We start from the raw sequence: 71,644 nt of genomic DNA on the forward strand, positions 1-71,644 counted from the left end.
TTGACATACATAAGTGTTAGCAATTTTGTTGGGTTTTGTTTTGTTACTTTGTTTTGGTGTAAGAGAAGGCTGTCATCCCTTTGCTTGTGTGTGAAGGTCAGGAGGCAACCTGTAGTTGTGTCTCTCCTTCCACCATGTGGGTTCTGGGGATTGAACTCAGGTTGTCGGCCTTGGTTTGTGTGCGTGTGTATGGAAACCAGAAGTTGACATCACTGTCTTACTCTGCACATCCTCCTCTTCCTCCTCATCATATCATCATCATCACCATCATCAAGACAGGGTCTCCCACGGAACTGAAGCTCACTGATTTGGTACACTGCCTGGCCAGTGAGCCCCTGGAGTCTGTTCCTCTCCACATCCCAGCTTTGGGGTTACAGGCATCCACTCACTGGCCATGCCCAGCTTTCACACTGGTGCCAGGGATCCAAACATCTCTCCTCATGCTTGTGCAGTGAGCATGTTACTCACTGAGCCATCTCCTCAGCCCCTGTTTTGCTTTTCTGAAGCAGGGACACATGAGCCCAGTTTGTCCTCACACTGGCTATGTAGCCAGGGAGAGCCTGAAGTTCTGATCCTCCTGCCTCCACCTCTCCAACGTAAGTATCCTACAGAAGTAGGCTAACATATGGTTAATGTGTGGTTGTTGTTTTTAATGTTGAAATTCTTATGTTGTAATTCAAGTAGAAACTTAGTAACACAGCTATTTCAAAAATAGTTCCTTCTATGGTTCAGGGTGAAAAAATCCTCTTGTGTGAAAAAGTCAGAGAAAGAATACACATCCCTTTAAAGTTACTACTTTTAATTAAAAATTTCTCATGTTGTATACAAACCAAACTTCATGATTATATGCAAACACAGTTTCTGATTAAGATCAAAACGGCACAGTGGGATCAAACAAACAGTCTATAAGAGATTATTTTTAGCAGAGAGAGGTCAGCCACAACCTAGAATACCCAGCACCAAACTACCTCAGCTGAGCATCTCACGCTTGTCGGTTTTGAGCAAGATTAAGACAGTAACCTCAACACTATGGAATGTTCATTCGCACAAGTGATAACCAAACAGGAGGGATCTGTTTAGCCACACTTGAAATTGATCTTGTTTGATGAGCTGATGATTTTGCTACACTTTGTGTGGAGGAAGTGGTACCGGGGCAGGAGGAGACAAAGCTTGCCCCACCAAACTCAGCAACTATCAACTAAAAGATAGGCAAAGCCAAAAGGGGAGGGGGCCTTGTCGGGCATGGTGGCATACATCTTTAATCCCAGCACTCAGGGAGGCAGCGGCAGGAGGATCTCTGAGTTTGAGGCCAGCATGGTCTACAAAGTGAGTCTAGGACAGCAAAGGCTACATAGAGAAAAGCCCTGGGGAAGAAAACCGCTTCTGTCCTGTTAAATTCTTACTGAAAAGAAAATCCAAAAGGATTTAGTGATTTGATCTCTGCAAAACACAGATGGGGAAATAATCTGCTAAAGACATGGGGGCACATTAAAATTTCTAATTCTCAATCTCCATTTAGGTCTTAAAAGCTTTGAAAGTACAAGCTGACGGCATCAAAATGACTAATTAGAGATGATAATAACACAGTCTGGATCCTAGGAGGCAACTGGAGGCGTTTTAATTGGAAATAAGCATTTGAGATCATGTTAATAGCAGGGCAGAAAAATGAAGTTAAAAAAAATCAGTGTTAAGAAGCCTTCTGTCCTGTGTCTTGTTTTAATCATCTCCTCCACAGAGAATGAGCAGAATAGCAGGGCAGAAAAATGCAGTTAAAAAAAAATCAGTGTTAAGAAGCCTTCTGTCCTGTGTCTTGTTTTAATCATCTCCTCCACAGAGAATGAGCAGAACCTTCCTGTAGTCTCCGGAAGTGTCGCCCTGGGAGAGAGGAGAACACAGTTACCAACACGTTAGGATGCCCTTAGATGGACCACACAGTTCACAATCACCTACCTTTATTTTGCCAGCCTGGCTGCATTTTCTCAGGTCCTTGACATTTTTTTTTTTTTCAATTGCAAAAGTAATGCTTCAGGCTGGAGAGATAGTGTAGCCACTGAGTGTTCCTTGCTGTCACAGGAAATCTGAGTTTTGTTTTGGGGGTCTCTATAACTACAGCTCCAGGGGATCTGATGCCCTCTTTTAGTCTCCTTGGCACTGCACACATGAAGCATGTCTGTCTGTCTATCTAGTAATCTTGTTTAAAAAGCGATACTTGTTCTATGTAAAAACAAAAAACAAAACAAAAAAAAAAAAAAAAACCAAACTTAAGAGCATAGGACTCACCCACAGTCCCGTGACTTCTGAGTCACTGTTGTTAACATTTTGACATATTCCTCTCCATCCAGTCTTATCACATAGGTATCATTAGATGTGATAAAAATTGTAGTGCAGTATTTGTCTATGTTCTCATTTTGCTCTTTTTATTCTTGGTGGTGCCAGGACCAAACTCTTGCTCACCCCATACTAGGCAAGTGGTCTACAGATGAGCCGTATACCTAACCTTTGTATCCTGTTTTTTTATAGTGATTATAGAACATTTTTCTCCTATAGTCAGATGTCTATGTGGTCTCCAATGTTTCATTATAGCAAACTTTGCTAATGAAGCACCTAGAAGCTGAGTTCTTAGGAGCTTTCCTCATAATTTGCTTGAATACATTCTCATAAGATGAAAATTACTAGATTAAAATTGTGGATTTTTCTAATGCTTTTGATATTAAGTGCAAAATAGCCTTCTAGAGAGGTCCTATAACTCCTACTTTGAAATTCTTATGGTCTAATAAATACATTGTGGTTTCCCTTATTATTTATGTATTTCTAGTTTTTGGCAGTGAGGATTGAGCCCAGGGCCTGGTGTATATTCCAAGCAAGCGATACCCTCGGCCCAATAAGTCAGTTTGGGTTACTTCTTAATGGCTACTGAAACAGATGGTGTCTCTTTTAGAGTTCAAATTTTAATGTCTGTCAAAATGAATATCACTGTATTATTAATTTGTCTCAGTGAAACAATAAGTATTTATTAAAGTCGCTTACTGGTTTAGTATTTTTGTCATAATCTTTTGGGGCTGTCCCAGTTAGGTTTCTGCTGCTGTGATAAAGACCATGACCAAAACAACTTGGGGAAGAAAAGGTCTGTTTGACCACAGTTCATTGAGTGAAGCCAAGGCAGAAACTCAGGACTTTTACTTCACAGGTCAAATCTTAATGAGATGTTTGTTGTGTGGGCAACCCAAGTGTCTCATTAATTAGTCTCAGCTTCATATTTACAAGATTCTCCAGGCTTCTTAAAGAGGAAAAGGGCCAGTTAATGAGGGCCTGTGAGGGGTGAGTCAGGTTTCACCATACCCACGCCATCTTAGAACTCCTGGCATTCTGGTACCAAGTAAAGAACAATAAGCAGATGGGGGAGGGGAGGGGTTGCTTTCTTCTATTTCTAGCAGACCAGAACTCAGGCCTGAAGCCCTGAGTTCAATCCTCAGCACACACACACACACACACACACACACCCCACAAACAAAGAAAAAAATCCTTAAAATTTAGCAAGTATGATTACTGTTTGCTGTTTGCAAGGGTCTAAGGAAGAAGCTTACTCCCTGGGGAATAGCAACTGTCTGCCTCACAGGTCACAGATTCAGTGTTATGGAGAAGAGGGTGTTCATATGAGAACGGGTGACCAACTGTGAGGATCTGCCCATTTCTTACAAGGAACCTCTTTTTTTTTTCTTTCTTTCTTTTTTTCATGACAGGGTTTCTCTGTAGAGCCTTGGCTGTTCTGGACTTGCTTTGTAGACCAAACTGGCCTCGAACTCACAGAGATCTGCCTGCCTCTGCCTCGTGAGTGCTGGGATCAAAGGTATGCGCCACCCACATCTAGCTACAAGAAGCCTCTTAGGAAATGCATCTTGTGTGAGAAACGTGTAGGTTATAGGAATTTATGGTGGGTTATTTAAGTAGGAATGTCTCCTACACACTCGTGTGTTTGAAAACTTGGTTTGGAGAGGTTATGGAACCTTTAGAGGAAGTACGTCACTAAGAGTGGAGCTGGGAGGTGTATAGCCTTGGCCCACTTGCAGTTTGAGCTGTTTCCCGTGTTCAGATAACGTGTGACTAGCCAGCTTCCTGCTCCTCCGGCCTCCTGCTGAGCCTTCCCTCCTCGGGAATTAGAAGCCAAAATAAACCATTTCTTTTCTGAAATTGCTTTTGCAGTGACGTTCACACAGCAGCAGAAAGTAAATGAACACATACAGCTTAATGGCTGCATTTACGGAAGCCATGTGACAGATCTTGGCGGGAAGAAAGATAATAAAGGCAATTGAGAGCTCAAATAATGGGGTGTATGCCAGTTACAGACAGGGTCTCATACATCTCAAAGACCCTAAAGTTTGTAATATCAAATACTGGAGTAAATTATGTACAGTTATTGTTAACCTACTTACTTTTGTTTTTCCTTTGTCTTTTATTTTCTGTGTTTGGGTACTTTGCCTATGTTTATGTCTGGCACTAATGCAGGCAGTACCTACGGAGGCCAGAAGAGGGAGTCAGATTCCTAGAACTGGGGTTGCAGTGGTAATGAGCTGTCATGCGGGTGCCGGAAAAAGGTCTGTTCTCTTAACTGCTTATCCCTTAACTCCAGACCCTGACATTGATCCAAACCAACCTTTGGGTAGAAGGATATTTGAGACTGAGTTCGGGGTAATGCTTCCTCTCCACAAATGGGTCAGTTACTTAAAATGTGAGGGCTTGTTATGTTATGCACACTTTGAAAAAAAAACAATACCGAATCATCACCCCCAATTTTCATCCTTGTTTGGGTCAACTTGAAATTATTACTGTACTTAGAAGGTAAACACTTCTGGCATATACACCACGAGAAAGGGGGGTCCCTAGGAATTCCAGAAGCTGAGGGACATCTTCACCTCGAATGACAGATGTCAAGGAGGAGAGAACAGTGGTGCTGCACGCCGACCCTGCCTTCCCTTTGGTGACCCACCTTGATGAAAGAGTACAGGGACTTCCCATAGAGCCTCCTGAAGTTTGCCCGGATGTCCAGCATGTCGATCTCCGCTCGAGAAACCATCACTCTGATGAGGGTGCTGTCGTCAGTACCTAAGCCCTGAGGAAGGGAGCACAGTCCTGCATGAGCTGATGCTCTTGGTCCAGCAAGGCAAGGTGAGGTGGTAGAGGTCTGCCACAGCATCCTTTGCTGTGTGACCTGGGAGGCCTGAGGAGCATCCCCATGCCTTACGTTGGGATGCAAGGCTGGACATCTCACCTCTCCAACACGCTGTGTGCTGACCAGAAGATATTGCTCTGCCTTCCCAGGGACAGGCTCTGGGCTGTTCTCATTCACAGTTCTCCTCCCTAACCCGTGTGCAAAGCTTCTCAGGGTTCTGCTTAAACATATCAACCTGTTCTTGCTTTCTTCTTTCTCTCTTTCTTTCTCTCTTTCTTTCTCTCTTTCTTTCTTTCTTTCTTTCTTTCTTTCTCTCTTTCTCCCTTCCTTCCTTCCTTCCTTCCTTCCTTCCTTCCTTTCCTTTCTTCCTTCTTCCCTCTTCTTTCCTTCCCACCCCCTTCCTCCCTCTTTGAAAGCACTAAGAAACACTCTGTCTTTCGTATTACCATAATATTTGGATAGTGAACTGGTGTTTTCCTTCTGTCTTATTGTTGGTGTTTTCTATGCTTGCTTTTTCTTTGAGGACAGATATTCTTTAAGGGCAAAGATTCCCTACACGTATGATGGCACAGGCCTGTGATCCCAGCACAGAAGTTCAAGGCCATCCTCAGCTACACAGAGAACCCCAGGCCAGCCTGGGCTACATGAGAACTTGTCCCAGAATAACAACAAGAAGCAAAACCAAGCACTCAGGTTCCTGGTTTCCCGTACAGGGCCCAACACAGATCTGGGAACCTGGCTCTAAAGCAAGAGTATGCCGCCTTTGGGCACTCCTCCATCCGTGAACAGTGTACATGAACTCTGTATGCCTTGGTTTACCCACCTGTAAAACAGGACAGTTTGGGGCCCTTCTTAGGCTGTGGAGATAAGATTAAGCCATACATATAAAGCCCTGGGATCAGGAATCCACACATCACAAGTGCACAGAAAACAGCACTCAGTACTCAGCATTAGTACTCAGTGAGGGATATATGACATGCAGATGAGTTAAATATTCTAGGGTTGGATTTGGCAAACTTAAGAAGGTGAACAAAAATTATGCCACAGTCTTTCAAATGATAAAAGCAAAGCTATATACCTTCATGGATTTATAAAGCCGTTCAGCAAAATATGCAGGCTTGTTCCTCATGCACTTCACTGTGGAGAAAAGGAGCAAAAAAGTAAGCACAGGCCGATCCTCTGCCCAGTAGCCTCCCCCCACCCCCCCGTTCTCAGGCATGCTTCCCTCCCCTTAATAAATCATCTCTAGCTAAAAAAAAAAAAAGAAAAAAAAGAAAAAGAAAGAAAGAAAAAGAAAAGAAGAAAAGAAAAAGGTTACAGGAAAAAAAATCAGAGAATAAAGAAAGGTGACAGTTGTTTTCCATTTCTACAAAGTCCTCAGAAATGTTTGCTAGAGCCACTGAAGGCAAGCAGCACTTCCTAACATAGTCTGCACTCTGGAGCCTCTCTCGAGTGGACAGAATCCTCAGCTTACTGACGTCTGGAGAAGTCACTCATGAAGGCCATCAAAGCAAGAGTGGCTTGTAGTTCCAAAACTATTTATTATTATCCGCCATACAAAACAGTTATTAGGGAGCTGGAGAGATGGCTCAGTGCTTTTTGTTGAGGACCTGGGGTTCAGTTCCCAGCACTCACATGCTTGCCCACAACAGGCTGTAACTCCAGTTTTAAAGGATTTGACACACTCTTCTGACCTCTTAGGGCACAAGGCATGCATGTAAGTGAAACACCCATACACATAAGAAAATTTAAAGATCTAAATGAAGCTATTAAACCCAGCCAATCACCCATCAGCTTGCCAGATACAGTTAGCATGGCATTATCTTTCTCCTATAATGAGATAAAAAGGTGCCAAAGACAAAAGGCCACAAGCCCCCTGGCATAATAGCAGTCAAGTTGTACAAAATATTTTTATTTGGCTTTTTTCAGTCAGGCTCTCACATAGCCCAGGCTGGCCTTGAACTCACTATGTGGCTCAGGATGATTATGGACTCCTGATTCTCCACCTCCCAAGAGCTGGAATTACAGATGTGCGCCACACCTAGCTTTGCAAATATTTCTTGTTGAAAGTTGTAGAACAACCATGGGGTGGCTCATGTCTATGATCCTAGCACTCACAAAGCCAAGATAAAGTGATGGACACAAGCTCAAGGCCAGCCTTGGCTACTGAATGAGACACTTCTAGAAAAAGAAAATTCTGGTTTCTTTGAAGACTCAGTTGTATCGTGTGAATGTGGTTTTTGTTTTGGTCCCAAGTGTGGGATGTGGGAGTGTTTTTCCACCTTGAAAGGCAGGCTTGTGATCTTTGTTAGTTATAAACAGACTCATGAGAGGAAATGTGATGTTTTGCTGGAAACTGTCTCTTATGAGGGGCCTAAGTGTTTGCCAGCTGAAAAACATCCCTGTGTGGATGCTGAGAAAAGCTAAGTAAAAGCCCACACACAGTGAGGTAACACTTTTGCATCACACACTTTGCAACAGTTCACATCATTTGCTGGCCTTAGTTTTTCTACACTTCATGTCAAAGAGAGAAAAGCACCAGAGAACTTCTCTCTGGCTGGGTCTTGCTGCTTCCACTGACTCATGCCAATTTGCCAGAATCTTGCTGTTTCTGCTGAATCACAGCTGATGTTGATTCATGTTGTTGTTTGGTGTTGGTTACTTGACTGGATGGCCGGTATCGGGACAATGAAGAGTAAACTGGCCCCAAAGAACTCCGTCTAAAAAGGTCCACAACCCTCTTTTCCTAATAAGCTTCTTTCTCCCCGCCTCTGGCCAGAGGGTTGGAAGGGAGGTAGAAGTGTTTAAGAACCCTAAATACAGTAGGTTAGGGGAAAAATCTAAGCCTACAGTTCCCTAAATCTAAATCTAAATCTAAGTTCTACAGTACGCATGTGGCACCTCTCAGCCATCTGTTAACTCCCATGTCAGATATCCAGCGCCCTCTTCTGGTGCACAGACATACACGCAGGCAAAATACTCACATGCGTGAAATTATTTTAAGAAAATGGAAATTGACAATTCTGGAACCTCATCTGGGTGTGGCGGCATGTGGCTGTAGGTCAGGAACTTTGGGACGGAGGTGGGAGGATCACATTAACCCAGGAGTTCCAGACCAGCCTGGCCAACTTCCTGAAAATCCATTAAAAAAAAAAATCTAGAATGTACTCTCAGCGATTGAAGCAACTTTAATTTCAGAAAACCACCATTCATACCTCTGCGACAACATCTGGACGCTAAGTAGAACCATCAGCATCAGGTCTGCGGCTCACCAGCTTACCTATAGCCAGCAGGGCGTCTTCAAAGCTTCCGGATGTTTCAGATCTAATACTCTGTTCAATGTCCTTCTGGGAAATCCTTTTGTACTCATCGAACACTGCAGCCAGAAACAAAACAGTGTGATTCAGAGAGCCGGGCTGGTGTGATGGTTCAGCGGCCAACGGCACTTGCAGCCAAACCTGATGAGTGGGTGCCTGGAACCCACACGGTAGAAGGAGAGAAATGACATCGGCAAGTTGTCCTCTGATCTCCACATGTGATCAGTGGCATTTGCATACCCATACACATGTATGTACACACGCACACACACACACCCCTCTCTAAATGAATAAATAAATAAATGTAATAAAAATTTAAAACAGAAAGCAAAAATTTATGGGGAGAATGAATACAAGCTTACACAACTTTTTTTTTTTTTTTTTTTGCATATTTCAAGAACCAGTTAGTACTGTGGATGAGGACGCAGGCAGGATGAGGCCTGGTGGACTGGGCCCATCCAAGAGGAAGAATTCTGAGATCTTTGGAGAACAGCAGACATCCCCTGGTGAGGACCTTGGTCCTCTATGTCCAGTGCGAAGAGTCTTTGAGGGCGTTTGCTTTCCCTCTTCAGGAAAGGGGTCTGGTGGCTCACACCTGTAATGCTAGCACTTGGCAGATGGAGGCAGGTTCGGCAGGCCTTCGCTAGATTCTGAGTTCTAGGCCAGCCTGGACTCCATGAGACCCTGTCATTTTGAAATGTCAGCCTCGGAAGTTCTTACTCCTCTTCCATTTGGCTCATTAAGACAAGAAAAATTCTGCCTCCTCAAAACTGAGTCACATCTGGTAACAGCCGGTTGCAACTTTTAAGAAATTCTTCACATAATTAATTTTTTGTTTTTGCTTTCTGCCAAGGACTTTTGGATGTGATGAATATATTTTCTGCTCTTCTAGAGACACCTTAGAACAGCTATCTCTTTTGTTTATCTCCTTAGTGTCCTTTGCTGACATACTGTCTTATCCCCATCCATGCGATTCTCACAGTTGTCAGTAAAGAGACACCAATGTCCAGTGACTTACATCATCACCTCAGCTCAGCAGGCTTCCTCAGAGCAACGAGGACATGGTTTTCTTTCTTTTTCTTTTTCAATTTTTTTTTTCATTTTTCTCAGACAGGGTAGTGCATACCTTTGATCCCAGCAGTCAGGAGGCAGAGGCAGGAGGATCTTTGTGAGTTTGAGGCCAGCCTGAGCTACATAGAGAGTTCCAGGACAGCCAGGGCTACACAGTGAGACTCTATCTCAAAACAAATGGTGTGTAGTGTGATATATGGTTACTAACACATGTGAATATGTGTGTGCCCGCATGTGGGAGCCAGAAGTTGGTATCAGGTGTCTTCTTATTCTTAATTCATTTTAATTAACTAATTTATTTTGAATGTGCCTTCACTGCTTGTGCCTGTACTCATGCATGCAAAGGACACTGAAGGGCATTGAGTGTTTTCCTCACCATTTGCTGCTTTAAGACAGGCTCACTCAATGAACCGGAAGTTCACCGTTTCAGCTAGGCTGGCTAGCCAATTAACTCCTGTCTCTGGCCTCCAATGCTGGCCATACAGGCACATGCACTGATACCCGGGAGCACGGGATTCAAACTCAGGCCCTCCCGCTTGCCCAGAAAGCACTCTTTCCCACTGAGCCATCTCCCCACTCCGTCTCCTTGTTTTTATTTTTTGAGACAGTCCTCACTGCACCTGGAGCTCACCAGCCAGCTCACCTGGAGCTGGCCAGCCCCAGGCGTCATCCTATTCCCAGCTTTCCTACAGGACTACAGGCACGTGCCAGAAACAGCTTTTCCTTTGTTCCCAGAAGCACCTGGGACCCCTTCTCATGAAGGGGTTCAGACCTCCCTCCAATCTTAGGAGCCACGAGTACTTTCCAGCTTCCTTTTTGTCAGTGTGTATTTGGCCAGAATCAAAGAAGCTAACCAGACCCACCACCACCCTCCCCTTCTCTGGAGTGAGAGCTTCCAGATAGAAAATTATTCACAAACCTTAGTTTTGGCCATTACTGTTGGTTGGTAACAAGATTGTTCAGTTTCACTGCCTAAATAGTGCTTAAAATATTGTCTCTTGAGCCGAAGTGGGGGTTGGGAAACGCAGGGGTGCACACCTTTAACCTCAGAGGGAGGCAGAGGCAGTCAGATCTCTAACTTTGAGGTCAGCCTGGTCCATAGAGAGAATTCCAGAACAGCCAAGGCTACACAGAGAAACATTGCCTCAGAAAAGAAAAAACAAACAAACAAACAAACAAACAAACAAAGTCTCTTGGTAACTTACAAACAGGTAATTTTTAACTGCCCAACGACAGACACACTTGGAATTGAAATTTCTTAGTAAATGCTTCCCAGGAGCCGAAGTTCTCGGAATATACCACAAGGGGGCGCTCACATTGTAACTAGGCACAAGGGAGCTAATAACATAAAAGAAAGCACACAGGCCCAAGTCTCCCGGTGGTGGCCTGTGATTTACTAACGGAATAATTGCTTATTATTTTCTTTTTGCCACTGAAGAGAATCTAGAATAATTACAACTTGTAAATGTGTCAAACTTTGCAGTTACGACGTGTTTTCAATTTAGCAAACTCATTCTCCAATTTCCCACAAGCTTTGTAACTTGGTGCCTGTGATAGGGATTACAGTGGTTCATAAAATGATGATGCCCATGATGGTGTAAAAAGCTCATCTACAAGACAAACTGCCCCACCGAGTCCTCATTGCTGTTTATAAGAAGACTCAGCCCGACAACAAATACTCTGTAATGGTTTAGCGCTCTTTCCCCGGAAAGAAGTTAGAAGCACATTGCAAAGTTTAGAAATTATCAGATCAAATTAGGAACATCACACAAAGGAAATAAAAAGTGAAATTACCCATGACTCATCTCACTCAGTGTAACCCTTGAAGAAATCTATCAGTGATGTTACACAGAAACAAATATCAACATCAACTAACACTTATTTAATTGGCTCCTCAGGTAGCGAAGGTTACTTTCTTATGTAAGTAACTTTCTTATGAATGGCCTGCAAGGGCAAGAAAGGACTATGAAGGCCACTTTCCTGGAATACGGAACGCTAAATTATTACAAACACATTGAGTAATCTGTCAGTTACTCAAATTAATTTTTCAGAATTGGCCTTCATTCATATAATTTGATTCCCACATTTACAGGATAAAAATCTAACCGCTTAGGTTCTTTTCTGTATCATGGTGGGGGGAAGGTCATCAGTTGGAGGGGCACCATGATCAAGACACATATATATGTTAGGGATTATCAAAGAAGAAATAAAGATTTTTTTTTAAAGGCTATCAGGGACTGGAGAGATGGCTCAGTGGCTAAGAGTACTTGCTGCTCCTCTGGAGGATCTGAGTTTAGGTCCCTTCTCAGCACCCATCTGGTGGCTCACAACTGTCTCTGACTCCAGTTCCAGGAGATCCAGCACACTGCCCTGATCTCCAAGGACACCAGACACACGCATTATTTACAGACATGCATTTAGTCAGAACATGCACACACATAACATAAAACAATCTCTAAAAAGTGAAAGGCTGTCAACCACTCTGTGAGAACTGTGTGAGGCAGTGGGCAGGCACCCACCATGCAGCAGATGGTTCCGGTTCCGGGAGCAGAGGATGCTGAGGAATTTCACCTCGTCTGTCCCCCATCTCTTCTCTCCAGCCTCATACAGATCCTGGTGACAAACAGAGCCTGAGTCAAAACCCCAAAAAGGATGTGCTGGCGCCTGGGAAAATAGTTCTAAAACTTCTAAGAGTCGAGCTCACTTGGTTTTATTCTGCTAGCTGGAAAGGCAAACATGTGTACACACACACACACACACACACACACACTCACACGCAAACTCAGCCCTACACTTACTTTAACCTCACAATGGCACAAAAGCAACACACATTCAGTAGAGATCAGGCTTCACAGTTTGCATTTTGATCTCTCTTTGAGGCAGCCTACACAGTTTGGGACTCCCTCAGAATGCGGGCACCGAGCCACAAAAATCTCAAGGGCAGATAGCACGCACGCTATGGAGACCTTTGCTGCTAAGCTTCCCACTGCGGATGTATTTTCAGCTTACACGAGGTCGTCACTACAAGGTAACACCGTCTCTCTCTCTCTGATGTGTATGCGTGCACACGTGTGTGTTGATTCTGTTTTGCAGAAGACCCTGACGAATACTCCACTGTGTCAATAAAAGAAAACAGATCTGACCCTGGCTTCTGGCATGAGAGCATGAGCAGTCATGCAGCCCCGCAGACGCTGTGACGCCTGAGGCGCGCACACTCTACTTCTCTCTCTGTGTGTGCTCCACAGAGCCGCATGTTCCACATGTGGAGAAAAACCACTTCGTTGCTATGGCTGGGTGCTGGTTACCAATACAGGGACTGAGCACAAATCCCAGGTCTTCCGTGTCCTGGTTGGGTTTGTTTGATGTTGTTTGTCGGTGAGATGCAAGCTAGCTTCAACTGAGAAAATGCCTCTCTTGGATTACCTGCAAGTAAGTTTGTAGGTATTTTCTTGATTAATGGTTGATGTGAGAAATCCCAGCCCTTATAGGCAGTGCCACCCCTGGGCTGGTGGTGCTGGATGTTAAAGGAAAGCAGGACGAGCCATGAGGAGCAAGCCGGTAAGCAGTCCTCTTCCATGGCCTGTGCATCAGCTTCTTCTGAGTTCCTGTCCTATTCTGAGTTCCTGTCCTGTTCTGAGTTCCTGCCCTGCGCTGAGTTCCTGACCTGCTCTGAGTTCCTGACCTGCTCTGAGTTCCTGTCCTGACTCCCTGCAATGATCAACAGTGATCTGGAAGTGTAAACCAATCAACCCTTTCCTCCCCAATGTGATTTTTTGTCATGGAATTTCATTGCAGCAATAGAAACCCAGAAACTCTGTTATTTGGCCTGAACTCAAGCAGGGAGCTTTCTTCTGAGCCTCACTCTCCTTATCTGTAAACTGGGGGTCAAAATCCTAAAGTTGTATAAGAATTCAGTGGTATGTATGCCTAAGAAAAGCCTCTCGGGGGTGCTTGGCTCTTCCTGTAGGAACTGTTTCTAAGTTACTATTACTAACATTTCCTGGGCACAGGGACAAGTATCAGGACAGCCATGAGTGTGCTGGGTGCCAGGACAGAGGCTAGTGTTTGAGAGTCACGTGGTGTTTACAGGCCCTACCTCAGGTTCTCTTCAGGGAAGTATGAAGAGCAGAGGCAGCTCCTTCCCTTCGAGAAAACACCTGAAATGCCTAGGGACTTAGCCCAGGCGCAGAGCACAGGCATAGCATGAGCCAAGCCCTGGGTTCGGTTCCCTGGCGACACACACACACACACACACACACACACACACACACACACACACACACGGCGCTTCCTAACACACCTCAGCAGAAGAGGCTGCCCGCCGACCAGACGAGGCCTGTCTTGGGGAAAACTGCGGGAAGGAAGCCACAGCCGACTAACCTGAGCGTCCTGTTTCACAAGTGCGTCGTCTAGGTAATTCCCCTCATCCCTGCCACCCTGAGGGGGAGACAAATAAGAGTGAGCAAGCACCCACGGAGATGCCAGGGGCCCTTACGACAGCAGGCCTGGAGGCCCAAGGCACGGGGATGACATGCAGTAGGAGCTGGGTCCTCAGGGAAGGGGCTGAGCCTATTGTCTTCTGTTCCCAGGGCTTGCCCTAGGCCCCGGAGATGCTCCCAGCAGAGCTCAGCCCCGCTGTGACTCCCGGTGTTGCAGGACTGTCTCTCCGGAAGAAGGGCAGTAACACATTCCCCCCCACCCCCCAAGCCTTCGTTCCCACCTCTGCACTGACCCAGCTGGCTCATCCTTCTAACTGGCCAGTTTTCAGTCATCAAGAGAATGCTGGACCTGAGGTGAAGAGCCGATACAATGCCAACCCCAAATAGATCCACCTCAGCAACAGAGGGCTAAGGGGCCCTAGAGGAACACTAAGGAGTGACAGATAGGCACTGCCTTCCAGTTTGGTAGGCTATTCTAAAAAAACAAAACAAAACAAAATTGTGTGTGTGTGTGTGTGTATGTATGTATGTATGTACAATCTGTACAAAGGTGCCTATAGAGGTCAGAAGAGGGCTCCTGGATCTGGAGTTACAGATGGTTGTGAACTCGGTCGGGGTTTACCTCAGGTCCGCTCTCCAGCCTTGCCTCAGCATAAACTGCTAAAGCACAGGAAGTGTCTCTCAATATCCCTGTAATCCAGTGCACTTAGCAACAGAGGTAGCAGGCACCAACTTGGGACATGTGAACAGTGAATTACAGTAGAAGGAATGACTAGCCAGGGTCTCTGGAGGAGAAATAAGATACAGGAAGAGAGCGGCCGGAGAATGATGGCTGGGGAATACCCCTGTTTGGGAGGCTGGAAGGATGAAGGGCGGGTGAGAGAGATGGAGGGTGCACTCAATCGCCTCAGCAGCCCTGCAGAAACTGGGGTGGAGGAAGCCACGCACCGCAGACAGAGACACCAGGACTCGCTGGAACATGAAGGATGTGTCAGAGCAGATGTCGTCTTCAAGGCTCCTTCCGTATTCTACCAAGGAATTGGAAATGGGCGTATCAGAACAGAGACCTGCCCAGTGCTGCCACGCTCTGGCGAGCTCTGTCCCTCCAAGCCAGCCTGCTCACTGGAGCAGCCCAGACCACATGCTAGACTCTGGTCTAGAACAACTAGACTCTGGTGAAAATGACCCACATGCTCATCTGTCACAGTGGGAAGGGGAGATGGCTGTCTCCTGCACTGGTGGCAGAGCTGGAGTCCTCCCTGCTTTCCTTCTGTCTGACACGCTGCTCTGCGCATGTCTGAATGGAAGCTGTGGAAGGCTGTCAGCCTCACAGGACCGAAGCCCCCAGAGAGGTTCTGACAGATCTCCCTGAAGAGTGACCCCTTCAACAGCCTGCAGAGGCCACTGTGGGGCCAGTGCCAGGGTCAGGGGGATAACACCAAGTCCTGGGTGGGACTGCGGGAGCCAGGGAGGTCCTCGTGCTCACAGATAAGCACTAGGGGAACCAGGAGTGTTAAACACAGGGCTGTTCCTTCAACAGGGATGCATACCCTGGGACCTTCTCAGAGGGCTGTGAGCAGACCTGGTTAATATCCTGGTGACCTTTGTGCTATCTGTGTGGCCAGCCGGACCATGAGGGATCCTCCCCAGACCCTTATCATGAGCTCGTCAATCTACAGAACTTATCTTTATGGGAGGTTTCACATGTACTCAGTCTGTAGACACATCTTTATGGAAGATGTCTCATGTACTTTGCACAGTTTTGATGTCATATCTTAAGCTTTATCATACACACAGGACTGAGTTCATTATCACCAGGAAATTTTTCACCAAATTGTGCTATGCTTAAATATGACTAAAATAAACTACTCGGGGTCAAAGTTAGAACCAACACTTAGTCGTGTTCAACCAAACTGCCTTCTTGCCTCCCTCGGATTGTTATTTTGCTGGCTGTGGAGGCTGCAGAGAGCCTCGTGGGGCTGAGGTCAGGATTAGGGAGCCAAATCCAAAACTTTCAGGGTTAGAGGCTAGCTCCAAATCCTGGGTGGGGCTGAGGTCAGGGTCAGGGGTCTAACTCCAGACTCTTAAAGTTTAGCTTCAACCTCTAAACACCAAGCAGGAGTCTCTGCTGCATGACTGTTTTCTTCTCAGAAGTAATACATACTGACCAGGAAAATATGGGGACACAAGTGTTGGCGTGTAGCTCTGTGCCAGAGCCTAGAGCACTGACCTAGCTTGGGAGAGAGAGTCTGGGTTCCATCTATAGCAGAAATCTAAGGGTTAATAAGTAAGATAAATGGGAGAAAACTGCACCATAATCTAATAGCTGAGAAATAATAGTCACTAGTCTTATTTCCAAGTGCCAGGGCTGGGAGGATGCTGCTTACGCTGCTGGTATGTCTGATTGATGCGACGGATCTCCTCAGGGGTACGAGAGGCCAGGATCTCAATCAGGCAGCCTTCATCTGTGCCAGCTCCCTAAATGCGAGGCCAGAGGTGAAGAGGGCGTGAGCCAGTGGATCAAATTAACATGTAATTTTTACCCACAGTTAAACAAACAGAACACAACTAAACTCATAAATTAAAAACTGAGTCCCACACTCAGAAGGAACGCAGGCATGAAGCTGCAGAGTGTAATGTCAGCACACTGGGATCCAGAAGCAAGGCCTGCCCAAGCCCAGCATGGTCACTGCAATCATTTTTAATAATGACACACACTTGCGGACCCTGAGAGCCACCTAGGTAGCAGGTTAGGCGCAGTCTCTGCTCTCCATGGTCCTGCTCTTTCCTCTGCCTCTGCTCTCTTTCTCTGAAGGTCAGAATGTTCTGGCAAAGACGTTGTGACCTCCCTGTTTCCCCAGGGCCTAGCCCAGAACCTTCCCAAAGGTGTAGGGTTTGTGGATAAGCAAAGGAAGGTGACTATGGTGTCATCCAGACTCACTTGCTGCCAACCAGCTATAGAGACTGCGTGTGCACGCCTGGCACCTGGGGAACGCCAGGTACAGCACCGAGAGCCAGTCCCTCTCCAATCAGCCCCAGGAAGGAGCAAATGACTCAGCAGATTTGGGGGAAGCAATTTTTCAATGACAATTGCCATCCACGTTTCACGTTGTCAAGAGGGAAAACCTGTCTCTCATCCTCTCTTTTCCGCCCATCTCTGAAGGGCTTGGCCATAGTTTTTTTGTTTCATTGTTTTTATCCTAAGATTTTACTTTATGTGTGTGTGGGTCTGTGCCCGTGAGCCCAGTGCCCAAGGGGCCCAGAAGAGGATGTCAGACCCCCTGGAGCTGGAGGTACAAGTGGTTGTGAGCTGCCCGACTTAACCACTGAGCCGTCTCTCCAGCGGCACTGGCCGCGTCTCCGAGGGACAGCACCTCACCCTGTGCACTGAGGACACCAAGAGTGCAAGGGGGACCGCTGACCTTCATGGCCCTCCGCAGCTCCTGCACGTCATAGAGCACCGTGGGCGTCATCAGCCCCAGGATCACCTGCTCAAAGTTGCTGCTCAGCTCCGACTTCAAGTCATCGATCAGGTCCTGCAAAGAGAAGCATCTCTCAGCTGCTGTGGTCACTCATGCCAGCCACTCTTTAAGGGGATGTCTCGGGCTGGACCACTCTGTCTGTCTCTGTGCTGTCACCCTCATGGCATCGTGCAGTGGTGCATTCCTGGGCCGCCTGGCACATCTGCATGTCTACTGTCACACCAGAAGGCTGTTAAATACCTCACGCTTTTCCAACTGTCTGAGACCACATCAGCCAAAACCACACAGTACAGCAAAGGAGGAAAGTGTGGCCATTTCCCATTAAGCCAAATTTTGATGAGATTTGTAAAACAATGCCAGTTTTCTCACTGAATTTTGTTTTGTTGTTGTTGTTCTCGTTAGCTTTTATTTTGGAACGCATATCTATCTTTCTCTTTTTTTAAGTTTGTAATTACATTCATTTCTTCACGGGCAGAGGTGTGCTGTAGCGCACAAGTGGAGGTCAGAGGACAGCCTGAGGGAGAGGGCGGGACCAAACTCAGGAGGTTGAGCTGGGCAGCACTTCTGCATATTTAGCTCTCTCACTGGCCCCATAGTTTTGTTTGTGCATATGTGTGCACATGTTTGCTGGTCTGTACCTGTGTATAGGTACATGTATGTGCGTACATGCACACACAAGCGTGAGTGTGTGTGAAAAGGCCAGCTGTCAATGTCTGGTGTCCTCCTCCATTGCTCTCTATGGCTGATATCTCTCACCAAACCTGGAGCTCACTAATTAGGTGGGCCAGGCTGGTTGCCAACAAGCCTCCTCTCCAGTGCTGGGATTTTATAGATGGCTTTTAGCATGCATATTTTTAAAAAGATTTTATTGATTTATTATGTATCCAATGCTGTTTGCATGTACACCTGCACGCCAAAAGAGGGCACCAGATCTCATCATAGATGGTTGTGAGCCACCATGTGGTTGCTGCGAATTGAACTGAGGACCTCTGGAAGAGGAGCCAGCACTCTTAACCTCTGAGCCATCTCTCCAGCCCCTAGCATGCATATTTTTTATGATAAATCCGCAAATGTGGATTGATTGAATGCTCGAATGGATGAATTAGAAGTGCATTCTTCTTAGACCACCAGAGGTTAGCTGGACTCTGAGGTTAGCCTCAAGTGTACACTGCAGCACCAGTTAGATGGACAGCTCACACTTCACTTGACTGTCCATCAGTGCTACTCCTCATTCCGTCTCCCCAAGGATGGAACAGCCTACGGTGCTCTGGAGACAGTCTGTCCATTCCCTATGGGAGGGCCCAGAGTTCACCTGTGGATGCTCTGGAGAGCAGCTAGTCAGCTCTGCTCTGCCCATCCCTCCCCACCTTGCCCAGCAGTGTGGGGCCCTCAGTGAGAAGCAGCTTTAATCTTCCTGGCTGTGACATCTCCCAAGATGCATTGGACCCGAAGTCACCGGGCGCCGATGGACAGAGGCACTCATTGGCTGGTTCCTCCAAGGTTCTCAATAAATATGCACAAGGGTTGGAGTGCTTTTCATGGTGATGTGAAAAGATTGAGCTGAGTAATTCTGCTGAAGAAGTCATTGTAAACAGAGACAAGATTTGGGATCTGGACAAAATCTGAAGCATGCCGGGCGAACGGGCGAACAGTGAGTTTATAAGCGGCCATGCACACGCATGCAATTACGCAGAAAGCCCCACTCACCAGAGAAGGGTCTAGAACTGGAGGTCTCTTGAGCAAAGGAGTGACATCTATCTAAACCTGCTTTTATATGGAGGAGCCATGGCACTAAATTCCAGGAAATCACCGTGAAGATGAACTGGACTTTTTCTAACTTTTCCAATCAGGGGTCTTCAACCTCAGGCCCCGAGGAATAGCTCTGCAGGTACACCTGGCACTTCACAGTGCTTCTGGCTGAGCACACCCAACCCACAAGGACTTGGGTGGGAAGGAACCCACTTAGCCTTGAGCCTTTGGGTCGACAGCTCCCTAAAACATGGAGAACCTTGTTTTGTTTGGATTTTTGCAAAAGTATCCTTTAAAATTTCTTTATATATATATATAAAGAGTATATATTATATATTTATATATATAAATATATATATTACATTAGTGTGTGTGTGTGTGTGAGCATGAGTTTATGTGTGTGTGACCTCACACGTGGAGGTCAGTGGAAAATTTGATGTAGTTGGTTCTTTCCTTCCACCAGGCAGGTCTCAAGTACTGAACTCAGGGCATCAAGTTTAGGGGTAGGAGCCTTTACCCATTGAGCCATCATTTTACATCATTCTTTTTAATGAATGCACACTTGTAATACTAATGGGCTCAGTGTGGCATTTCCAGTACATGTAGTAATCAAGTAAAGTGGCACCCCTGTGGCCTCAGATGTTTGTCATCTGTGTGTGGAACATTCAAAGTCCTCCCTACTCAATATTTTGAAGTATTCGATTACCTGTCACCCACAGTCACGCTACCATGCTACAGAGCCTTAGGAGTCATACTCTCCTCTGCCGCTCCCCTGTACCCATTGTCTTTTCTCTCTCCCTCACGTCCCCCACTGTCTTCCTAAACTCTGGTAACCCCTAACTTCACAGATGGTCTTAAGGCTCTGGGTCACTTCACCAGTCTAGCTGGGGTTGGGGTGGGCAAGGGAGCTCTGCTTCCAGGGCGCCTGACAAACCCCTGGTCACCTGCAAGGTCAGGAGAGACTGGGCCTACCCTGCCAATGTTGCTCTTGTAGGCAGTCCGGATTTCCTGGCGCTGGGCAGTGTTTCGGTAGGCCAGGACTCCGATTATGGCATCTTCATCAGTACCTGGGGACAAGATGGAGACAGCAAGGGGCAGTGATTGGCTGGCATGATAAAATGGTCCCCCTGTGACTGGAGTTACCTCACGAGGGCTGAATGTTTGATAAGAAAAGAAAGCAAGAATGGCGTTTGCCTATAACCCCAGGGAGGTCGAGGCAGGAGTTCATCTCACAACTGGATATTGTTGTGTTTGCGGAATTTTGTTTGTTTGTTTCTTTATTTGTTGGAAGAAACAGCTGGAAGATGGGGATGGTACCACAGGGAGAAAGTTTTTGATGTGTGAGTTCCGTCATTCTACACAAGCTTAGAGATCCAGGAAAAGGTGAGGTGGAGACTTACAGAACTCCCAAATGCAGCCTTCACTGCTCTGCACCAGAAGAGCCCTGCCTGCTTTGAACCCTCAGATCAACTTTGAGTTTTTAAAAAGATGCCCTGCCTTCCTCCAGATTCAAATCTTCCAAGCCATGCAAACTGTGGCCCTTCTACCTTTGCTGGACTCACACCTGCTTTTAACCCATCCATTACCACAGGCATTAAGGATTTTTCCATAGGTCTGTAAAAACATTCTAACTACATTCTTATTTGGCAGCTAGGCTCATCTTTCCTCATAGAGAAACTCACAGCTCATCCCTTGCCTGCTCAGAAACTCGTAATGGCTCCCTGGGGTCAGCTGGGGTCACAGGGCTGCCCTCTGGGCACTCTGCCTTCTCCCGCTCTCTGAGGTCTGTACCCACAGACAAGAAGAGTGGCATATAGCTTCGCTCTTTTTTGTTTGGGGCTTTCCTATGTAGCCCGGGCTGATCCTGGACTCTCAATCCTCCTGCCTCCCCAAGGTGGGGATTCCACATGTACGGTGCACCCTGCTCAGAATCTGCTCTGGAGTATCTCTGCTTTTCCCGCTGGCACTGTTGATCACTCTCCCAAACCCTCCATGACCTCCAGCCTATCCATTTGCACGTGTCCCCCATTTAGCATCCTAATTCTGATACCTGTAGTTTCCTGGCTCCTGTCTCATGGCCACCCTCCATGGCTGTACTTCAATTGGCTTTCTCGGGAGCCTTCCTAGGACCTCCCTTTAGGACCTGCCTCCTCCAGAAGCTCCCCCTGCTTTGCAGCTTTTTGGAATGCACTGTGATTGCTCCAAGCCTCAGCTCAGCTCAGCTTCCTGAAACATATTCTCTTTTTTAGTTTATAAAAATTTGACCCACCCCCTCTCAAGGACATCTCAAATTCCACACCTCCAAGGTTTGCTTGGTGATCTGCATGAAAGTGAGCGCCTCTCCTCGAACCACAGTTTGTTTGTTTGTTTTTTTTTGGGGGGGTTGTTTGTTTTTTAAACAGATTTGTGCATCCAAGCTGTCTTCAACTGTGAACTCCTAATCTTCCACCTTTACTGGGGGTCAAACACAGGGCTTTGCAAAGGTTAGGGAACTCTATCAACTGAGACACAATCCTAGCCCCACAGAAAGTACTTACCCATGCCCAGCAATGTTTTAAACTTTATTTTAAAGTGTGTGTGTGTGTGTGTGTGTGTGTGTGTGTGTGTACATGTGTGCATGCATGCTTGCAGGTGCCTGCAGAGGCAAGATGCATTCCATCCCTGGAGCTGGAGTTACACGAAGTTGGGAATTGCCTGATCTGGGTTCTGGGAACAAAACTTCGATACTCTGAAAGAACAGTTCATGCTCTTAACTGCCGAGCCATCTCTCCAGCCTTCCTATGCACCCTTAGCTGTACTACCCCAGCCAGCACCCATGAACTCCTGACCACCAGGACTAGGTTTTACAGTCCTTATCTCCTCCAAAAGCTTACCTCATCAGTCCCACATCAGCAGGCCCTGAAAAGGGCCTGGTCATGTCAAATGTGTCCTGATTCTTTGCCTTGGAGATTCTGGACACTTTTCTCCACACTCTGGACTATAACACTCAGAATTAAAATCAGACCAAAGGAAATGGTGGTGGGTCCTACATCATATTTTCTACATATTTACACAAAGAAAAGTGAGAAGGGTGCATATGCTCAGGACAACATCCTTTCAGAGGTGAGTGGCAGGGTCACGGTGCTTAGACATGGTCACAATGCACAGACAAAGCTAGATTGTCGGAGGTTGCCCATCTGCAGTTTCCCAGACTCTCACAGGTTCTGACAGCCTCAGGACGTCAGGTCACCTCCCAGGATCCCTTCATCTCCCCACCTTCCCCAACCTCCCCACACCCTGCTTCCATGAACAGGCCCTTGGGATTAAAAGGCAGCAGCTCCCGTGAAGCCTTTGCCTTGATATTAGCCAATAATTGCCGCTCTGGTAGCTGTTGTTAGCAGCAGACAGTCTAAGGAAACGGATATGAGATAGAAAGACTTAGGAATGAGGTCTCATTGCCAAGTGTCTTTACCCAAATCTCAGAGATTCTCAGTGATAACTAGGAACTGGGGAAACTTTTCTCTCTACATGTCCAACGGGCAAAGCCTTGAGACAGAAATCTGTCCAGAGGGGCTGGCAGTGTACCCTGTACAACTGGACCTGCCCTCAGGAAGACAAGTTCATGGCCATGCCCTGGCACACATCCCTGCCTGCTCACATACAACCCCCACCTGCATGTCAGCACTGACTCAGCTGCACAGTCAAGGTAGCAGCCTCAAAAAGAGGCAGAACGGGAGGTGATGGAGCACTTAAGAGGCAGGACTGAAGAGTGGGAAATTAGGTCTTTGGAAATCATAAATCATTTACTCCTGGCCCCTCTTTTTTTTTCTCCCTCTCTCTCCTCTAGAAATAATATGAATTAACTTTCTTCCTGATGTACTCTCTAATCACAGGCCCCAAAGCAATGAACCAGCCAACCTGGATTTGATATCCCCAAAGCTGTGATTCAAAATGAACTTTTCCCCTTTCTCAAAAAGAGGAAGATGATTAAGATGATTATCTTGGGTATTTTGTTATAGTAACAGAAAACTCACTACAATCACACCCTCTCATCCAAATTGTCTTGAGTAGACAATCTGTTACCATCATTTTTGCTCTTGCTTTTGATGTTGTTTTGTAGTACAGGGCATTGAACCCAAGGGCCTTGCACATGCCATATGCAAACAACTCTACCAACTGGGCTATATCCCCAGCTATGTTCCCATCATGTTTACCTAAAAGGTGACTTTTTACTGAAAACCAGTGCCCACGGCTCCTTCTTCAGGACCGTGACACACCACCTTCAGGACTGTTTGTACCCAGAAAGATGCTTACCAAGTCCTTTCATGGCCTTCCTCAGGGCCTGGGCATCTTCAACTGCATTGAATCCTGAAGCAGCTTTCACGGTTCCTCCTTTGGTTGCCTGAGTGCACAGAAAACGGCATGACTGACAGGTGACCTCTCATTCAGAAGCCCAGGCTCTACTCTAGGTGCCAGAGCAGCAGCTGCAACCACAAAGGGTGAGGCTGTCACTCTGGAGCCTTCTCTGGGGAAGGCAGGCAGCGAGCACACCAACACATACACATCACATAAACAGCCTGGTGTGAGAGGTGCTGCGAAGTAAGTGGAGTCCTGAGGGGCTGCAGGAAGGACTGCCATTTAATCCAAGTGATGGTTCATGTGAGACATCTGGCCATTCAACAACGAAGGGTGGGGGTGGGGGTGCTACAAAGCAAAGACTCTCCCAAAGGCCCCAGGGCCACAGCTAGCTTTGAGGAAGCTAGGAACCAGTGGGAAGAAGTTGGTCTAAGAGAAATCACACCACCTCCTGTAAAACAAACAAACAAACAAACAAACAAACAAACAAAAAATAGGTATGAATTCAGTCAAGTTCACATCTGTAGAGCCCAAACCAACTTGCTGTAAATATAATGCACAGGAAATGCCAAATCAATAATGTAGCATCTTCAATCGACAAACCGCCAGGGAGATTGGAAGAGAGAGGAAGAAGGAAGTGACAGTTCAAGAGGTTAAAAAGACACGTCAACCTCCAGCTGGGCGTAGTGCTGCATGCCTGTCATCCAGCCCTTGGGAGGCGAATGTAGGAGAATCAAGAGTTCACGACTAGCCTCAGCCACATACCAGGTTCAAGACCAGCATAGGCTAGAGGGAAGCCCTGTCTCCAAAACCTAAACCCCAAACCAAACAAACACAAGAAAAAAAAATCACAACAGTTCTAAGACACTGGACGTTTGATGTTTCATGGCACAGGGAGTCAGTCCTAAGATTCTCTGGCCTGATAGCTTTGCTTGGCTGTGGCTGTGGCTTACATCCTCAGGTTTACCTTTATACAGCTGACTCATAGGAGGATAGTATCTGGCATCTGCTTCAGAATAAGGGTGGAGGAAGTGGAGATAAAGAAGACAAAAAACTGAGTCCGAGTTAGTAATTAAACAAAACAGTAGGAAGCTAGTTAGACACAGGAGGCTGAGGGTCTGAAGAGAGAGGCCTCTCTCATCAGCTTCTCACCCAACTCAGGGTCCCTGTTAATCCACTGGGTTTCAGGGAAGGGGGATATGAAATCACCCCCCTTTAAGATGTAAAACATCAAACGAAGGAACAGCAACAGAGAGACAAACCAGGGAGGGAGACGAAGCAGGGCTGGTGAAGGCCCAGCAAACAGCTGCTCTTTCCTCCTGGCAAAGACGGCAATTTTTAAAAGTATGTAGGCATTCACATGTGAGCGTGCAAGCAGAAGCCAGCCGCCACTGTCAGGGTTTCTTCAGCTACTCCATCATGTTTTCTAATTTAAAATTTTATTCCTGTGTATCGTGGGTGGGTGCCCAGGAAGTCCCGAAGACAGAGGCAGGTCTTCTGGAGTAGGAGTTGGAGCTGGAGTTGTGAGCCGCCAGCTGTGGGTTTTAGGAGCTGAGCTCAGGACTCTTCAAGGGCAACAAGAGCTCTTAACCTCTGAGCCATCTCTCCAGTACCATTTTTTGTTTGTTTGACACAGGCCAGGACCTCTCACTGAGCTCACTGATTGGCTAGACTGCCTGGCCAGCAAGCCCCCAGGGGTCTGCCCGTCTCTGCCTCTACCTGCATTACAGCGTACATTGTGACACCTGCTTCTTACATGGGTGCTCAAGCTTGTGTGGCAAGTACTTCACTGGCTGAGCCATCTCCCCACCCAGTGTGAATAATGTATACTCACATTAACATTACTATCATAGCAATTACATATAATTAATGTTAATTATATAATATATAATACGCTATATTATGTATATTATTTTTCCTTTTTGAGAGGACAGACAGAGTCTCTAGTCCAGGCTGCCCTGGTCTTGAAATGAAGATGACCTTGAACTTCTGACCTTCCTGCCTCCAGCTCCTGAGTGCTGGGATACCAAGGCCAGGGCAACACGCCTGGTTTATGTGGCTCTGGGGATTAGGAGGACGAGGCTCAAAGTCAGCCTTGGTTGCACAGAGTTTACACAGGCTGCTGTGGAATTAAGAGGTTAGGCAACAGTCCAGGCTAAGGCTGCAGGTGGGAAGTGATGCTGGTCAGGGTGGAATGAGAAAAGGTGGAAGCACGTAGTCAGACTCCACAGTGTTTTCGAGCGAAGGCTGCATTATTTGCTGTTGGATTAATGTGGAAGTGAAGGCAGAAAAAAAAAATCAAGGATGGCTCCAAGTTTCGGAGCAATACTGAGCGTGGTGTCATTTATTCAGAGTGGACACCAAGGCAGGCAGAGTGGACACCAAGGCAGGCTGTCGGATGTGACATGATGGGGGGGGGGGGTTAGAAGTTCAGCTTTTCAAATACTTTCTGTCGGGCATCCATGCTCGGCACCCATGTCCAGTGGTCCACAGAACAAGTCTAGAGGTCAACCTAAAATAGCACATTTAAGGTACAGCAGCACTGGGTGAGCTTGCTGAAACACCACAAGGAGAAGTGGCGTGCGAGGGCAGAGGTACTGGGACTGGCCTGGGTTTCTCAGTCCGGATACATCCAGCAGATCCTGACAGCCCATCAAGCACGGTTGAGAGGAGCCCCCCCTGGAGATATAGGGAACCCCACAATGGGGGGCAGAGGAAGTGGCCAGTGGCTGCTACAGCAGAATACAACAGTTAATACTGCCACGCTGTCAGCCTGACAAGACCTAGAATCCTGTCACAGAGAAAACTCAGGAGATGCCTATGCCATTCCCTGGCTGCCTGGGCAGAAGAGAGCTGAGAACCTGCATCCAGCAATGGTCCTCACCACCATCACCACCACAAATTACCATCGTCATCTCCATCATCATCTAAACACAACCGAGGCACAATGCCTCATTAAATATAATAGTGCCATTCTTTGATCTCTCTCTTATGCTGTTTATTGACACAAGCCAGCGGGCTGCTGCCGGAGGTGAGATCAGATCTTAGCATTTGTGTAAGCTGACAAGGACAATGTGGGACAGAGCCGAGGGTGCTCATGATTTATTTAATCTGATGTGGGGACGTGAACAGGCCACCTAAGGGAGGACAGGAGCTTTATATTCTACAGTCGCTCTCACAAGCCTGAATTGAATCTGTATGCCAGGCCACTCTGCACTCTCCAGACCCATTGGAAGTCCTCATCCGCCATGAGGCCTATGCCTCAGCTGTCTCTACTCAGATGTCAGTGACTCCTGCATACCCAACCGAGGCCAGAAGACATCAACTCCTGGCACCGCCCGTTTTTGCGTCCTAACCCTCAGGACCTCAGAGCATTCCCTCAGCTGGAAGGGGGCTGCTGCAAATGTATGGTGTCAGAAAGAGGTGCTGGTGCAGAGCAGGCCCTGGACCCAACGTGGCTGGTGTCCTTATGAAGAGAGAGACCACAGGGCATGTGGCAGTGAAGGTAGGCAGGGCAGCGCATATGGCGCTCTACCCCAAGCTACACCCTCGGCTTTCAGAATGAGCATTTCCTGAGGTTCTGTGGGATTCCAGTATTGAAAGTTTCTGGGTGGTTCTCAAACACTGAGTGAAAGTTTAAACTACACTGCTGATGAAGCTGATATAAGATGAAAATTAATGTCTAACAAGAGGAATCGATAGAAGGGTTTGCAAGGATGGTTATTTACCTATTAACATTCCACACAACTCTTCCTTATTCTAGAGGAAAGGTTAGGAGCCTCTTCCCTTGCTATTCTGATGAGTGTGTCTGTATTGATCAAATTCCAGGGCACAATGCACAATTATCTTTTCAAGGACGATGGGAAGGGATGGTGTCCATCCATGCCAGGAAATCTTGTAGCGGCAACAAGGGAAACATCGCTGTGCTGGCTAAACCCTTTCCTCCCACCATGTTGCTTTTGGTCAGGGTGCTTCACAGCAATAGTAACCTCGACTAAGACAGTCACATAGGAAAGAAGGACAAGTGAACGCTAGAAGTAGGGGCCATGCTACAACTGAGAAAACGGTATTGCTATTACAGCAACAGGGAAGGTGTGCAGATGAGAAGGCTCAGAGTGTAAGACGATGAATAGTGCTGGGCACTGAAAAGGACCGCAGGTGCAGCCACACGGGTGCAGCCACGAGGATGCAGTCACACAAGCCACAAAGGTGCACTGAAAGACAACAGTGCTCAGAGGAAGAGGTCAGCATTCACACGCTGACTCAGCCACCTACCTATTCAGAAACCTCTTTGAGTGGGGAGAGCAGGTGGGCCAGCCTAAAACAGCACAGATCAGCTTCTGCCTCTGTGCTGAACTTCACATAACTCCCAATGGGACCCAAGCCCAGGCCTGTGTCAAAGACCAGATGACTGAGTCCCGGGAAACCTGATTACAGCTGTAAGCGAGAAGCAGATGGCAAGTGGGGACTGCTAAGGAGCACCCCTCTAGGGCTGGCTCAAGATGGCTCAGAGGGTTATAGGATTCTTGCCATTTAAGCCTGATGACTAGGGAACAAGAAAGAACTAACTGCACAGAATTGTCCTATAACCTCCACACAAATGGCATGTGCTCCCTGTCCCAAAATAAAAAGAAAACACCCTTCCTGGTGATCCTAAGATGATGGGTTGTCCTGAGTGATCCCCTGCGGATGGCAGGACGTGGCTTTTTTTCTGAGTTTGCCTAATTGTTCTGAAGTGGACAGTTCTGTTTTGCAGAGAGAAATATCATTACTTGTTTCTACATCCTCAGGATGTTAGGCATGGGAGAGAGTCTGTGAATTGATTTTCAGAGTCGAGCTACCACTTTAAAATAAATTTAAATGATGACAGAAGTGGATGGGGGGAGAAAGGACCAGGCTAGGTGGTGCAAGCCTTTAGTCCTAGAGCTTGGGAGGCAGAGCTCTGTGAGCTTGAGGTCCATGTAGTCTACATTGTAATTTCCAGGACAGCCAGGGCTATGTAGAGAGACCCTGCCAGAGAGACAGAAACTATGAGAGACAAACAGACAGAGAGAAAGAGAGACACACACAGAGATAGAGAAGAGAGAGAGCTGCCTTATCACATCTTCCTGCCCACTGCTGAACAAACAGAGTTTTGTTTAAGCTACCTAAGTACACAGCCTGTGCCTGCCTGTGGCTGGCACCACGTAGGTGAAGCACTTACCATGGCTGCAAGTTGGGTTCAGAGTTCAGTCACCCCCACAGAAGCTCCTGTGAGAAAAGCAGAAGAGAAATTACTGTGACCAGGGATGTGGTGTTAATTGTCAGTTAGTTTTCCATGTTTGCATGAAGCTGAGCCAAGAGGAAATGATAGACGATTTCGTCAAAAGGTCACCTGTGGGAGAGCCAGAGCTCCCGGACCAGGCTAATCATTAAGGAGATGTGAGCAGTTGGGTTTATTACGCCAATAACATGCTTCCTAATTGTCCTTCTGTTTGGAGTCGCACTGAGCCATTGTGCTGCCTGGTTGGGGTGAAGAGCTGTTGGTGACCCTCAGGACAGATAGGGGTTCTGAGCTGTACACTCCTGCAGGTCAGAAGAGGGCGAGAAGAGACGAGCCATCTGAGCCAGGAAACCACGGCACTCAAGACTGCCCACTGTGTGTGCATACACGTGCCTGTACGTGTATGAAAGTGTTCGCATGTGCCTGCATCCTCTGTGTGTGTAATCCCCTCCCACCCCCATGAGCTAGGATTACAGGCTCACACCACCGTGCCTGGCTTTGTTCCATGCTGGGGCTCACACCCAGAGTTCCTGCGTGCTGCACGAGCATCGTATTAACTGAGCTACATGCTGGCCCTGCTGTGTGTTTTCTTATGACAGAGTCTCACTGTGAGGCCCAGGCTGGCCTTGAGCTCAGCCTCCTGAGTTATGGGACTACAAGCGTGTTCCACCCAGCTGCTTCTGCTTTTGTCACAGGCTCCATATGTCCAAACCATTGTTTCCAGGATGGCTCTGTGCATGCTGAGGTGCACATATGTGCACATATGTGTGCATGTATGTGCCTACATCTGCACAGACACATGTTTGCATCTATGTCTGCATACATAATATGCAGATATCCTTCTGAGCGTCTTTACAACACACCCAGCACTGGACTCTGCTTATTCCCAGATGCTGGTTTTTTTTCCTCCTTCTCCTGTACTCTTCCTCCTCCTCCTCCTCCTCCTCCTCCTCCTTCTTCTCTCCCCCATCCCGGGATTCCAGGAACTTCCCTTCACTGATACCTCACATATTCACATTTGTCCTCAGTTTCCAGTTCCCCCTCCTTCATCAGAAAAGCCTGAGTACAAAATTTTTACCAGGTGCTCACTTTCTTTCGTGGGGTTCTCTTATGAGGATTAGGCCCACTGCCTCTGGTTCTCACATCTAAGTCGTGTGGACAGAGCACCTCAGCATGCACAGAGCCATCCTGGAAACAATGGTTTGGACATATGGAGCCTGTGACAAAAGCAGAAGCAGCTGGGTGGAACACGCTTGTAGTCCCATAACTCAGGAGGCTGAGCTCAAGGCCAGCCTGGGCCTCACAGTGAGACTCTGTCATAAGAAAACACACAGCAGGGCCAGCATGTAGCTCAGTTAATATGATGCTCGTGCAGCACGCAGGAACTCTGGGTGTGAGCCCCAGCATGGAACAAAGCCAGGCATGGTGGTGTGAGGCTGTCTGTAATCCTAGCTCATGGGGATGGGAGGGCAACAGGAAGATTAGGAGTTGAAGGTCATTTTCAGCTACACAGTCACTTTGAGGTCAGCCTGGGATGCCTGAAACCCTGTCTTAAAAAAAAAAAAAAATCAAAAAACAACTTGAATCAGCAAAACTAAACATTAGCACTTCTAAACTAAAGCAAGGGTCTGAAAAGATGGCTCAGTGGTTACGAGTGCCTATTGCTTTTGCAGAGGACTGGAGTTCAGTTCCCAGCATCCAGGTTGGGTGGATCACAACCATCTATAACTCCAGTTACAGGGGAATTGATACCCTCCTCTCGCCTGCCAGGGCACCTACACAGTGATGTTATACACAGACACACACACACACACACACACACACAGATAAAATGAAGATAAATTAAAGCAAGATTTTATTAGCTAGTGACTGGTGGAGTTGTGAATCATTTCATTCGTCTAGCATGTTCATGAAGCGCCTCTGTACAGTACTGCTTCTAATTTATGGCTAACACAATGGACACCACAGAGCGCCTGCTCTCAGTGAGCTCAGGGTCAACCAGGATAGACAGGAAAAAATAAAGATAATTCCAGATCCCGGTAAGATGAAAATATAACACAGGAAAAACAACACAGAGCAGAAATCAGCAAAGCACATGAAAGATCACAAGTCTGATTCTGCCTCTGTAGCCATTTCGAACAAAGGATGAAGGGCAGGAGGGGAAGGAAGAAGAGGAGGAAGATGATGCAATCATGGCATGTAAAGATGTTTATGAAATTCAGGCTTCAGGGAGAACAAGTTTGTCTCACATATTGCCTTTGGCTTAAAGGTACCTTCTTCCATAGTGAACTGTAGCCAAACCTATACTTGTAACAAATAGCTGGGTCCCAGCCAATTACAAGCAGTGACTGCTCTGACCATCTTCTGATGAGACAGATGAGAGCTGTGACCACTCAGTTGTCTCTTGTAGCTCACTTCCCTTTTCTGTCCGTCACTTCCCTTCCTTTCTTCTGGTTTGAAGTAAACCTGGTGCTGCAGAATGGGCATCCGATGGTCCCTGGTCTGGGCTCTGGCCTGGTTCCAGGATCACAAGCACAGCCCACGGAGGTGTGCAAAGCTAGCTTCCTTGCTCGGTTGTCTTTAATGTGAATGCTGTTATGAACAGGGTACCAGGAAGGAACAGGCCTGATAGGATAGCCCAGAAGCACCCCTGAGGAAATGCCACCTAAGCTGAGGGAAGAGCTCCAGCTGTCCTTAAACTCCATATATAGTCAAAGATGACCTTGAATTGACCCTCCTGGCTATAACAGCATCATACCCCCCCTTACAACCTCATATATCTGGTACTGAGGATTGAACCCAGAGCCTAGTGCATCCTGGACAGGCATCCTGCCTACTGAGGTACAGCACCAGCTCAGCTGAATGAGGTGCCACTGAAGGGTAGAGGCAGCCTCTCTGATCCAAGTTCCAAGAGAGACTCTTCCAGGTGGAGGGAACAGTTGTGAAAAGACCCTGAGGCAGAAATGAGCTAGTGTGGCCAGTGACTCTACGGATCATAATAAGACACCCATAAAAGGGAGGGGGCATAGGAAACCACACCCCCATTCGCTCCCCCACACCTGCCCTCTGTGCCTGCTTCTGAGACTCATCTTTTATAAAGTAATCATGATTCGTTCAGCAAACTCGTGGCCTGAGTTCTGCAGGCCATCCCTGCAGTCAAACACAGGAGCCCTGGGTCCCGTGGTTTATTGCCTGTGGGACAGAAGCACTTCCTGGGCTTGGGGATGGCATGTGACGTGGGCAGTGTGATGGGACAGAGCCTTTAGCCCTTAGCGGTATTGGAATTGTGTTGAGATGAACGGTACCCACTTGGAGTCAAGAAAGAACTGAAGAGATGCTTGGTGTGGGAACCCACCACCCCCACATTCTGGAGCCTGGCACTCAACTGACAGGCTGAATGAGAAAGAAAGGCCTCAGAAACATTCCCAGAGCCCAGGTTTCTCTAGCCTTCTCCGGCCCTCTAGTCTCTTTCCAGTTTGACTTTCCCAAAGTCAGTCATGAAAACCAGGCTTCTAGAGCACCCCAGCCTCCAAGTAAGCTAGAGGGCCCAGAACCTTGAGTCGACTTTTCCTGTGTTTCAGAGTAAGAGCTGCCCATAAGGAAATTCTCTTATCTCTCTTATCTGGCAGTAAATCATGTGAGTCTCACAGAAGATGGCTCTTGCACCATACTCAGGACAAAGGAATGCAGCAGAGTCCAGGAAACATCCCAGCAAGAGGTCTTGCTGGCTCTCCCACTGAGGTAACGACCACTGATCAAGCCTTCTTCACACCCATCCATTCTTCACGGAACCTAAACGTAAAATGAGAATTTTCCCCAGGCTGGGCATGACGGCATATACCTTTAATCCCTACTGCTCAGAAGACAGAGACAGGCAATACTCTCTGAGTTTGAGAGGAGCCTGGTCTACATAGTGAGTTCTAGGACAGCCAAGGCTATCCAGTGGGACCCTGTCTGAAAACAAAACAAAACAAAAGCAAAAAACAAACATACAAAACTCAGAATTTTCTTTGGGTATTCAGGGTCTTCATTTATGAAGACTTGAACCTCATATAGAACTTGGGTTAAATAAATGTGCTGAGCCTGTTTATGTGTCACACTTCTTGGTATAGGGCTGTTGGCTCTATCACATCTCTCTGCACTGCACCACAGGGCATCAGATGTAAAGAGCTCAAGGCCAGCATGGGTTACAAGAGATTTTGTATCAAAAGCAAAAGAAAAAACAGAAATGAAAGCAAGAGCTCTGGGGAGACACAAGACAGGCCTTAAGAGGCTGAGCTTAGTCTCCAGAGCTCATGCTTGAAGAGGTGCCAGCACTAGAACAGCAGAGACAGGCAGGTACTTGGGCGCCATGGCTGGCTAGCCTATTCTACAGGGCTGATGAAAAACCCTGTCTCAGAAAAAGGGTGGGCAGTACTGTAGGAACAATATTTGTCTTTTGACCTCCACATGAACACACACAAATAGAGAGCTATCGAAATGAAGAATTAGACCATGAAGCCCCTTTGGCTGTGAACCTCAGAGGCACTTCTGGGGTAAAGGTTATGCTTGGAAGGGATGAAGCACTGATGAGAACTCTGGTCTGCAGACATCACATGTAGGAGGAGGGCCAGGCTGAGAACGCTGACACTCAGGAGAGCAGATTTACCCTGCCGGTGGACTGCAGGGAACCCGCTGTGAGGCCTGACTGCCCTGAGGAAGGACAGTCCTTCTCTCCACATCAGTGTCTGCAGAACACAGTAAACAGAGTGGCTGTTGGGCTGGGTACAAAAGCCACGTGATTCCTGGGACAGTCACCCTACCAGATAAACGTCACCAAGTTGAGCTCCTCCTTATAGGAGAACATAAACACAGGCGTCTCTAGCCCAGGCTGGCCTTAAACTCCTTATGTAGCTGGGCTGGCTTTGAACTTCTGATCCTCCTGCCTCCTTCCCTGACATGTTGAGATTACAGGCATACACCTCCATGATCGGTTTATGAACGCCGATGATTAAACCCCGCACTTCTCGAATGCTAGTCAAGCACTCCACCAAATGAACTACACCCCCTGGTCTGGAAAGCACGTTTCAGAATGGTTAATAAAAAATAAGGTGAATGCGTGCTAGCAAGATGGCTCGGTGGGCGAGGGTACTTGCTGCCAAGCCTGATCCCTGGGACACATGGCAAAAGGAAAGAATAGACTCCTATAAGGTGGCCTCTGATCTCTGCACTGACCCTGTGGCACACATGTGTCCACGCACATATACATCAAATGGGCAAAACAAACAAACATACAAGTATGTACTTAAAAACAAACAAAGAATAAGGTGAATAAAACAAACAGGGAAGAAGGCAAAGCCAAAAGCCGTGAGCAGAGCCTCCTGCCACCCACCCTATTCCATCCACCCGAGGCATCCAGACATCTATCTCTCCCCTTCTCCCTCCCTCCCAGAGGGTGATTCCACCAGCTACTACTGCTGCCACTAACGTTAGGAACAGACAGCTAAGGGGGCAGGGAAGAAGACACCTCCCAAGAAGGGGGAACCTGGACTAGGAACTTTTCCACTGCTTCCTACTCCACAAGAAGTGGAGAAAGTGCCAGAGCCACCACGCCTCCTGGGACTCTGGAGAGTCACCGCTCAAGGAGCCAGGAATAGTTTACTAAGATAGGAAATGAGGACAGGGTCTCGGGCAGACTGTCTATGTGGAGCCGGGGCTAGCATGCATTTTAAGTCCATTTCGTGGCTGTGGGTAAGAGCGAAATCGGTCCACCGGCATGCTTTCCAACAGTGGCAGGCTCTCAGCAACACCACACTGGCTTTGGCAAGGATCTACCAGTCCATGGACCAGGATCTGGAATCCCCTAGGAGACAAACTTCTGGACCCGGAAGTATCATGTCTGCTGCGTGGACCGGTGCATCTTCCCACCCCAGGGGGTCCTGCCTGCGGAGGCTTCCCTACACAGTCTCCTTGCTCAGGGGTGCCCTGCGTGCAGCAGACTGCTTTCTCAGCTTCCTGGCTGTCTTGGCCCTTTCTCTGCGAGGGCCTGCCTAGAATTCCCTACACAGAACTATAGGACCATATGTCCAATGGCTCGGAATTACCTTGGAGTTTTAAAATCTTTGCTCTCACGAAGAGGGTGAAATAGTAAGCAGCAGGGCCTCAGCTTTTACTCTGGAAAATACATTTCCGGGGGAGTCAAATGACCTCAAAAGCTCAGGACTGTTCCAGATGAAGAGCAACAACTGGACACGATACATCTTTTCAGAATTGCCTGAGGCCTCTACAGGATATACAGAGCTGGGCGAGGAATGACTGATACTCCCTAACCATGTGCAAAGGTCACATGCGTAAAGGGCTCGGGATAGAAAAGAGTTGAAGGCATAGTTTAAGCCAGATGTGGTAGAGCACATCTGTAATCCCAGCACTCAGATCTCTGAGGCTAGACTGGGCTACACATTGAGTCCATGCCTTAAAAACGGAAATAAACTGTTTCAGAGCAACCGAGAGAAAGCTGAGAGTTAACCACATGAGGCCAACACCAATAGCAGTTACAGAAGGAAACTCAGCCGTCAGCGAGTCACCTGCTTCGTGGAAGATTATGTCTGTTCACGGAAATAACTCCCGACAGCTTCATAAGGAAACACTTATGTCAAGAATGCATCTCCCTTATTTCCCAGGTGGCCCTCTGGAAGGCTTAATGTGCACAGCCCCACTAGTGGCCACACGGTGTCCGTGTCAGTGGACACGGACTGAATGCTGACTCAGGCACCTCACTAACCATGTCCCTTCTGCAGACTGCACGTATGCAGAACAGGGGCCTGCTATCAGAAAACTGTTTTGGTGAGTTCAAAGCCAGCCTGGTCTACACCATGAGACCCTGTCCAAAACGGCAAAACAAAACAACAACCCCCACAGCCTGAGGCTCCCTTGTCCTGGAAAACAGGCAAAATAGACTCTCCCCACCCAGCATTAGACTAGTAAAATGAGCAAACATCAAAATGCAGATATGCAAACTCATTTCAGCAAGGGCAGCCAGACTGAGCAGGTGGGAGCGAAGGTGTTTGCAAAGCTGAAGAGAAACTGTCCAGCAGCCCACAGGCTCTTCTCACCCTCCACAGAGATTCTCCCTGTTCCAGGGAAGGGTGGATCCAAGGCCACGGGACTAGATGTGTCCCCAGTGTGGACGTGAATGTTAGCCACCTAACGTTCTGTTCTGATTCCAAGGCTGACATGACAAGAGGCCTCTGGACTAGAGCAGAACAGCTTCTCTCTTTGCCTCTGTGTCTGTCTGTCTGCCTGCCTCTGTGTGTGTGTGTGCACTCGAGAGTGCGTTGTCCATCCCTGAGGGCTGAGCTTCTGGTGAACACAGTCTCCCTCTGTGGTGGAGTCACTTGGAACCTCTGCTGTCCATGAGACCCCAACCTAACCCTGGGACCTCCCTTCAGATCCCAGGACAGGCGACCTGAGCCTTCTTTAGGAAGGTATTTTTTTGCACTGTGTTCTAACTCTGGCACATTCTGGCCTCCATGGGGTCACATGTGAGTGACTCACTCTTCGTTGGAACACAGTTTTATTTTACATTCCACAAGGACAGATTTAACTTCTGCTCTTCGGGGAGAGGGGGGTAGTAGAGGGTGTGGGCGGGCCCCACCCTGGGCGGGCCCTACCCACATAGGAAGACTTTCAAAACTGCCAATGGCGGCAAAAGCAACATCAACTGTCTACTCTTGTTCTTGGAACTTACATCCTTCATGAGAAAAGTTTCATTGGAGTGATGGGGTTTGAGTCAGAGACACAGGCATTTCCAAACCTTTACTCAAAGGCAAATGTATAAGTTATCTGAATGTGAACTTAGAAACAAATGCATTAACTGAGAGCTACAGGAAGTCATTCTTCAAGGCTGAGCTGGAAATAACTGGGAGCCAGATGTAGTGGCGCATGCCTTTGATCCCAGCACTCAGGGAGGCAGAGGTAGGTGGATCACTCTGAATTTGTAGACCAGGCTGGCCTATGAAGCAAGTCTAGGACAGCCAAGGTACACAGAGAAACCCTGTCTTGAAAAACAAAAACAAAACAGAAATAGTGGGATACAAACTTGATAGTTGTTAGGGACAGAGAAATAGCTCAGCAGCTAAGAGCCATTAGGGTCTTGTAAAAGACCCAAAGTTGGTTGCCAGCACCCATGTTAGGAGGTTCACAACTGCCTGCACCTCCAGCTCCAGGAGTTCTGACACCTCTGGCCGCCACGGGCATCTGCAGTCATATGCACAAACACCGTTCCTCCACCCCTACAACACACACACACATAATTAAAATAAAATAAAAAAATCTTTAAAAAAAACCCAAAACCTTAAATTGACTCTTTTTGCTAAACTGGATGCTTTCTTGTTTTGTTTTCTTTAGCAAACTGGATGCAAAAGCAAAAACAACTAGAAAAATGTTCTTCCCAGATGGACTGGCCAAGACTGAAGCATCCTTAATGTGGCAGAAGGCTGGCTGCCAGTCCACAGCAAAGCTGGTGCCGTGCAAATCCAGTAGCACGGTTCTAAGTGCCACACCCCTGACCAGGCTCTGCCATCCAGCCTTCCGGGTAGTGTTCATTGGAGTGACACATCAGCAGCATGCCATCTCCCGATGAGGCCACAGAGCCCCAACAGGCACATTCTGTGCCCACCTTAGAACAGAGCAGGGCTTGCCATCCTGCGTATGAAAGTGCGGAGGTCGCAGCTGAGCCAACCATCATATACAAGTGCTGGACACAGTGACCACACCCATAGTCCGAAGAAGTACTGTCAGCTCTGACAATTCACAGGAGTATGAATGACCCTATCGATTAGTATGAACACAGAGTCTTCTGGAGTTGGACCCGGTGGACTCCTGTCCGCAGTTTGAAGAGAACCAACAGACACCAACAAGGGAGTGAGGAGCACCAGAAATAGCTCTTCTGGGTTTTGCTATGAACTGAAAGCCCCTGCCGGGACAGACAAAGAAATGATAAAAATATAAAAGCCTTGATGGTGGTTGCTTTATGCTATCAGCTCCTTGCCCTCCAGGCTTAAAACACAACTCTTGAGTTGGTCAGTTAGAACGAGCTGGTTTTTCTCATTTCAGATCAAACTGCCAAGCTCTCCACAGCTGAGAAAATGAGAGCACACAAAGGAGACAGGAACACAGGGCTGGAGAGTCGGCTCAGTCAGTACCTGAGAGCACTCGCTCTTGCAGAGACCCAGGTTCTACTCCCAGCACCCACATAGTGGCTCACAACCATCTGTAACTCTAGTTCTAGGGAATCCAACACCCTCTTCTGTTCTTTGTGGGCACTGCAGGCATGTGGTACACATACATGCATGCTGGTAAAAACACCCATACACACAAAATAAAAACCAGGAAATCTTTTTTTTTTTTTCATTTTTGAGGCATGGTATCATTGCGCAGCACTGACTGTACTGGAATTCTCTATGCAGACCAGGCTACCCTCCCACTCACAGAAATCCTGCTGGTCTCTATTTTCTGAGCGCCGGGATCAAAAGCATGTGGCACCACACCCAGCTAATAAATCTTTTAAAAAAGGAAACAGGAATAGAAACGGGGGAGGGAGTCCCAGGTAAAACACATTATTCCTGCCAGGGTTTGTTTTTTAAGCTACAGAAAACTTTGGGGAGCACCCAGCCCTGATTTGCAGGTAGTCAACAGCCCCATTCACAGTAAATGATGGCAGGGTGCCCGTAGTGGCTCAAGGGTTCTCTGTGCTGACTCATCGTGGGCGGCACAGGCATACCCTGCAACAAGAGAGCCCGTGACATCCTTGTGATGTAGCAGCGAGAAGGCTGGATCTAAGGGCAGCGAGGGAAGCCAGCTGCTCAGCTTTAACTTGGTTGAATAGTCCCCATCATGGCCACTCAGAACAGAAGTTTCTTCTTAAAGCTCATACCATCTCCCCGCCGAAGTAAAGTGCTGGAGTCCTGTGGACTGTTCATTCTTGTAATCTTATATACATACTCCCTATGTGTGGGCCAAGGTATAGTTTCTTAATCTCGGTTTCCCCATGGATTACATAGAATCAATAGCAAGAATTAGTGGTACATAGAGTAATCAAGCTATTGCTCCAAATTCGTAGAACGGTGAACACATTGTGAGCCTGACAACTGTTATCTACTCTGTTTTTACTATCTGTTCTGGAACAACCTGGTCCTATATGTGCGAACCAGTTGTACCCTATGCCGAGGCCAAATGAAAGAGATCCAGGATTCTACAGTGTGCGACTTATTGGGGACTTAGAAGAGGGTTGTTGTTGTTGTTGTTTGTTTTTTTCTAATAACAAGACCAAGTGGGTCTTGTGTCAGAAAGGCATTAATTAGGACAAAAGTGATTTCATCCAAGCCAGAAAGCACTTATCTTACCTCAAGCAAATACCAAAGGGAAAGGAATATACCTGCCTGGCACCTGAGCCTGGCAGTAGTGAAATACCCATCATTACCTTAATGGTTTGTCTGTCTGTTTGTCTGGAATAAGCTAGGAATCCATGTGGGAAGGACGGGGGTGGGGGAACCACCCAAAGCCACTCAGGGGCAATCATGGTGGTTAGGTGCAAGATAGCCATCTTAGCTGTCAGGCTAAGGCAAATACTCAGGTGGGACTCTCCCAGTAGCCTTTCCCAACACATCCCTGTGGTGTAGCATTATCCACTCACAGCTTCCCAGGTAAAGACAGGGTGCATAGCTACACGACATAACAATTTCAGCGAATAAAGAGCAGTGCCAGGGCAACAATAATGTGAATATGTACTTAGCCATGGTAACTAACTTATTGTATTGTATTTTATGTCAATTTTTGTGTATGTGTATGCACATACATACTGTCCTGGACTCTCTTGGGTATGCAGGCATGTGTGTGCATGTGAGTGTGAGGGCCAGAATTCAACTTCAGGGGTCATTCCTTTTAAGCGCTCTGTCTGATAAGACGGGGTCTCTCACTGGCCTGGAGCTTGCCAAGTAGGCTGTTTCTGTTGCCAGCTAGGATGCAACAGCATGCCCTGCTGATCTGCCTGGATTCAGAGGATCAAACTCGGGTTCCCTTGCTTGGGTGCCAAGTACATTTCTGACCGAGCTGTCTCTCCACTCCCTTAAAATGTGTCCTTTTTAGAATTCTATTTAAGAGTCCTTTATAAAAATCCCCAATCATGTAAGATCTGTGTATTTTCTGCTATGAATATTATACCTCAGTAAAATAACATTTACAGCCCAAGACACAGCCTCAGGCTGGCAATTGCCTCTGGAAAAACATTGTTCTTGCCTTCCACTTTCCAATGCTCACACTAAGGCAAACAGACCCAGTGAAATCCAAAAGCCCATATGGCTTTCCCGCAGCATCATGGGTAAATTCGTGTCTCTTCAGTGTAACAATCACTTGAAGAGAGATTCTGTCAACAACTAGGCTCTTCATGGGGTTGCATCATGTTTCCTGATCAATTTGGGATAATTTTGGAGTCAAAAGCCCTCAAGGACATGTGGAGGCCCCTTAGTTCCTCCTTCCTCCTTTAGGAAGATTGTAAGTAAACTATTCTAGGCATGTGGGTCTCTCATGCAGGGACCCACCAGCACTGATCTCCGGTTCTTGTCTGTCACCAGGACACTCACATACTATTTACACATGCACCATCCTGGTCGTTCCTCATGGATCACAGGTCATAGGTCATCATATGCCAAGACTAATATTCCAAAGCTTATTTGGTATCTCCACTCAAACCAGCAATCAGAAGTCCTAGGCTCAATACAAGGGTACTTCATCAGAGAAAAGTGGTACCTGACTTTTGTTTGTTTGTTTTTGCTTTCCAAAACAGGGTTTCTCTGTATTGTCTTGGCTGTCCTGGACTCTCTTTGTAGACCAGGCTGCCTCGAACTCACAACGATCTGCCTGCCTCTACCTCTGCCTCCCAGAGTGCTGGGATCAAGGACATGCACCACGGTGCCCAGCTCCTGACTTTTTTTTTTTTTTTTAAGATAAGGTTTCTCTACATAGTCTGGCTGTCCTAGGCCTCAAACTCGAAGAGATCCACCTACCTCTGCCTCCCCAGTACTAGGACTAAAGGCATATGTCACCATGCTCAATTCAGGGATACCTGATCTTTTGTGCTCTTTCCCCAAGAGATTAAAAGATTATACCTTTCTTTACAAAATCCTGATGATACAGAAGACTAGAACAGTTTGAGTCCAAGTAAGAGAGTAACAGTTGTAGGGAGTGGCCTGGAGGATCCTTTAAAAATGCTAACACTAAGACTGTTGAGACCACTCAGCTGGTAAAGGCACTTGCTTCCAAGCCCTGCGGCCTGAGTTCAAGCCTCAGAGTCCACATGGTGAAGGGAGAAAATTGGAGTGCAAAGGTCATCCTCTGCCCTTCACATGCAATGCACTATGTACTTCCTCCCCGAATCGCTGCCACAAAAAACCCCAAACAAAATGTAACAAGCAATTTTTAAAGTTAAAACTAGAGATAGAGGGAGGGGCTTGGGAGATATTTCAGTAATTAAGAGCACTTGTCGCTTTTGCAGAGGGCCTGGTTTCAGTCCCTAGCACCCACATAGTGGCTTATAACTGTCCTTAATTCCAGTTCCAGAGGATCTAACACCGTCTTCTGGTCTGCAAAGGCACCAGGCATGCACAGAGTATACAGACATCCATGCAGGCAAAACAGTCATAGACATAAAATAGTAATAAATAAATCCTAAAAAAAAAATTACAACCTAGGACTGAGGGAGTGTTCCCGAGGTAGAGCACTTTTTCAGCACGTGTGAAGCTTGGCTCACCCCTAACACCGCAAACAACAGAACTAAACTGAGCTAACACTAAAACCAGAATTACATCAAGATCTAACCTCATTTCTGGGTATTGATCCAAAAGACTAGAAATGAGTATGTTGAGCAGAGGCCTACACCCGATTTAACAGCAGTACCTCTCAACGAAGCCAACTAAGGAATCAGCCTAAGTGTCCACCAGCAGGTGAGGGACAAAGAAAAAGTGGGAAATACATACCTGCTCTTTACCTTTAAAGATAATGTGGTCCTTGTGACAACAAATCAAAGAAAAGAACACAGTGCTAAGTGAAACAAGCCAAGCACAGAGAGACAAACGGTGCATGTGGACTCTTAAACACAGGGTGTGCACAGGGCCTGGCCGCTTGCACCTGTTTAATCCACGAATTCAGGAAGTCGCTGGCGGCCTCAGGAGGGCAGAGAGTTTGAGGGAGGACAATTGTGGCTATCAGAGCCAGGAGTCTAGGAATGAAAAGACAATGGCCAAAAGGCTCCAATACATCAGTAAAGTAGGAGGATTTTTCTTTATTGGATTCAGTGTATGGTGTGTGGAATGTGACAAAAGACACCTCATGCTTCAAAGTCACTGAGAATAAATCTCAAATATTCTCATCACAAAGAAAAGTAAGAAGCTGAGGCGATGGATTTGCCAAGCAGCTTGATTTAATTATCTGCTATGTATTCACAAACCACAGTATCATTTTGTACCCCAGATATATATAACCACTATTTACTTATGTACAACTTTTGTTTCTTTTCGAGACAGGGTTTCTCTATATAACCTTGGCTGTCCTGGAGTCCCTTCGTAGACCAGGCTGGCCTCAAACTCACAGAGACCCACCTGTCTTTGCCTCCCTGAGTGCTGGGATTACAGGTGTGTGCCATCACGTCTGGCTTTTATACAAGTCCTAAAGTTGTTTTTTTAAAGCGAGGCATGGTGGCTCAAGCCTATGATTCCAGCACTACAAAGGTATGCGCAGAAGGATCAGAAACTCAAGGTTATCCTTAGCTACACAGTGATGCCATCTTGAGCTACATGAGCCCTGTCTCCAAAAAAAATGTTTTAAACAGTACAGAGGGTGTCCTGAGAGATGACTCAGCTGCTAGGAGCACTGGACGCTCTTCCAAAGGACCTGGGATTAATTCCCAGCACCCACATGGCAGCTCACAAGTGAGTTTAGTTTCAGAAAATCTGACACCACAGCCCAGACATACAAGCAGGCAGAACACCAATGTACATAAAATAAAAATAAATACATCATTTACAAAGGACAGGAAGGTGCCTGCAGAGACGGCTTGGTGGGCAGTCTTTGCTGCACAGGCAACGGGGCTTGAGGTCAGATCTCCAAGCACAGAAGTTTAATACTAATAAAAAGAAAAGGGGAGTGTCGGTGAGTCTGTAACCCCGGCTCTGGCGGGTGGGGGCCATGGAAGCAGGAATTCTGGGGTTCACTGGCCATTCACCCTCCCCAAATCAGTGAGGTCGGGGCTCAGAGAGACACACTGCCAATAAAAACAAGGCGGGGCACAGAGAAAACACACCGCACAGGCTCAGAGCAGTTGCAGTAAGTCAGCTAGTGGCTCGGCTGACTTTGGGGCTCTTTTTGCCCCGGAGTGGGATACAGGTGTTAAGTGGTCCTGACCTTCTGGCTGTCTAGGTGGCCATAGCGCCACCTGGTTACCTGGCCACCGCCGTTCACTCAGAAGGGAAGAGAAGCATGGTTTCCTCCTCAGATTGAGGCAAAAAAAGTGAGCACCGAGCAGCACTGCTCTGAGGCCTAGGTCTGACTGTGATCTCAGAACCAGCCAGCTGCGTGGGCGGCGCCAGCTGTGTGGGCGGCCACACACTCCTGGGCCAGGGTGGAGTTCTGGTCTCAAATCTTTCCAGAATTAAAGCTGACTCTAGCAGAAAGACACAAACTAGAACTGTTGAGACTTCCACTGTGGCTCTCCGATTCATGGAGGGAACTTGGCTATTTCTGACGAAGCCTCCGCCAGTTTCATATGTGAATCCTCTTTAAGACGACTGTGTGGGGGTGGCGGGGTGGAGGGCGTGTGTAACTGGAAAGCGCAGGACTGACCTGAGGTGGCGTCAAGCTGAGAGGGATGGAAAGTGGCTTAGAGGATGGACGTGGAAAAGGGGAAGGAGGAAGGCTGGCAGCAGTTACTGGCCCAATTACTGGCCCTGCTCCCCCCAAATCCTGGCAGGAGGTGTTGGGATGGAAAGCATAATGTCAGAACAGACTTAGCTCAGCTTAGTGGTGGAAGGGAAGGAGAGAACTGAATCCAGCAGTTGTCCTCTGATGTCTCCATGCATGCCCTGAGGTGCACACACCCTAAAAATGTAATAACACACACACACACACACACACACACACCAGACAGTGAAGAATGCCCATCAAATCAGTTTCCTGGAAGGAGACTAAGGCAGGAAGACCGTCAGTTTGAGGCAATGACCTTGTCAATAAATAACTGTGTTTAACTGGTAGAAACTGAGAATTAGAGCAGGTTCCTTGAAAACCCCTGCAGTGAGTGTGGGTGGGCACTCTCCTGATCTCACCCAACAGTCTCTTTACCTGGGCTATTCGTAGCCATGAACTGAACAACTGATGTTGTGGCTACAGCTACAAAGAAATTCTGGGATTTTTTGTTTTGTTTTCAATAATTTATTTAACTTTCATTTTATGTGCCCTGGTATGAAGGTGTTAGAGCCAAGGGACTGGAGTTACAGATGGTGTGAGATGCCACGTGGGTGCTGGGAATTGAACCCTGGTCCTCTGGGATCGCAGCCAGTGCTCTTAACTACTGAGCCATCTCTCCAGCCCTGAGTAACTCGATTTTTAAAGTCTGTTCATTCTAATTGAATTTACTCTTTAAAGTGCATTGGTTTCCCCACATGCAATCACTTTAAATTTTAAAATGCATTAACTCCCTGCTCCTGCAGGGACTGAAGTTCACCTTGACCCTTGCACACAATGCACCTGCCAGGTGGAATGCCTCCTTTAGCAACTAATTGCTACCAGCAGCTTTGTTCACTCTGAATATTTTTCCAGGCACTGAGTAATATTTTAATGTGTCCATTTGAATATGGTTTGCAGACAGCACAAGGCAGTATTGCGATTTGAATTTGCTAGTTATCTTAAATTATTTTCTAGCTTAAAAAAGTAAATATATTATATATTATTTTAAAAATATGTAGTTTTTTTCTTTTGAGGCATAATCTCACTGTATAACCCTGGAACTCAGTGTGGAAACCAGGATGGCCTCAAATTCATAGAAATCCACCTGCCTCCGTCTCCCAATTGCTGGGTTAAAGGCGTGTGCCACTACCTCGCCTTGCTGATATTTAAGAATTTTAAGTGAAAGCTTGCTCCCCATGTGGAAATGGTGTATGATGGGAGCTTCAGTGTCGTCACCACAAAGGGAAAGAGATGGAGCTGATGCAGAAGCTCACGAGTTCACTTGGACACATGGAGCTTTAAAAGCCAGAGAGGCCTTTTAGTTTACACCAAATTCTTCCGGAAAAGATGAACCAGTTTGTTTTTTTTTTTTTAAATGGGGTTTTAAACATTTAATGGGAAAATTTTAAAAAATGGGATAGAGTCTTGTGCAATCCAGGCTGGTGTCTGGGTCACTATATAGCCAAGGATGACCAGAACTTTCCTGATCTTCCACCTCTGCCTCTCCAGTGCCGGGGTCACAGGCTTGCCTAACTACAGGCATTTTGTGTGGGGCTGTGGAGCAAGCCTAGAGCTCTGTGCATGCTAGGCTCTGTCAACTGAGCTTCATGCCTAGCTCATGAAATAACTTTTTGGTACTTAATTTAGCTGCTACAAAAATCTTAAGTATATTTAAAATATTCTGAGCATGAAAACTGATGGTAAAACTGTAATATGATAAAATCCAAATATAGGTCAATTTTTTTCTGGTGACAAGTTAACACTGAAATTCGTACATGTCATCACTGTAAAATATTAGCATAAACTGAAAAACATTAACAATTTTATATTGATTACATATTGGAATGATCATGCTTTGGATATATTGGTAATACAAATTACTTTTGTTTCTTATTTTGTTTTCGTTGCTGGGGGTTGAATTTAGGCCTTAGAACAACACAACATTCTAAAAGGGTGCTGGAAGGTGACTTGACTATTATCAATAATTTTCCCGGGACTAACAGTTCCTGCTCAGATTCCCTATACTCAACATGGCCAGGATTGATTCCTGTGGTCATCTTTTTTTGTTTGTTTGTTTGTTTTTTAACCCCCTTGAGTTAGCCAAGAGATAAGCTACTTTAGATTCTCAAAACCTATGTAATCCCAAAGGGCTTATCAAACTGTACTCTAGTTTGGTGTCAGAGAGCTCGAGAGTTTTCCAGGCATGGTAGTGCATACTTTTTAATCCCAGCACTCAGGAGAATAAGACACGTGGTGATATCTGTGATTTCAAGCCAACCTGGTCTGTACAGAGAGTTCCAGCTCAGTCAGGGCTTCATAGTAAGTCTCTGTCTCTAATAATAATAATAATAAGCCTGGAATTCTAAAAAAACACTCAAATTCTTTTTAGGGGTCATAGAAAATTTAACACCAACATGTCAAGGAATTACAGGGAAGAGTATATACATAAACAACTAAAATTTATTTATTTATTATTTACTTACCTTGAGGTAGAGTCCCATGTGGTGACCTTGAACTTCTGATCTGCTGCCCCCCACCCCCTTAGATGGAAAGATTAACTCTCAGGGAATTGTTGAGATCGGGAACATTAATACTGAAAACGATATGTTAAAACAATGCAAACCTGCCATCTTTCACTCTTGTTCTGTCCAGTTTTTTTGGGGGGTGGAAGGGTTGAGGGTTTTTTCTTTTCTTGGTCAGATCTAACAATACTAACACTAAGTTTGTGTTCTACTCTTTTAGCTTAACTTTTCTTTTTTAAGATTCATTTTCACTTTAATTGTTTGTTTGTGTGTGTGTGTGTGTGTGTGTGTGTGTGTGTGTGTAACAGGAAGAGGCAGATCCCCTGGGCTGGGTTACGCGCTATCGGGAGCCTCCTGACTTGGGTGCTGGTTCTCGGTAAGAACAGCACCCTCTCTTTACTGCTGAGCAGCTCTCCAACCCCTTGGTTCTCCATATTCGTGCAATCACCACATTCACCGTTTTACAGAACTTACACTGCCATCACACTCACTCTCAGGTAGTTCAGGGCTGTGTGTGCTGCAAACACTCTGTAGCTCACTCTGCCCTTTACAGACAGACGTGTAGGCAGCTCCCGTTTTCTGCTCGGAAAGCAAGCCTGCCGCATTTCCACCCTTGCACCCAGCTCCACACACGCATCCAGGTGTGAACCGAAGAGAAACTCCTGGAGCTGAAACTGCTAGAATGCCTTCTTGGACGAGTTCGATAAACACTATCAAAAATTCAAGCAATTCTTCCCACGGTCCTCAGGCGCTCTCCAGACACCCTTGCCTGGTTCAGAAGGGTGTTTGGAAACCTCTGGAAACTCTGGAGAATGTTGAGCATGTGTTCATTTTTTCTCACGAAGGAAACACTTGCTTCAGTCACTTCCTTAAGGGTGAGCGGGGGGAATGGGGTCACCACTATGAAGGATGAGAACCACTGAGTCAGTGGGACCAGTGGCTTTGGTCACATCCTTATTGGGGGTCACATTGTTATGCTCCTCCCCTAAGAAGGATGAGGACTACTGAGTCAACAGGTCCTCACCTCATCAGAAAGGAGCACCTGCAGACAGTGACACTAAAACTCTAAAAACCTGTTTGTTCCTTCGCTCCCTGAGAGGTAGAGGCTGGGACCCTACTCTCTTCTCCAGGGAAGAGAGCTCACATACAAGTGGATCAGGAGACCGGGGCCTCCTGTTAGCCTCCAGGGAGAGGGTCCCCTCCCAGAGGAAAGCATCCCATGGCAGCACAGTGTCTCTATCTGGCATCTCCCTGTAACCCTGCGTGGCATCTAGGACTGGGGAGGGCTAGGGCAGGGACAGGGACAGGCCGCAGGATTTCTGCACAGTCACCTACAGTCTGGCCTCCAGTTACCATTTACGCCTGTGCTGATGGTGGCGATAACATTGACAGGTGTTCTGTGACAAGCCTGGGAGGTAGTGTGACAATTTACTGACCTCAGGCAATGGGAACCTTTAAGCTTAGGAAATGCTCTCCAGAGTGGTCTCTCAGGGTCCCACAGCAAAATCACAGCTCAGTTCAAACACAGCCAGACACCAAAGAGTTACCTGCCCCACCTAACCACAGCGGGCCTCAGGGACCCTCGGCTTCTGAGGCAGTTAACGGAGGATGTGAATCTACCTCAGCTTCAACTGTGTGGAACAGCAACAAACAGAAAACTCTAAGCTGGACTAAGTCTAGAAACGCTGAGCCCTGCAAGTCTGTGCAGAGGAGCTAGGCTGGCAGCACCGGTGGTAAAACAGTAAGGTGAGGTAGCTGGGGAGGCGGAGACAGATCCGTGAGGCTCGCTGGCCAGTCAGCCTGGCTAATGTGGTAAGCTCCAGGACAATGAGAGACTCTGCCTCAAAATAAAATGAAGGGTGGACAGCACCTGAGGATCAGTAGCTAGGCTGTCCCCAGGCTTCCACAAGCACACGTGTGTTCCTTCACATGTACACACAGAGTCCTGGGAACATCTTCAAATATGTGGGTCCTAGGATCCCAGTTCATCCCACTGGATCAGAATCTGGGATGGTGACCCTCCAGAGCATGATGGTGCACACTTGTAAATAAAACCAGGACACAGAAGGCTGAGACAGGAGGATGTCAAATCCAGGTTGGCCTGCGTTACATAGTAAGAACATCTTAAAAAAGAAAAAAGCCAGGTATTGTGGCACACACCTTTAATCCCAGCACTCAGGAGGCAGAGGCAGGCAGGTATCTGTGAAGAGGCCAGCCTGGTCTCCATAGAGAGTTCCAGGACACCCAGGGCTGTTACATGGTGAGACACTGTCTCAAAACAAACAAGAATGGGGGCAAGAACCTAAATGTTGTTTAGACTTCATAAGGGATTTGATGCATTCTAAAGTTTGGGGACATAGTAGGACTCTTTCTACAGAGCTTCTGCCTAGACCCTGTCTTCCATGAGTGCTCTCAGAAGCTCTAACCCCCTCCCTGTGGGTCCCAATAGCCATTTTCTCAAATTCAACAAGAAAACAGCCACTATTACAAGCAGTCAATTATTCCCAAGCCCACATGTCAAGCTCACCCAGAATGTAAGAGGCCCTGATTCACACCTCCTCTGCACACCACAGTTTTCCTTTTCGGGTCAAAACAGCTCCAGGTTTTTGTTAGGGCCAGGGACTGTGGTGTTGGGGAATGGAACCATCGGCCTTGCAGTCTTAGGCAAGCACTCTACCAGCAGAGCTACATTTCTGACACAGCTCTAGTCCCCTGAGAAAGATGAGAAAGTTGAGCTGAGAAAGTTGAAGAGGAAAGGGGACACACAGATCAAGACTTAGTTAAAGCTAGGACGCTACAACTCACTGTGAACCAAGTTCAGAGCCTCGGCTGGACTTAAGCCTGGCTTCACAAGTGTCCTAACCCAATGGAGGACCAGGACGTGGAGCCTTGTTTCTTCATCTGCACCGGGTTACGAGCCCATCTCAGGCTGAAGAGAATTCGAAACAAAGAGCCTAGGCTGACCACCACTCAAAGACTCTGAGAAGGCTGCCATGGTGCCTCTTAAACTCCCTCACACGCTAACTGCATGAGAACGATCCCCCAAGGGCTTGATCTGGGGAGAACAATGGCCCCAAACACAAGCGACACCGTTTTGAAAGCTTCCTAGTTTAGATTTAAAAGGTATATAATTTGGTGGCTGGAGATGCAGCTCAGTTGGCAGAGTGCTTGCTTGCCTAGCATGCACAGAGCCCTGTCTTGGAACCCCAGCACTGCATAAACTAGGCACGGCTGTGCGTAGCTAAACCCCCAGAATCCAGGAGCAGACGCAATAGGAGCAGAAGTTCAAGGACATCCTTGGCTACACGAAAATTTGAGGCCAGCCTGAGCTATGTTAGACCCTGTCTCAAAACCAAAGATAAATTAAAGATTATAATTTTGAGGGCTCTCCTCCAAATTTTTCTGACTGTTTAAATATAAAACATGGTTTTAATCAAATACTTGGGTGAAACTGCCATCTCCCGGGCAGACCCTCATCCTGATCTCCCTTGGAGAAGAGCAGGGTAGCCTACATGGTGTAAGCAAGATCAGGAAAGGAAATGAATGATACAAGCAAAGCATTGTATCCTGGGACATGGGGCTGCAGGACCAAGAGACTCACCCAGTGGGTACTGATGGCTGGCAGGTACAGCCTGACCCTGAATGTTACTCTCCAGACTGCTTTCAGAGGAAAAAATAATCCCTAACCAAAGCAAGGACTCTGGCTAATGGGAAAACATTGCCCTTGACCTAATAGCTGTGTCTCTAGTGGCATTGGGTGAGTGTGCATGTGTGTGTACCTCAAAATCAACAGAAGCCTGATTTGACTGGCTTTGGCAAGATAGCCATCACTGAAGTCAGTGGCTCTCGGATGGCTGTGGTTACTGCTTTCCATTCTAGCTTCCAAACTCTTCTGCTTACAAAAAGATTTAAGTGTGTGTGTGTGTGTGTGTGTTCTCCAAGGCCATAACGGGGTGTCACCTCCCCTGGAGCCAGAATTTCAGGCAGCTGTGAGCCATCTGAAGAGGGTGCTGGGAATCCAAGTACAGTCCTCTGGAAGAAAAGCAAGTGTTCTTAACTACTGAGCTATCTTTCCATCCCATACCTGCTCTAGTATTGGTTTTGGTTTTGGTTGTTTGGGTCTTCCTTTCTTTTTTCTTTTTCTTTTAAGAGGCAGGATCTTGTGCAGTCCAGGCTAGCCTCCAGTATAACCCTGAGCTACCTACTGTCCAGGAGCACTGGGGTTGTAGGCAAGCATACACCTGGTTTATTCCGAGCCAAGGATGGAAGCCAAGGCTTCTGATATGCTAGAAGGCCCTCTACCAACTGAAGGATCTGTGGTCCTCCCCCTCATTCTTCTAATCCTCCGTTCTCCATGCGTACACTGGCATCCATCTAAGAAAGCAGGGCGTCTGGAAATGATGGGCAGCGGAATGGGTCACTAGCCGGCCATCCCATCCACCCTTCCACCGTCAGGAGGACTCAGTTTTAAAGAAAGGCCCAGTTACTAGGGGCCCACAGTGCTCCTCCAGTAACTGGATGCTTTCCTAACTTGGTATACACATCAAGCCTGCAGAGTATTAAGCTGCCATCCTCTTAGGCACCAAAGTCCCCGGCTGGTCAAGGCACTGAGGACTGAGTTAGATGATAGCCACAGGTAGACCCAGAACAGCTAAGAATAAGATCATTTCTGTGTGCCAGAGACCGTGCGCTAGAAGAGGGGCGAGGAGCGCCGTAAGAACAAGAGAAAGCAAACTTACTTGCAAAAACAGAAAAGGTAACACAAATAGAGTTGGAGTGAGCTTCAGGGAGTGTTTACCCTCTGTGTGGAGCTAGGGGCTTGGACCTCAGCAAAGGGCTGCAGGGGTCTGGGAGTGCAGAGCCGACAGCTCAGCGCGCCTGTTTCTTCCCACGCTTCCCAGGTTGCTGCTCCGGCCCGGGACCTCACGCTTCCACGGCGTGGTGCCAGGCGGCCCAAAGAACCGCGCATGGTCGCAGCACCCCGTCCCTGAGAGTAGGACTCCGATCCACAGCCTAGGACACCCGGCGGGAGCCCAAGACTCTCAGGCCCGACCCCAAGACCTGCGGCAGCGCCCGGGATCTCGGTTAAGTTCAAGGTGTCCAGGCCCCAGCCTAGGACCTGCCCCCAAGCTCAGGATCCCCAAAACGAAGTCTAGATCTCCAAGTCCGAGCCTCGGACACCGGCGCGGAGCCTAGGACCCACACCCTGAGCCCAGAGCCCCCACCGAGCTCCGGACCGCGGCCCGAGACCCTTACCTCTCGCGCTGAGACCGGCTGTGAGTCTACTGCGGCTGCCACACCCTCGTCCCGGCCCGTAGGACCCGCCCCATCTCGGGGTGGAGACTGAGCCGGAGTTCCTGGTTGTCCCTCTGCCCACGGGAAAAGTCCTTCCTGGGCGAAGCAGCCAGAGACTCGCCCCTGCACTAGGAGGCGCCCGGGGCGGATCCCGCGCTCGGCCTCCCAACCCCACTAAGGACCCCGAGACTGCACCGCCAAACTCCGCTCAGGAGCCTGACCCCGCACAACCAGACTCCCACGATCCCACGATTTCCTCAGGGACCACACATCTCACCTGGGGCCTCCGCGCTCCAGCCGGGCGCCTGGGGTCCCAATGCCCACATCAGAGTGGGCTAGAAGAGTAGAAAATGACATCTGAGGGCACATTTCATGTCTTCCTTTCATATTACAACATACGTTCCAGAAAATTCTTAGCTGTTCCACGCCTCCCCTAAAGAAGACAGTTCAATCTCCAGGATCCGGGGTGCTGCGAGACCGGTACAGGGCACCTTTGGGGACTGGGGTTAGGAGCAACTCCCGGTTTCCCGCTCAACTCCCAACTGCAGCGTTGCTTTCTCCCTTCTTTCTAGATACGTGTGTATCCACTTGGGACCCAAGCCTCTTGCAGCAGGTTCAGTGAATGCTTGGAGAACCAAGGCAGGTGCACTGAATCCTTGAAGAAAGAGCCTGTGTCTCTAACAAGCGACCTCCAACTTCATTTTAATTTTTTTTTATTAATTACAGTTTATTCACTTTGTATCCCCCCTGTAGCTCCCTCTCTCCTCCCCTCCCAAACCCACCCTCCCTCCTTTTTCTCCACCCATGCCCCTCCCCCAGTCCACTAATAGGGGAAGTCCTCCTCCCTTTCCATCTGATCCTAGTCTATCAGGTCTCATCAGGAGTGGCTGGCTGCATTGTCTTCTTCTGTGGCCTGGTAAGGCTGATCCCCCCTCAGGGGGAGGTGATCAAAGAGCAGGTCAATCAGTTCATGTCAGAGGCAGTCCCTGTTCCCATTACTATGGAACCCACTTGGACACTACACTGCCATGGGCTACATCTGTGCAGGGGTTCTAAGTTATCTCCATGCATGGTCCTTGGTTGGAGTATCGGTCTCAGAAAAGACCTCTGTGTCCAGATTTTTTGGTTCTGTTGCTCTTCTTGTGGAGCTCCTGTCCCCTCCAGGCCTTTCATCTTCCCCATTTTTCATAAGATTCCCTGCACTCTGCCCAAAGTTTGCCTATGAGTCTCAGCATCTGCTTTGATACCCTGCAGGATAGTCTTTCAGAGGCCCTCTGTGGTAGGTTCCTGTCCTGTTCCCTGTTTTCTCCTTAACAAAGAATGGGTTGCTTTGGGCAATGTTTGCTATCCAGACAACCAAAACCCATGTGGTCATTATGTTAAATTATATCAGCAACTGTGGCTTCAGGAGGTGGCTTATTGTGTGGTTAACAGCTAGGGTTCAGGAGGAGGATGGCTGATCTAGACATGGGCCTGTCCTTTCATGCTTGAAGGCCGAAATATTTCTAAGTTTATGCAAGGGGGAAGAGACAAAATTAATCAAGGTGCAGAAGAGACAAAATAAAGGTACTTCATTTCTGGAAGATTCAAGACTGTTGTGTTCTTTTAGAAATAATTAGGTGCGGAGGAGGGGGAATAAAAGGTTAGTGTCTAGCAATTGCTGTTAATTCCCAGGAACATTTATATAGGATTGCACACAGTTCTCTGCCCCCTTCTCCCAAGAACTGCCTTAGCCCAGGTGGAGAAGCCACAGACAGAAGCACATATATATGTTTTTTATGTATGGATTTTGTCTGCATCGGATTCCATGAGTGCTGGGAACTGAAGGCCAGTCCTTTGGGAGACCAGCCAGTGCTCTTAATTGCTGAGCCATTTTTCCAGCCCCCAACTGAGGCTTTAATGGGACACAAAAGGCCAGGACTCCATCTGGCCGGGGCTCTCTGGGATCAGAGGAGAGTCTCATCCCTTTCTGAGCTCCCACAGGCCCCATACAGCTTTTTCCAACAAGCTACAGGCTCTCCTGAGGATGACCCCAGGGGAGCACTAACAGGGCATCTACATCCTGTTTTACTTCTGGGGAACCTGATCTGAGACAGAGCACTAAAACAATTAATAGAGTTGTCCAGCTTAAGGATTCAGAGGACTCCACACTGAAGATATCCGAACGAGGCGCTAGAGAGACGGCTCAGGGTTTGAGAGTGCTGGCTGCCCTTGTGGAGGACCTGGGTTCTGGGAACAGAGCCCACATGGTAGCTCAGAGCCTTCTATAACACTTAAGATTCCTCCTGAAGGAGAATGAAATCAAGAGTAGACGTTTTTGTTTTTTTTTTAAGTCTCACACTAAAGCTGGGCTTGGTGGTACATACATGTAATCCCAGCACTTGGGAGGTAGAACAGAAGGACTGGGAATTCAAGGTCAGCCTTGGCTACATTGCAAAGTTAAGGCCAGCCTGGGATGCATGAGGCCCTGTCTCAAACAAAACAAAACATTTTCAGCAGTCCAGGGTGTAGGTCCATGAAAAAGCAAATGCTAAGCATGCATAAGGCCCTGGACTCAGTCCCCAGCTCTACACAAACATAAGCATCTCTCAAGGCTAACTCCTCTCTGGCAACTGGGAAGCAGAAAACCAGATGACAACTGTCTTGGTCGTCCTGAGGAAGCAGAGCCCAGCACCAGGAGAAAGTCAAGAAGCAGCATGAAATATGATCTCATTTCTCAAGATCCGCAGGACTCGGCTCTACCAGGTGCCTCTGAAAGTGGATATTCAGGTAAGACTTCAGTCAGGCAGCTCCATCGGAAATCTGTCCAGGTAGCAGCTGGTGCTCTCTGTCCCCTCTGCTCAGCTGTCACCTCTCCTCTTTCACTGGGGTAGAAGGCTGGAAGATTGGGGGGCCTCCTCCAGAAGAGGTAGAGAAGGGTATTTTGGAGTAGGGTGCCGGATTCAGTCAAGGTGCTCGGTGGTCAAAGGCTGCCTAACATTTGGTGACTTATCACAGAGACCACGTTGTTTCTGACGTATTAAAATTCACGACTGTGTGGGTCTGAGTTCTGTGGGAGTACCCAACACTTTCTATCACTGTGGAATCAACGAAAGCTGATTGATATAGAAGGCTAGCCACATTCGCCAACCCGGAGAAGTGGTTCTTATGTCGGGCCATGTGGCAACGGTTCGGAGGACTGCCCTCCGGTGCCACCGGCACCTGAGAGCTGCAGATGGCATCTCCGCCTGAAGCCAGATTTCCCGTGTGGAAGGTCCGGGTGTCCAGAAGGAACGTTGCAGGAAAACCTCAGTACAGGTGCGAGAAGGGAGTATCAGAAAATGCCCTCATTCAGAAATGCAGCCATCCCTGTGTCCCGGGGGATTCCTCCCAGAACCCAGGCCGACACTAGAATCTCTGCACCTCGCAGTCCCTTGTTTCACTACTCATTTATTTATTTTGGTGGTTTTGTAGCACTGGCTGTCTTGAAACTCACTGTGTAAACCAGGCTGGCCTTGAACTCACAGAGCTCTGCTTGCCTCTACCTTCCTGAGTGCTGGGACTAAAGACCTGTGCCACCACGCCCAGTCTCCCTTATTCTAGCTTAGTGTATCGTATTTATTTATTTATATATTTATTTATTTATTTATTTATGTGTGTGTGTGTGTGTGTGTGTGTGTGTGTGCATGTGGAGGTCAGAGTATGACTGCAGAAGTTGCTTTTCTCTTTCTACCGTGTGGGACCTGGGGATTGAACTCAGGTTCTCAGGCTCAGGAACAAGCCCCTCTACCCACTGAGCCATCTTGCCAGCCCTCCACGTGACTTATTCCAAGTGGGCATAGTACTTGCATTCTGCACACCGTATCCTTGCCCATCTTCATTTTATGCTTCGCTCGGTTTTGTTGGAACAGCCTCATGCTATGTGGCCCGAACCACCTCACAATATCGATCTCCCTGCCTCAGTCTCCCCAACGCTGATACAGACTTGCACAGCCACACCCTGCACTCCTCTGCTGTGCGCCCTCTCTAGAGGACAGGGCTGCACAGAGCCCTGTAAAAAGCTGCTGCTCTGTGTCATTTGAGAAACAATAAGAAAGCAAATGTTTATAAATGTTCCGTACAGACCCAACCACTTAATTTGTGCAAACTGTGTGTGCTTCGGTCCACGCTTGAGCTCCTAGGTGCAGGGGCCACCTGCAGAGACAGAACATAAAGAAGCTAGGTGTGGCAATGGCAGGCAAGCTTAGCCCTAGCTTAGCAACCTGAACCTCTGCTTAGCTTGCACTATGCACATGCTCCTCCCCTAACAATGCACCTAGCAACCAAGGACACACACAGACACACACACACACACAAACACACACATACAAACACAAACACTCTCTCTTGCTCTCTCTCTCTTTCTCTTCCTCTCTCTCTCTCTCTCTCTCTCTCTCTCACACACACACACACACACATACACACACACACACACACACACTAACATATCAGGCTTCAGGTTTCATACACTTCAGACTCTCCCCTAGCAACCTTTAACAACTCCTCTTTTTGGCCAGTTTTATTCCAACATATTTTAAGGTGTGTGTGGTAAGAGATGCAGGGGCCTGATCTAGCCTGAACTAACTTTGGGTGCCCTCCCTGCAAGCCAAACTGTGCCCTATGAATGAAGTTTCAGAGGAAAAAAGCTGTTCCCAATCTTATGCTTATGAATAACTGGTGAACAAATGGTTAAATTCAGATGCATCATGGGACAAGCTACTACTGCTGCAGACTTACTCTATGCCAGCCACTGGGCACAGCCCTGCCCACACATAGTTACATACATAGTTCCCGCCAGTCAGTCACAGCTTGAGTTAGACGCTCACATGGTTTCAATAAACATCAGTATCGGTGGCTGTAGTGTGACCGTTGTGCTGGCTTGAATGAGAATTCCCTCCCCCCCCCGTAGGTTCATGCATCTGAACACTTGGTCCCCAACTGGTGGCACCATGTGAAGAGGTGGCACAGCCTGGCTGGGTCATGAGAGAGGCACACAGCTTCTTCTTCAAACTGTGAAAGAGCAATAACAAATGGCGGTGGGTCCGGTATTGCAGCTCAGTGGTGGAGTGCCCTGGGTTTGATCCATTCTAGCTCCTCTATAAACAATAACAGAAATGCTGGGAAGCCAAGCACACTGGTGTATACCTGCCCTCCCAGCATGTGGGAGGCTGAGGCAGGAGGATCAGACGTTCTAGGTCATCCTCAGCTAGGTACCGGATTTGAGGGTAGCCCGGAGTCAAAAATAAAACAAAATTGTAGTAACTGACTTTTGTTTTGCACCATGAAATCTCGATATTTTCTGGAGTGAGAGACAAGCAGAACACCTCCACGTGAAGGACACTTCATGTCAAATTTGAGTCTCCTCTTCCAATAGTCGCTGAAATGGCCCAAGGCAGGGGAAGAGAGGATTTGTCCTTGAGTGACAATTCTCTCCTCCAGTGCTGGAGATGGAATCCCAGGTCAATAGCCAGACTACATCCTTTCTGGTCACTAGCCAGGAAGTAAGGCTCGATGTCAGGTGGCCTTTGGCCCCTGGAGACAGTGGCTTCCCAAAGCATAGAGAGGAACCTTGTAGAGGTAACATTCTCTGCTGATGGCATTTTCCATAAGATGCTTAGGCTGCTGGAAGGAGACCAAACTGCAGTTAAAATACGAGAGGAAGAATCCTGCAGAATCTACAAGGACAGGCACAGAGCCAGAAAATGACATCATTCTGTCTGAGAACAAAGGCAAAGCAGGTATAAAACTTACACACTGAGAGATAAGTGAGCACAGAAAAATGCATGTGTGCCATAGAAACTTCGAGAATAGGGACAGACTAACACCTGCCAGGCATGATTATGGACTCCAGCACTTGGAGGGTGAAGACAGAAGAATAGAATGAAGAGTTCATGGTTATCCCTGGTTGTATACTGAGTTCAAGACCAGCCTGGGTTACATGCAGCTCTGTCTTTAAAAACCAGAGAAGCTGGAGAGCTGTCTCAGCGGCTGTGAGCAGGTGCTGCTCTTGCAGAGGACCCAGGCTAATTCCCAGCACTCCTCAGGCAGCTCTCAGCAACCTGTAACTCCAGCTCTAGAGGATGTGGTGCCCTCCTCTCGCCTTCTCAGACACTTACACACACACACACACACACACACACACACACACACACACACTTAAAAAGAAAAATAAAATTTTATTTTGAAAAACAAGAGGAGGAATGGAGAGAGGAGGAAAGAGGTAGTGGAGGGCAGAGAAAATATAACATGTAAAAGTAACATTTGTTAGCCAGATGTCATTGTCATTTTGGAGGCTCACCCTTTCCACCTCTTTCTGAACTCTGGCTGGCTGGTTCAACTCCGCTGTTCTGGCTCAAGCGCCTCTCCAAGCTGACTGATTCAGTCTGGCTTCTCTCGGCATCTCACTGAGTTGCTCTGCTTGATGTGCCTACCCTTAATCCCAACACCCAGGAGGCAGAGGCATGTGGATCTCTAGTGAGTCCCAGGTCAGCCAGGGCTACATGGTGAGGCCTGTTTTAAAAAGCGGGGGAGCAAGCACCGTCAAATGCCAAAGCAGAGCTTGAGGTGCGGCTCAGTGCTACAGTGCTTCCCTGGTACGTGCCCAGAACTGAAAAACAAACCCCCACTCTGAGGTTCTCTGGCAGCCCTCAGAAAGCACTTGTCTGTAGAAGGGGTGCCGTGGTAGCGCCTGCCTCATAGGCACAGCTTTATGGGGGATTACATGATTTTTGAGAGTGTTTGGGCGAAGAACTTAGTAAATTCTAAACTCTGTCATTGCTGCTGGCTATTTTTCTGGTTATAGTTAAATAAAATAAAAATCCAATAATGAAATGTGTGTGTGTGTGTGTGTGTGTGTGTGTGTGTGTGTGTGTCTTCACAGAGGACAGCCCGCTACCACAGACTGCCCACCGCAGAAGCCACTATGATGTGCAAATACGTGGCGGAGAGATGGGAGAAAGAGAAAGGGATCGGTTTAGGCACTGTGAAGAGAGGTGGAACTGGACAAGGGAGGGTAAAGGAGAGCAGCCTTGTGTGAGGGCACCTGAGGTCATGCTGAAGTCCTGTCCAGGCTGCCACTGAGGGCGCTGGGTCCCTCACCACGCAGCAGCAGGCGTCTGTGTCAGTGTCTGCGACTCATATTACCGCCGAAGGCCATGTGGGCGTCCCTGGTCTGGGCTGCTTGGGAACCGTGATGTCCAAGGGTTGTGCAGAGCTGGCCCCGCCCCTCGCCAGCTGCAGCACTTGGGAGAGCTGGCCCTGCGCCTCACCTGGACAGCACAGCAGAGCTGGCCCTGATGGCTCATGCTGTAGGCTGGGGATGGAAGCTAGGCCTAGGCACGCTAGGCAGGATGGTTAGCTTTCATTGCCAACTTGAAACAACCTAGGGTCCCCTGGGAAGAAAGTCTAAACGAGGAATTGTCTCCATTGGGTTACCCTATGGTTCTGTCTGTGGGAGGCTGTTTTATTAAGTTTGCTATGGGAAGATCCCGGTGGGTAGCACCATGCCATAGGCAGGGGTCCTGAGGTGTGTTAGGGTGGGGAAATCAAGTTGAGCATGGGCAAACAAGAAAGCAAGTGGCTTTCTCTCCGCCCTTCACTGTGACTACCTGTCTCCAAGTTCCTGTCGTTGTGACTTCCTCACAGTGATGGATTGTAACCTTGAATCGTGAGCTAAAATAAATTCTTTCTTCCCTATGTTGCTTTTTGTGAGGATATTTTATCGAAGCAACAGAAATAGAACTAAGACATTAGGCATGTTCTCTTCTACCAAGCTCCATGCTGGTTCTATTTTTAAACAATTGCTAACCTAGCTTAATCCTCTGCTGGGCTGCAGCTACATGCAAGGCCCTTGGAATCCTGCCGTCATTATGAAAATGAGTGCAGACCATACAGACAAACATGACCTCATTTGCTTGCACAAATACTCCAGGTGGAGATGGTTTGCCCTGAGGTGCTGCCTGCAGTTCAGCTGTCAAACCAGCAGGTCCCATTGGTACTATATAGGCCCACGATGGTCTAGATAACCCATATTTTAAACACTTATTTTTATAGAGAGGCCTTCAGATTGAGCTGTGGTTGGGACCATGCTGGGTTCAGGTGAGTCTGGGTAGGTCTGGTAAGCAGGGAGATTCCACAGGAAGTCTAAAAATGAGGACATGCTAAAAAACAAACAAACAAAACCCATTCATGTCAACCTTAAGAAACAAAAGACCCAATCATTGCAGTTTATTAGGGATTTAAGAGAAATAAGTTCTTGTCTCTATTTTTGGAGATAGGTCTCTCTGTGTAGCCCTGGCTGTCCTGGAGTTTCACTATGTAGATCAGGTTGGCCTTGAATTCACGAAGATCCACCTGCTTCTGCATTCTGGGATTAAGGCATTTGCTATCAGCCAGTTTGGGATATTTTTCTTTTGACAGTCTTGAGACCCGTGTGACTTGGGATCTGGAACCCTGACCAGGGGCAGAGAGAGAATAAAGGAAGGACAAGGACACACACACACACACACACACACACACACACACACACTAGCTAGGATAAGGTCTGGGGGTGTGCTCACTCTGACAGAGGATCCAGACTACAGCCAGCAACCCAGAACCTCAGCATGTTTCTTAGGTCCAGCACTTAGGAGCGGTTATCTACTCTCTGCTCTATAGGAGGTCTCGGGCCCTAAACATCAGGGAGGAGGAAGATCCTTCCGTTGCTAGTCTCTGCATACAGTGCTCGCTCATGCACACTGGGCTCCTGAAGAACACTTTGCCATCCTCCTGAGCCTCACCCTCTTAAGGCTCTGGCATTCTCACGGGGCTGAGGCATTGGAGTCCTAAATATGGCCGTGCCCATGTCAACAATACATACTCACCCAGGGCTTCCTCCCCTCCTTACAGTCTTGCTCCGTAGCTCAGGGTAGCTTTATTTGCTATTAAGTCTGAGACAGGATCTTACAAAACCCAGGCCGGCCTTTAACTCTGTGTAGTTGAGGATGGAGTTAACTTCTGATCTTCCTGCCTCCTCCTTCCCACGGCTGGCCACACTCATTTTTTGACGAGCAGGGGAGTGTATCCGGGGCTTCAAGCATGCCAGGCAAGCAGTCTGCCAGCTGGACTATATTCCCAGCCTCCAGGCCAGGCTTGAACTGTGGCAATCCTACAACCTCCGTGCCGAAATGCTGGGATTTTATGTGTGTGCCATCACTCCCAGCAACACCCCTAAGTTTGTAAGGGAGTTCATAAGAAACCTGTTTGTCCTCTCTGAACACAGCTGTCCCCTCCAAGGAAGGCAGGTGAGGCCTCAGGCTGTATCACCACAGAATCCCTGCAGAACAACTTAGTTTCTTCACAAGGCTGACCGTTACATAGGCCTCTTTGAACAAAACTCTTTGGTGTCTCTTGCTCAGATCTCTAGAAGCACAAAGCTCACAAGAAATTCCTTCAACGGTGATAACTTTTTGTTTTAAACTTCTGGAAATGTCAGAATTGATTCATGGGCCAAAAATGAAGATTCATTCATTTTTTAAGACTAACTTTCATATCATGAAAATGTCGTTATAGATCATGATGTCATATGAAATATGAAAATCCATGAACAACTAATAAAAATGATGGATAAAAGAAAAACTCAGTCTGTACTGCGGTTGGTTTGGATGAGTCTTTTCTGGGTTAGTGGTTTGTTGGGAGACTATCCTGGCTTTGGATGACACTCACTGGCATCCCTGACTGCCCAGTCAATGCTGGTGTCTCTGCCCCAATTTCTACAACAATAGTAATATCTCCAAAGTGTCCTAGGGAACAAGATGACCCCCACTAAGAGCTAGTTCTTCATGCTATCTCTTCTTATGCAATTGGTTAAAAGATATTAACTTATCTGGGAGGGCTCACATGAAGATCAGGGACAACCTTCAGGAGTCAGTTTTCTCCCTCGGCGTGGGTCCTGGGGATTGAACTCAGGTCATCAGAATGATGGCAAGGGCCTTTACTATCTTGCTGACCCTATGATCGTATTTTAAAAATAAATTATCAGAGCTTGGGCACACCTCAGCTGGGATTACAGGCAGTACCATCTTACCCAGGCAAGCTCTCTACCAACTGAGTAACATTTGCCATGTGGGGATTTCTTTAAAGATATTTTTAATCCTGTGTGTGTGTGTGTGCACACGTGTCAGAGGCCAGGGTGTCAGGTTCCTGGAGCTGGAGTTACAGGAGCTTGTGTGTGACTCACCTGACTGGAGTTACGGGAAGTCATTCAGAAGAGCAATCCACATTTTAACCTCCGCGCCATTTCTTCAGTCTCCTGGAAATTTCTTTTCAATGTTCTTATTTGCTGAAGTCTTATATTACTTCAAAGTGGCCTCTGAAAGAAAACCTGCTCTGCCAGATGGTGGCGGTGCACACCTGTGATCCCAGCACTCAGGAAGGCAGGGGCAGTCGGATCTCTGTGAGTTTGAGGCCAGCCTGGTCTAGAAAACGATTTCCAGGACAGCCAAGGCTACACAGAGAAACCCTGTCTGGAAAAACCAAAAAGAAAAAAGAGAAAGAAGAAGAGCTGCTCCATCCGTGCTCAGACAAATGCAAGCCAGACGCTTCGTGGGATTTGCACACTCAGCGGGATGTCAACAGTGGAAGGACCGTTATGACTTCTACTGTGGGACTGACGCCACTGTCACATGCTTCTCATAGGAGTCTTATTGTACAACTGTACCAGGCCTCGTGCACAGATCAGGTAAAGCTAAACGTGTGTGCCGTGACCCAGTGTATATAAATTGTATCAGAATGCATTTTCAAAGCTGCCGCAGTAGCGCTGTGGCTGTGGCCAGCTGCTAAAGCGTGCTTGCCCACAGGCATGAGGCCATGGGTTCCATACCAAGTCCACACAGACCAAACACAGTGCTGAGTTCAAGCTTATCATCAACTACGTAATGGGTCTGTGGCCAGCCTGGGCTATCTAGACCCTGTCTCAAGAGGGGTAGGGGGAAGAGAGAGAGATTGTTTGCAATACCCTACAACTGAAAATAACGTTCACCAGCTGTAGTCTGTATGCAACAGGGAACTCCACAGAAGACGACCTGTCAAACTGTAAGTACAGAACGGCATGCCGCCGTCCCTCCGTAAAGCACTGAGCAATGGGACGCAGGCCTGAACTTCCCGTGGGTCAAATTCCTCCATACTCATTTGTCTGTTTTGTGTTGTGCTGTTTTAGGTAGGGTCTCATGTATCCCCCACCCCCGCCAGCCTCAAGTTCTATGCGGCTGCAGATGGCTAGGCTCTATATCGCTGTGATGAAATTAAACAGGACCAGGACGATGACCTTGAACTCCTGCCTCTATCTCCCAAAGGCCGGGCCGACAGGCATGTACCGCCATGCCCCGTACATCTGTCTTACACCAGGCAATGGTTCTCTTCGGGGCTGGGACAGATTTCTGGGGTCTTAGCATCCTTCTGCTGCTCCCTGGGAGGGTCTAAGCTGTGCCAGTTCACCAAGCCATGCATATTTCTGCACCCTGGATGTGACGCTCACATAAAAACGTACACTGAACCCAGGCGTGCTGACAGCTGTCAGCCCAGCGCCTGGGAAGCAGAGGCAGAAGGACCACAATGGAAAGCGATGGTTAGTCTTCATGGTCAGCTTGACTGGGTTTGGAATCACCCAGGAGACACCTCTAGGCCTGTGAGGGTGTTTTCAGAAAGGTTTACGGGGAGGGAAGACCCTCCCTAGGTGTAGGAATGTCGCCCCATGGAAAGCAATAAAGAGGCTGGGGAGATGGCTCCGAGGGTAAAAGGTGTTTGCCAAGTGGCAATTCTTGGTTGTCAATTTGACTCCATCTGGAGTCAACCCCTGTGAGAGATTTTTTTTTTTTTTCTTAATTAAGTCATTTGAGGTGGGAAGATTCACTTCTAATGCCGATCTTTTGAGGTGGAAAGATCCACCTCTGATTTGGGCCTCACCTACCACTGTCAGCCTACATAAAAGACAGGGAAGAAGGAAGCTTGCCCTCTGCCGGCTTTCTCTTGCTCTCAATAGCACGTCCATTCCTTCATGCCATTAGAGCCTACTTCTTCAGGATTCTGGCTCCCTCTGAAAACCATCTGAGACATCAGCCTCTTGGACTGAACAACGCCTGAATTCCTGGGCAAGAACAGCTCTGCGGGGTGAGTGCTGTGAAGGGAAGCTGAGGTCCTTTCCCTAAAATAGCCTACGGTTTGCAACTCTCAATTCCCAGCACCTGCCCCACCTTCTCCCTGAAGTGCTAGTGCCTGGTCAGGGCGGCCACCTAGTGGCCAGAGCGGGAACTGCGGCGATAAGTACCGCTTACCTGAATGATCTCATTTCCCTAGAATTCAGGTTTCTCTGCAGAAGGTGACATTCCAGCTGTGCCTTGCCAGTGATGGGAACTTCAAAGGATCTTTTCCAAAGAGAACCAAGAGCACCCCTCAAAGCCAAGGTCTTCACACTGGAAAGTGTTTGCTGTGGGCAAACAGCGCCCGCATGCGTGTGGAGCCTGCAAGGCTTAAACCTCCCGCCTCTGCCAGGAACTCCTGTGTAGGAGCCAGCCTGCCCTGCCCCTCGGGCAGCCCTGGTGCTGGAAAGCATCTCAGCAACCAGCGCATCCCCTCCACAAACACAGATTCCTAGAAGGGGGCACAGAGGGACGCGCCCACCCTCCCAGGTGCAGGGGCACAAGAATTTCAGTTGCGAACAAGCACTGATAATTTTTGCTTTCTGGGCGCGCAAAAATTTTACGGTCCAGTGGGGAACGGTCTTGCAGCCAAGCCTGACCTTCTGAGTTGGATCCCCCAGAGCCACATGACAGAAGGCCAGAAGCCGATCCCACAGTTGTCCTCTGACTTACACATGCGTGCGCTGGCACGCCGTGTGCCCTCCCGCACACAGAACGAATACATAAACGTAATTCATTTTTTAAGATTTAGATTTCTATCCTAGGGGTTGCAGGTCTCTCTCGGGTGATGATACGGAGAAAACCCGGGAGCTCCTAGCTGTTGTGTCTTTAGGAGAAGAGCGACGCATGGCTTCTCATCATAGACCACAGAGTGGAGCCGGACAAACCGAAAGGGTAGAAAAGTCCTGCGTTGAAGTCCAGGGACAGACACAGTTCAGACCTGACAAGGAATGTGCTCTCACCTGGTGACGTTCCGAAAGCACCGGTGTGGGAGCATGGATGCTCCCAGGCTAGGAGGAGACAGAGAGACTGGAGGAAGAACGCACCTGCCTGTCAGACACAGCCCTGCTCTAGAGCATGCACGCTCTCCGCTCTCCGGAGCGCAAGCTGGACATTTGGGGGATGTGATGAGCCCTGTCTTCCCACATCGGAGTCCCATGATGAGGGAACTCTTGGGTCAACATAAAACAAGCGGCTTGAGCCGAGTCTCTGCTATGAGACACGGGGCACGTGGCTGACGCCCAGCTGTGCCGGGTGAGACTCTGACGAGCACTGTCCTGGTCAGGTTCTCCATGGTGAAAACCACTTTCCGTTTTCCCACTTGGAAGACTCCACATAGCTCCTTCATCCTCACCCCAGAGGGATGGGACTTAGGGGACCGTACACATTTCTTCATCTCCTTGTCTCTTAGCAGGGAGCCAGGCGGCCAGGGTATGCACCAGGTCACAGTGAAGGCTGTAACTGAGATGTGCCAGCTGGAGGGAGGGCTGGAGTGGGGGCTGGAGGCTGAGGAATCACAGGGAGCAAGATGCAGGACGGGGGTGTAGCTTAGTGGTAGACTGTTCTGTTTGCCTCGCATTCCTGGGGCCCTCGGTTAAAATCCTGGCACTGAGGAGGAAAAAAAAAAAAAGGAAAAATGAAGAGAGAAAGTCCAAACCAAAATGGTATGTGAGGAAGGTCCCAAAGGCATCAGCTAGCCAAAACTTCAAGGTCACTGTCAAATCCATTGTCTCGCCTGGGCATGATGACACATGCTTGCAATCCCAGTAACTGGGAGGCAGAACTGGGAGGTAGAGGCAGGAGAATCGCTGCAAAGCCGAGGACTGCCTGGGTTATACAGTTAGCTCCCGGGCAGCCAGGGCTAACTGTCCAGACCCTGTCGCACCACCCACCACACGCAAGCCAATTTCAAACGGAAGCAGAATGGCAAGTTTGATGAGGTCACATCAGTGCTTGAGCTGGTTGTCCCTTCTCTGGGGGAACCGTCCCTCTCTCCAGCTCTCTGTGCAGCCAGGCTCCCGGCATCGTGGCCCTCAGCAGTCCCCTTCTTCTGGCTCTCTTCCCTGCTGGTTCCTTTGGCAACGCCCACCAAACACACCCCCTCAGTTCCTCTGTGAGCACTGCTCATCAGTGTGCGTTTCTCAGGACTCCTAGGCCTCAAGAGTGAAAACTCACATTGGAGTGAGAATTTTGGTTTCTTTTAAAACACAGTTATGGGCCTGAGAGATGGCTCAGAGGTTAAGAGCACTGACTGCTCTTCAAATAAGTCCTGAGTTCAATTCCCAGCAACCACACGGTGGCTCAAACCATCCATCCTTACATCTGGTGCCCTCTTCTGGGGTGGATGCAGGCAGGTAAAACGCTGTATACATAGTAAATAAATCTTTAAATAAAAGAAAATAAACCAGTTATATTATGTGACTATGTTTTGGTTTTAATCCCAGGTGTGGGGCTGCTTCAGTTTGTCCATAAAACAAAACAAACAGTCCCCTCCACCACAGTAACAAATAATAATAATTAATTAAAAAAGAAGGGGATGTATTGATTGACATTAACTCATGTAAGGAAAGAGTAGATGGGTCATGTTGCACTCCTTTTTAAACTCTATTTTATTTGGAGTTTCTTAAAGCCTCTCCCTTCCAAGCCCCCAACCCTAGGTCGAAGAAAGGTTAGTGGGGAGGGGGCACAGACCCCTTTCCTTCTCCTGGCTGGTTAGAGTCTGTGGGTTCTTTGGGGGCTATACCAATCTCCGTCGACAGCAAACACAGCCAGCAGTCTCCTTTCAGCTGCTGCGTTGAAACGTTTCTCTCTGCCTGTCTCTGGTCTCTCCAAACTGCCACACACAGCACACCTTCAGGCTCCCAGCTCTCACATTTATACCTCTCAGAGTCCTAGACCACACCCCTCTCTGTGCTGCAGGAGGCAGGCCAGGACTAACTGGCAAAGGCCACGCCCCTCACAAGACGATTATCAGCTGTGGACAAACTAAAGCCCAAATTAAAACCCTACTCTTGGAATTAAAACAATAACATATTTATATAACATTACATAAAGTCTTGGTTTTAAAGAAACCAAAACTTCCATTACAAGGAAGGAATTACAGCCTCAGGAACGGCTGGATGTGAACCCTCAAATTATGCTGCTAAGCATATTCATTCTTTCTCTAAACACACACACACACACACACACACACACACACACACACACACCATGGCTTCTTATTCTGCTTTGGTTTTGAGTTTGCTTTCCGACCCAGGTGTCACCTGGCTCGGCACTTGCTCCCAGGCTGCCCTCAAACTTTCAGAGCTCTGCCTGCTTCTGTTTGAGTGCTAGGTTCATTAAAGATGGCACCACCACAGTGGTGGTGGGCATGCCTTTTTGAGTGCTCTTTCTTTCTAAGGCAGACTGGCCCCGGGAAGCCCCCAGCTTATGAGTTTGGTCACGCTGGAGAACTAGGAGGCATCTTTGCCCTGCTTTCAGTTCACAGCTCTAGCAGGAAAATCCAGTTGGTTAGCTTGGCTGGAACTATGCGCCCAGTGCCTGGCCTGTGACAAGTGGCCAGAGCTGTTAGCTAGCACTGGCCTATCTTTCTTGATCTGGGAAATGAGAATAGGTAATCTACTTTGCAGAGAGCAGGTCTTGGAAAAAGGGGGTGGAGGGGTGTTAGTCAGGGAAAATAGTGACTGCTGAGGTCATCGACAGCCACCTTCAACCCTGTACTCCAGGCCCATTCCTGTTCCTGAAGGCATGGAGGAGATAATTTGGGAGTCAGAAGGACTCTCGGTTTCCAGGGCTGGGTGAGCATGGGAATGTCTGAAACCTCCCTGGGGTCTGCTCTTGCACTGGTAGTGTCTTTGAGGCCTGGGAAGACGACCAGCGCGTTTTGCACACTGTGGATGCTGCCACGTCAGTTCTTTAGTCTCAGGTCTCCTCGGTTATAGCAGCACAGCTCAAACACACCGTCGACCGGTTCCTGCCCGCTGAAACAGCCCCACAGCCACGGGTTTGGAGGATGAGGGAGACACTCAGTTCTCCGGTCTTCTTGGCCTTAATATAATGGCTCCTTGAGTCTATAGAACCCTGTCGTCCTCCCCTCCCTCCTCCTCCATTTTCTTTCCAGGTAGGGCCCCATGTAGCACTCTTGTAGCAGATGACCTTGAATTTCTGATCTTCCTGCCGCTATTTCCAAAGCGATGGCATTATAGGTGTTCATCACCATGCCCACCTTAATCCTTTTTTCTCAAGCTCTCCAGAGTCTGTCTCCTTTTGTTACTTGGTCTCACTGTGGGCTTTACAAGTAGAACTGACCAGGGAGCCATGACACAAAATTAGTTTTTAAAGAAGGCAGCAGGGGGCGCTGTAGAGTAGCCCTAAGTAGCTCAAGGACAAACTGCTGTGGTTTTGAACCTAGACCCAGAGCAAACTCTGCATCTTACCAGATGTCTGAAGACCTTCGAGGCCAGGAATCCGGCTATTGACCGAGCTCAGAGTGAACCACGGCTGCCTCAGAGGCCATCTTGGCCCAGCGTGAGCAATCCCCTCGGCACAGGAGCCAGCACAGGCAGCACAAGCTCGGATTCCCAGTTCTGTCTGGGTCCCGGGAGGCAAGGTGCTGATGCAGCCTGTAGCTCGAGGGGTGGCACAGGGGCATCAAGGTCACACTAGGGATAGTTCAGGGACAGTATCGAATCATTCCAAATTTCCTTCGTTCTCCTTCTAAGACAAAGGGAGTATGTGTCCAGGGATGTCCTTAGCAAGAGCTGAGCAGAAACACAGTCTTGGAGTGTGTCGTAGGATGGACTTCTGTCTCAGACATGTCAAGGTGCTGGCTGAGGCCTCAGTCACACTCCTGCTCAGAGGCTCCGAGGCCTACCTTAGGTTGTCCTCCGCTGTGGTTATACTTGGACCTGACGCCCTGTGTGGGCTCCGGGGCTCACACTACCCTTCCATCTCCTGACGACAGGACAGTCCCTTCCAGGGAAACTCAGTCTCTACTGCATGCCCACCACAGCCCATTTGTGTGTCCACACTGACCCCAGCCCCGGGCACAGCCCACCACGGGGCAGGAAAGAGCCGGGCCCTGCGAGGCAGCCGACTCTGAGGGGAAGGGCCTCTGAAAGGGGGTGCCAGGACCGTGATGTGAATCTGGCACTGTTGTGAACAGCCTGGTCAGACACCGCGCCCTGGGATCTACTGTGTGACAGAGGTGTAGACCGCCTTCACCTACCCTGTCTTCTGCTGTGAGACAGGAAGCGGGATGCGATGCTCTCTCTGCACCAGAACTTCCTTCCGTTGGTCCTATGCAAGGCGGACAGCCAAATCTTCCTGCTCGTGATGGTTTGAAGGGGAACTGAGCCTCCCACCCCCAACCCTCCCCACCCCCTACCTCTACCTCCTGTGTTTGAACTCTTGGGCTCAGCTGGGAAGCTGTTCTGGAAGGTTGTGGGCCCTTAAGAGGTAGAGCCTACCTGGAGGATGAGGCTAGCTCAGTCCTGCTTCCCGTCCACTGCTTTCAGACGCAGTGTGACCAGCGGCCTTATATTCCTGCCGCCAGTCAAGTAAACTGTGAGACCTCCATTGAAATGAAAGCCCATTTGAGACCTCACTAGAATCTAACAGAGGATCTGGGCTTACGCCATGGCAGGCCTCAGCTCATTGTCAAAAAGAGCAGGCCTAAGTGTCCATTTCCCTGAAGTGAGTGACTGGAAAAACCACAGAAAATGAGCAGCCAATCAAAGGCCACCGGACCCACCCTCTGCCGGACCCTCTGCCGGACCCTCTGGCAGGAAAGATAAGGTTGCTTGACTGCTGACCAGCCGAAAGTTTCCTGCACTGCCCTCCCCCCAACGCTTATGAGTTTGAGTGTTCCAATCATGCTAAAGATTGCCTAGCCCACCTTGAAATTCTCTGGAATACCTGTAGAAGAGGCCTGCCAGCTCAGCTCGGGTCTTTTTGCCATCTTGCCTTGCGCGGGCAGGAACTCTGCAGAGTAAATGCTCTTTGTTGTTTGCATATTCTGAGTCTGGGGTGTTTTCTTCAGCGAGCTCTGAACCCTAACAGAATTTCCTATAAAAACCTGGCTCGGTGGTCCTTACCTATAACCACAGGCTTCAGAGGTGGAGACAGGAGGATTAGGAGTTTAAGATCACCCACCCAAACATAGGGAGTTCAAGGCCAGCCTGCGCTACAAGAGATCTTGTCAAAGAGGAGAGGGAAGGGATAGAAGAGAAAATTAATAATTCTTAAGTTACTTCTTGTTGGGCATTTGGTCACAGCTATGAAAAAAAAAAAAGCGACCAATACATTGTTCCCTTATCAGAGTCCCAAATGAGGCCAGGAATCTGGGTTTGGGAGCAGCGGGGACCGACCCGTCTAGCTGCGTTCCGTGGGTGTCCCGTGGCTACAGCCGGCACAGAACAGATGGTGAAAAGAAAGGCTGCATTTTCAGGAATTTCACAAACTGCTCCCTGGCTCTGGGAGCCTGAAATCCTCTCTGTGGAGTTGTTTACACCATGGAGGCAGGCTCCTGGAGCTCAGGGTCATTCCCCTGCCTCAGGGCTGCCACTCCTCAGCTCCAGCTCAGCGCCAAGCGTGGATGGGCAACCTTTGACCTTGGCTTATCCTTACATGAAAGGCTTCTTCCCAGTGGAGAATTAGTGACAGGGACCAGGGCGTGTGACACCGACAGTGTTGCCCACTAAAGAGAGGAGTGACCGTCTACTTATTAAATATACAGGAATGGCAACATGGGGCTCCTCTGCTTTCCTTCCCCTTTTCTTTTTTTTCTTCTTTCTTTTCTTTTTTTGAATCTCACAATAATGCTTACACAGGAAATGTCAGACAGGGATGTAGGTCACAACAGAGCATGGAAGTTGACAGCAAGCCTTCAAAGCTTGACCACGGGAGTCCAACCGGCCTGCTCTCCCTGTTCCATGGGGGGCAGGCTGAATGATGGTGTGCACCTGGGCAGAAGCCTATCGGCAGCTCTCTCAAGGATCTTCTTTTTCTTTCCTTAATTTTTTCTATTTCTCTCTTTCTCTTCCCCCTCGTGTGTGTGTGTGTGTGTGTGTGTGTGAGAGAGAGAGAGAGAGAGAGAGAGAGAGAGACCAACAAACAGACAGAGACAGAGACAGAGACAGCTCAGTGGTTCAGAATTTTCATGCAGTGTCTTACTTCTCCTATTTCTGGGATAAAAACATCTGACAAAATAAGGGAGAAAGGGCTTGTTGTGGTGTGCCTACACCCATGGAGGTGAGCAGGCAGAGAGGGATGACTTCCTGTGCCCAGCTCCCTTCCTTCTATGCAGTCCAAGATCCTAACCTAGAGAGTAGCAGCCACCTCAGTGGCCAGGCCCTCCTCTATCACCTAAACAGGACAATTCCCACGGACAGACACACCGGAGGTCCATCTCCCAGGTGCTTTTGGTTCTCACCAAGTTGACAAAAGAGATTAACCAATACACATTGTCTATGTGTTTCCCCGAATATAGATAGGTAGGTAGATAGATAGATGGATAGATGATAGACAGACAGACAGACAGACAGACAGACAGACAGACAAATAAATGAGGAGCAGGACAAAAGAACAAAAAGAAAAATAAATGGAACCTGTCACAATTTCCCTCTCTCACTTTTCCATCTTTCCACCTTGGTTATGCCCATTTCTGTCTCTTTTCTCTCTTTTGCCTGGCTAATTAATTCAACCTTATAACACTTCCCAAATCGTGTTCTTGACATCATCCCCACACCCCTCAAGCCCTGTGTCTCTTCCTTAATTTTCCATTCTGCTCTCAAGTTCTCCTTCAGAGCAGTGGCTCAAAACAAACAAACAAACAAACAAAATA

At 48.0% G+C, this 71,644-nt stretch overlaps 1 protein-coding gene across 1 annotated transcript; it reads right to left on the bottom strand.

Moving 5' to 3' along the window:
• Positions 1 to 782: 782 nt before the first annotated feature.
• Anxa4 (annexin A4) lies at positions 783 to 51,682 on the bottom strand. The gene is made up of 13 exons (XM_021634573.2): positions 51,572 to 51,682; positions 28,764 to 28,810; positions 23,519 to 23,606; positions 20,198 to 20,292; positions 17,417 to 17,530; positions 16,382 to 16,472; positions 14,943 to 15,022; positions 13,936 to 13,992; positions 12,075 to 12,168; positions 8,448 to 8,543; positions 6,246 to 6,304; positions 4,985 to 5,107; positions 783 to 1,875 (listed from the first exon to the last, which is right to left on the bottom strand). Exons 2-13 carry the CDS (start codon positions 28,764 to 28,766, stop codon positions 1,816 to 1,818), a joined length of 960 nt encoding a protein of 319 aa, XP_021490248.1. The 5' UTR covers positions 28,767 to 28,810; positions 51,572 to 51,682; the 3' UTR covers positions 783 to 1,815.
• Positions 51,683 to 71,644: the final 19,962 nt, after the last annotated feature.

The sequence above is a fragment of the Meriones unguiculatus genome, chromosome 5 (assembly GCF_030254825.1).
Source record: "Meriones unguiculatus strain TT.TT164.6M chromosome 5, Bangor_MerUng_6.1, whole genome shotgun sequence".
NCBI classification, from domain to species: domain Eukaryota; kingdom Metazoa; phylum Chordata; class Mammalia; order Rodentia; family Muridae; genus Meriones; species Meriones unguiculatus.

Bases quoted from the DNA above. Each gene is read 5' to 3' on its own strand.
- Anxa4 (XM_021634573.2), bottom strand. The intron at 13,993-14,942 runs GTGCGTGGCTTC...TCTCCCCCTCAG, and splicing joins TCCTGGTGTCTCTGTCTGCG to GGTGGCAGGGATGAGGGGAA. The intron at 12,169-13,935 runs GTTAGTCGGCTG...GTTTGTCACCAG, and splicing joins TTGTGAAACAGGACGCTCAG to GATCTGTATGAGGCTGGAGA.